This window comes from Lactuca serriola, chromosome 5, assembly GCF_051521515.1.
Source record: "Lactuca serriola cultivar US96UC23 chromosome 5, Lser_US96UC23_V15, whole genome shotgun sequence".
NCBI classification, from domain to species: domain Eukaryota; kingdom Viridiplantae; phylum Streptophyta; class Magnoliopsida; order Asterales; family Asteraceae; genus Lactuca; species Lactuca serriola.
In genome coordinates this window covers 215,973,115-216,045,203 of record NC_136412.1, presented here as the reverse complement: position 1 = coordinate 216,045,203, position 72,089 = coordinate 215,973,115, and the positions used below count along the sequence as shown (strand labels likewise).

General features: G+C 36.2%; 3 protein-coding genes and 1 long non-coding RNA gene across 5 annotated transcripts; 2 read left to right on the top strand and 2 right to left on the bottom strand.

The window, feature by feature from the left end:
* Positions 1 to 20,973: 20,973 nt before the first annotated feature.
* Positions 20,974 to 25,752, top strand: PDE327 (FAD/NAD(P)-binding oxidoreductase family protein). Its single transcript, XM_079001629.1, has 13 exons — positions 20,974 to 21,364; positions 21,710 to 21,772; positions 21,869 to 22,309; positions 22,919 to 22,990; positions 23,135 to 23,260; positions 23,451 to 23,663; positions 23,755 to 23,802; positions 24,081 to 24,227; positions 24,486 to 24,647; positions 24,748 to 24,841; positions 25,028 to 25,146; positions 25,224 to 25,268; positions 25,365 to 25,752. Exons 1-13 carry the CDS (start codon positions 21,023 to 21,025, stop codon positions 25,599 to 25,601), a joined length of 2,109 nt encoding a protein of 702 aa, XP_078857755.1. The 5' UTR covers positions 20,974 to 21,022; the 3' UTR covers positions 25,602 to 25,752.
* Positions 25,753 to 27,636: 1,884 nt separating this feature from the next.
* On the top strand, positions 27,637 to 31,481 carry LOC145053565 (AUGMIN subunit 8-like). Its single transcript, XM_079001628.1, has 7 exons — positions 27,637 to 27,921; positions 29,222 to 30,230; positions 30,333 to 30,452; positions 30,530 to 30,646; positions 30,724 to 30,813; positions 30,906 to 31,013; positions 31,103 to 31,481. The coding sequence occupies exons 2-7, from the start codon at positions 29,298 to 29,300 to the stop codon at positions 31,163 to 31,165; spliced, it is 1,431 nt and encodes a 476-aa protein (XP_078857754.1). The 5' UTR covers positions 27,637 to 27,921; positions 29,222 to 29,297; the 3' UTR covers positions 31,166 to 31,481.
* A 15,554-nt stretch (positions 31,482 to 47,035) lies between these two features.
* LOC145051438 (uncharacterized) lies at positions 47,036 to 47,648 on the bottom strand. Its single transcript, XR_013683624.1, has 3 exons — positions 47,564 to 47,648; positions 47,209 to 47,475; positions 47,036 to 47,134 (listed from the first exon to the last, which is right to left on the bottom strand). It is a non-coding gene; the product is annotated as an uncharacterized LOC145051438 (long non-coding RNA).
* A 5,272-nt stretch (positions 47,649 to 52,920) lies between these two features.
* On the bottom strand, positions 52,921 to 54,976 carry LOC145053564 (translation initiation factor IF3-2, chloroplastic-like). Of its 2 annotated transcripts, none has more exons than XM_079001625.1 (9): positions 54,667 to 54,976; positions 54,333 to 54,372; positions 54,155 to 54,214; positions 53,927 to 53,979; positions 53,770 to 53,825; positions 53,650 to 53,683; positions 53,501 to 53,573; positions 53,312 to 53,404; positions 52,921 to 53,221 (listed from the first exon to the last, which is right to left on the bottom strand). In XM_079001625.1, the coding sequence occupies exons 1-9, from the start codon at positions 54,909 to 54,911 to the stop codon at positions 53,069 to 53,071; spliced, it is 807 nt and encodes a 268-aa protein (XP_078857751.1). In that variant the 5' UTR covers positions 54,912 to 54,976; the 3' UTR covers positions 52,921 to 53,068. The 2 variants fall into 2 exon arrangements, with proteins under 2 accessions (XP_078857751.1, XP_078857753.1); XM_079001627.1 differs by having other exon boundaries at positions 53,770 to 53,822; positions 54,667 to 54,972.
* Positions 54,977 to 72,089: the final 17,113 nt, after the last annotated feature.

Here is a 72,089-nt window from a genome sequence, read left to right as displayed (position 1 = left end):
ATAAAAGGGATGCGAGGGTTCCGAAGAAAGGGCTCCATTTCTCTCCTCTCTTGTGCGTTCTTGCCTCGTTTTCCGTGCCCGTTCTAACCCGAAGCCCCGGTCATTTTGCTCAAGTCCCGAAGGTCGTTTTTACTCCCGAGATTCCTGAGAATCCCGAGGAAATCCGTTTCCCGAGACGAAATTCTGCCCGATTTCCATCTCGCTTTCTTCAAACCTTCAGATGAGTTCATACCCCTACAAACACACTTTAAATACGTTTTAAATGCTTTTTATACTCTTTTAGGGGGGGGGGGGGATACAAGTAAACATACGGTTAGTATCGTGTGAAACATCGATCTTTTGCTATACTTTTCATACTGTTGTTTTAACTATCTTATGAAGTCATCATCATGCAAAACACCTCACAACACAACTTTACCCTCTTGGGATACAATATGTTTTATAAATAGAAATAATGTTTTATTTATACGTTTACATACAAATACATCATATCAAGGGTAACATTCTTTAATAAATCATTTTATGCATTCAAAGAACTTATGATTTATGCTTTGTCAAACATTGTGAAAAAGGATAAACTTTGCATACAAAACTACTACTTTAATACAGACTTAGTTGAGAATCCGTGAGACGTGTATATCTTCAAATAATACCTTTTTGCTAAAAGGTACCGCTACAAGTCCTGTCTATAACCAAAGTCTCCCATTCGGAGAACGTGTCAAATGTGTATAGATCTATACGGGAAGTCATGATCCCGCGCCCTGACTGTTAGCTATAGTCCGTCCTTTGGGGTGACAGTTTGTCATAACACTACGACGCCTGAAGAACGTCGCTACATGCATATTATGTTTAGTATGGTTATAAAACTCATCGGATATACAATTATTATAGTACTTCTGATTGATGAATGAGTAGCTATTAAAACTATTCTTCATCTAGCAAACTGAAATCTTCTAATAGGTTTTATTATATAAATCTATGCTTCAACCTTCTAAAACATGTCATTTGCTTTCGGTTTTTAGTCTGGGACATTAGGCTAACTATTACTTTAGGAAAATATGGGATTTTCCTGTATACAAAACAAACAACTAATAGGAAAATAAGGGATTTTCTTGATTCAACTACCTACATTATTCAATACAAATATTCTCATGCATTTCACACTTTTATAAGAAACTAAGGGATTTTCTTGGAAAACATACTCTCAATTTGGAATGGCATACAAATTTTCTAAACCACTTATGAAGTCACCAACTTAATTGTTGACACTTTCTCTTTGAAATAACTTGTATTCTCAGGGAACCGCTAAGCAGGTTTGGAAATCAACTTTTGGGGATTAACGCGTTGGCATTAATTACTTCTTTTGAAAGATGTTTATGTATTTATCTTTTGAACATGTAATGAATACAATTATGTAAACATTTTTAAAACCTTTATATATGTATGGTGGTGTGTACTTTCCTTTCTATGAACTGTTATGATACTGAATATGACGTCCTCCGCCCCCGAACGTTTCCGCCATTTTGGTTTGGGGGTGTGACAATACTCTACAACCTAGAAAAGGGATGTCGTAATCTAGTTGCAGAATATTTGAAGGTAGGTAAATGACGATTACCAATTTCCACCATGAAAAACGAAAAAAAAATTAAGTTTTAAATCTATTGAAAATTCCTAGATCTTTTGAGATTCATTGAACATTTCAATGACATGTTTAAATCTCGATATGCCCCTCGATTTGTGACTGGGATGCTGAGGATCACAAAACAGGGTGTGAATAACCATGCAAACTTACATGTTGCCCCCCCAATGTTACAATCACCTATTCGATGTGCCAGTTAACCACACACATCAAGGAAGCGGTGGGTGAGAGTGGACACCCATTAAACGGCTATTTTATAGGCCATAACCTTATACCCCCCTTATAGATCGGCTTCGTGAATGAGACCTACTAACGGTAAGACTAGCATTTAAGTTATACATATATAATATTAGACTTGTAATGTTATACATAGTATAAGGGTGTATTTTACACTTTTAAAATACTAGGTGGTTTAATTTTATAAATTACACTTTTAATTTAAATATAAACCATATCATTATGGATTTATTAACTCTCTTTTAATTATACACTTAATTAATTTAATAAAACCATAAGGGTGTAATTTGAACTTTTCAAAATTAGGGTTTTAGAATTTAGACTTTTTCAAAATTAAACCTTTTAATCAAACAATTTAAATTCCAAAACTTGAGGGCAAGTTTTGAAACTTTTCAAAACATAAGCAAGAACATTCTAGATCAAATTACAAATAATAATAATTAACCAATTAATTAGTAATTATCTAAATATGACCTAATTCAATTTCTTGCAAGATAATCTATCAAATAATTCAAATAAATCAAGTTTATCACATAAGGAAATGATTATCTAATTAATTTGACAATTATCTTTTACTTTGGTAAGGATATCTTTTAATTAAACAATTAATTTAACCTAATCCCTTAAATCCCCTAGAATTCGAAATTATGGGATAGGATATTCAAAATCTTTAATTACCAAATTTAAACATTTAAAGGATAATTACAAGATATGACAATATCCAAATCCCTAAAATTTAGGATCTAATCATGGGGAACGAGGCAATTTCAAAATTCTAGGGTTAGATAACCCTAAAATCGAAATCTTGGGGCCAAAGAAAAAGGTTTAGGAAATCTTACCAAAAAATTTCGAAATCTAGGGTTTAGAAACCCTAATTTCGAAAATCAAGCCTCCAGGGTTTATTAGCCATAAACCCTAATATGTCAACTTCATACATTTGAATAAAGCTAATTGAAAACAAAAACCAATGGCTCTGATACCACTGATGGGTTTTATATAAACAAGCCTATGTGTGCATGCAACCCTAGAGTTGGATCTATGTTTTCACTATTAGTTATACAACATTATGAACACAAAAAAAAACCCGACATGCTAGTACTATTTTCGAAATCCACATAGAAGAATAGAATACATACCTTTTGTTGTTATATAGTAATAACAACTAGTTCCTTGAATCTCCTTAGCTCTTGAAAGCAAGTACCACAAGTGTAGTACCTCTAATTGCTCACAAACACACTAGGTGAAAGGATGAATATTGGAGAGAGGAGAGAAGGGTATCTTGCCCTAGATTTCGTCCCTTTTAGGGTTTCCCAAGGCTTGGACGAAATCTTAGTGCCTTAGGGTGCTATTTATACTTAAGGCTAACTAGGGTTTCAAGGTGTAAACCCTAATCCCTTAGCTTAGGGCCTAAGCAAGTCCATGGACTCCTTTCCTTAAGCCCTTGGACGAAAACTCCTAGATCCTTCTAGGATTTTCGTTCAAGCCTTAATAAAGGTGATCCAATGACCCAAAGCCTCAACTATTAAATAATTACAAAATAGCCCCTACACTTTCAGTTAGTTCCTTTAATCCCAAAATTAATTCTAAATTAATTTCTGATTAAATACTAATTAATAATATGATCCTAAATTAATATATTATTCATATAATATATTAACAAATCATATTTATACCCTAATTTATTATTCTTAACAATAAACCAGCCTCTATCCTCAACAATCATCCTGTCTAGTCACCAGTGTGAAGGCAACCCAAAAGGACCATGCACAATCGGGTCAAGTACATACCAAAATAGTTATGGACTTAGACACTAATCCAAAAAAAATGACAATTTTACTCCTTAGTCTAATTTGGGCCATAACCAAGGTCCAATCCCATCTAATCTCTCCAAGCCCTCTAAAGGCCCACTAATGGCCCAATTTTCTAAATTGGGCTCAACTCCTCAAATTGTCCTTCCCTTTAGCCCAAACATGTCCTTAGTCCATTCTTTGACTTCCGATGGTCCATTAAGGCCCAATAACTGCTATGTCTAAAGATTGGCCCAAACCGAGGCCCAAACATCGCAAGCCCAAACTTGAGAGTACACGAGGCGTACTCCTCTGTTCGCTACGCGTATAGCTTACATGGCTTGTACGCTGCACGTTCTGGCGTGTACACCCAACGTACTACCCTGTTAAGCCATCTTCTTCCAAACTCCTTAATCCCTTAAGACATTAATGTGACAATAGTCAATTTCGGGTCAAGTCTAAGTCAAACAAAGTCAACGAGTCAAACTGGTCGACTCAATTAACCCTTGTATATTAGGGTTTACGTTATGTAATTACTGTACAACTCGCTATTTTAATGAGAAAACATCATTTGGAAAATTCGTGTGTTTAATTTTCCTTAGCCTTGATAGTGCTAAACAATAAACCAAAGCGATAAAACACTATTTCACACTCATCGGGAGTGTGTAGGACACTAAAACATGGCTTAACGGGGTTTACGGACCTTGCGTTGCGAAGTCGGATACTCAAAAAGGTCATAAATGGAACCTCTCTTAAATCTCTTTCACTCTATCTCTCTATATTATAAATCTCTCCAAGAATGTGGAATCTCTCCCAAATCTCTCTCCGTATGTGAAATCTCTTCAAGTATGTCAAATCTCTCCCAAATCTCTCCAAGAATGTGGAATCTCTCCCAAATCTCTCTCCGTATGTGAAATCTCTCCAAGTATGTCAAATCTCTCCCAAATCTCTCCAAGAATGTGGAATCTATCCCAAATCTCTCTCTCAAAACCCCTTTTGATTTATTTTAATCATTTGGGGCATCACGACACTTGACTTGGTGAAAAACAACTCGAAGCGGGAAGATACATTGGAAATTAGCCCCTTAGGGCCGAAGCCTCTCTATAGGGGCCAAACCCTCTTGGAACCGAGGCCACATGAACCGAGTCCGAAGCTCCCTTGAGTAGCTGCAGTCATCCGGCCGCAGCCACCGAGCCGAAGCCTCAGAGCCGCAGCCGTCAAGCCCGCATCCACCAAGCCCGGAGCCACCGAACCCGGAACCAAGCCCCCGCATCAGATCTCGCCTTCGGACCGCAGCCCCCTTCTCCTCGGACCGCAGTCATGCGACCAATGCCACTCTGATTTTAGGCTGCTGAGGCCGAAGCCTTGCCAGACTTCGGATTATCCACCATATTTCCCGGTTTTCGACCCCGACTCCGTTTTAAGCCCATTTTTAATTATTTTAACGGGGGATTTTCACCCAAAATTATATTTTGACATACAAGGTCCCAAATATTCATAAATTCAACATATTTTTAAGGAAATCCTTATTTAAGAATAAAATCCATTAAACAAGATTTTGTGGTGGAGTGCTGACTCTTCCATAAGGTTTGACACAAGCAACCCCCCCCCCCCCCAATACCCACTCCATGACCAACTATTGTCCTCCCCACCATCCCTAGTCACTTCATAGTCCTTTCCCCCTGATTTTTCAGCCATAATCACGTCCAAAATCCAAAGAGCTGAAAGACTCCCTCCCTCTCTCTCTCTCTCTCTCTCTCTCTCTCTCTCTCTTCATTTCACTCATCTCCACTAAAGATCAAACACCTCTTTTCTCTCTAATTCTCTCACCAAAATTCGAGATTTCCAGGGCATTTTCAAGCTTTCCTCCTGTATTTGGTAAGTACCATCACCCTCCTTATGTGTATTACATTTCCTTTTACTCAAATCATTGATTCCTTACACAAACTCCATCATTATTGTGTTAGATTCTCGAATCTTCAAGCAATCCTTCAAGTGTTCTTAAGTTGAACACTTCTCTACTTCAACATCCATCCACTGAAATCACACAAGGTGAGTTCATACCCCTATATTTTCATGCTTTCTTAAGTTTTAAAGAGGGGGGGGGGGGGGGGGAATACAAGTCAAAACACCAAGAACACCACTAAGTTCTTCTAATAGCTTTCATCAGAAAAGTTGGGCTCCATTCACGGACTGTTTTGATCAACTTAAACATTTTATTTTTCAAAACTGTTTTAGGTGAAAGTATTTCCAGTTCTTAGCTTTAAAATGACTACTTTCACATCTCCACACGATTTTTCTACGATTTATGGTGATTTTTACAAAACTGTCTTATCATTTCAAGAACCAATCCGGACCAGTCTGTGATTATGGACTTTTACACACATGTTGGAGATCACTAAAAATCATTAGAAAATTTACAAACAGACTAGACTCAATTTCCAAACTCTCAGAATTTACGGATTTTGATTTGGACCTTTGATGATGTTTCTACAAATTTTCTAAGAGCAGTAATAGAAAATGTTAACAACAGAAAAATGCTATCAATTTCATTTCACCTTGTAACATGTCGATCAAGGTGTATATCTTTATGTGAATATATGTTATTGCAATAAATGACATTTTGTCTTAGTATATAGACATGCATCAGTTAACAAATGGATTTTGATATATAGAACATAGAAGATAACAAATTGTTATAATCAAAGTACATCCATTACATACAAACATTTGAATAAACTATGTTAAGTATAGTTTATGTACATTACCACTACTACCCTTGTTTTGATAAACTATAATAGGTATAATTTATGATACATTACATAACACACTCATACAAAAAGGGTACATTTATACAAAAGGGATTTTCATTACATTACACGTAAATTCGTTAATGACTTTTGTGAGACATTCGCTTCACATTACCAATAAGTCTTGTATTGTAACCAGAGTCTCCTGGAGGGAGAGCGTGATAGTTGTATATAGATCTATATTGGGTTTGACAAACCCACACCTGAGCTACATGCAACAGCTAGACCGACAGGTCTGAGGTGACAAATGTCATAACATTTCCGACGCCTGAAGAACATCGTTTCAGGCCAACTAGGTCATAGCATGGTTATAATAACTCACATTAAGTATTAACAAACATAGAATTTATGGGGATTTCATTGAAATCAAACGAGTTTATGTCGATTTAAACTTGCATTGTTTTACTATAAATATGACAAATTATTTGTACATTCCGGTCTTTGGGTTTTAAGACTACATTTACACATCAAGGAAAATATTGGATTTTCTGGAACGGACACTACTTTTACAAGAAAAGGTTTTCATAATTGCATACAAAAAACTTATGAACTCACCAACCTTTGTCTTGACACTTTTTTTCAAACAACTTGTATTCTTAGGAAATCACTAAACAGGTAACCAGGTGCTTTTGAGGATAGGACGTTAAGGCGTCAAACATTTTACATTTTTGTCAACATATTGTAATTGATTTGGAAACATGTAATTCATACAATGATGTAACTCTTTCAATTATATATATGTTGGTTGTGTTTACTTTAATCACTATTGCAATTGTTGTTATGATACTATACATGAAGTCCTCCACCCCCGGACGTTTCCGCCATCTGTAATCCTCAACATGGTAGGAGCGTCCGTCGCCACCTGTCCTGTTGCTCCTAGACTCGGACACTCAACCTTTTTGTGGCCCCTCTGGTTGCACTAAAAGCAAATCAGATCTGAAACTGCTGTGGTGGTGGCGGTAGCTGTACAATCCCTACTCATGTGACCAGTTCGGCCGCACTTGAAGCAACCCGAACTCCCCGCCCTGCACGCTCCCTCGTGCATCTTGCCGCACTTGCCACACCGGTTGCGGCCCTGGTGGATCCTTGATTTGTGATATGATACTTTTGGCTTCTTTCCCGAACTACCTGTCTGAACCCCATCTGGTTTCCTCTTTCTCTCCGTCTCTAAATCCAACTCCCTCTCCCGAGCCCTAGAAATCATATCCCCCAGCGTCTTGCAGCTGGATCAGCTCACAAACTGGCAGATATCACTCAGCAGCAACTCATGATATCAGGCCTTTTTCATCTCCTCGTCTGCCACATACTGCGAAACTAGAAGGGCCCTCTCCCTAAACTTGGCGGTGATCTCTGTCATTGTCTCAGTCGTCTGCTCGAGATCATGGAACTCCCTAGCAAACTGTTTCACCTCAATCGTAGGTGCAAACTCGACCCTGAACCTGGTCGAGAAATCACTCCAGGTCATCGCATCTAGAACCATATCATCTCTAATGGCTTGTCCGACCTCCTCCCACCAGTCACGTGCCCTGTCCTTCAGAAGACAGGACACAAGTCGGACCTTGTCCCCATCGGGACATCTGCTGGTGCGGAAGGCGTTGGCGACATCCGACAACCATCTGTTGCTAGCAATGGGGTCCCGAGCCCCATGATAGTCGTGAGCTCCACAAGCCCTGAACTCCCTGAATGTCAGTGGGCATGACCCCATCATGGTCGCCACCTCGGTGGGGAATGCACTCAGTCTCTCATCCAAAAGCTCTATAATGCCCTCCTTGATCGTACCGAAGATCACAGGAGTCTGGTCTAAAATACTGCGCATGATCTCAGATGAAATGAACTCCCTCTTCTGCTCATCTAGCTGCCTGCCTCCAGAGCCCGAGCCTGATCCCTCTCCGGTGCCTGAAGAGCCCACTAGCATAGTGTTGGATTAGTGTCTAAGTCCATAACTATTTTGGTATGTACTTGACCCGATGGTGCATGGTCCTTTTGGGTTGCCTTCACCAAAGCAACTTGATAGGATGAATTATGGAGAGAAAGGATTAAATATGATTTATTAATATATTATGGGAATAATATATTAAAGGAGAAATCATATTGTTTAATTAATATTAGTCAATAATTAATTGGTAATTAGTTTTGTGACTAAAAGAGATTAATTAAACTTAAGGGATTGGAATTGTAATTATAAGATAATTGTAATTTGGGCCATGGATTGCCTTGTATTAAGGAGTGGACGAATTCTATGGGGAAGCCCATAAGAAATCGTCCAAGGCCTTAAGGAAAGGGATCTATGGGTTGCTTAGGGCTTAAGCATCCAATTTAGGGTTTCCTTGTTAGATAACCCTAATAGCCTCCTATATATACATCCCTTATGACCTAAAAACGTGGCTAAGCATCCTTCTAGGGTTTCACACGTTTTAGGGCAGCCTCCATCCTCTCTCTTCCTCATCCTCTTGCTCTTGGTGTTTGTGAACCATAGAGGAGTGACATTTGTGACTCTAAGCTTTCTAAAGTCAATACAAAGAGGAATTGGGATTGTTATTACTACATAACAATCAAGGTATGATCTAAACCCTAATTATATGTTATATTGATTATCATATGTTAGATCTAGGGTTTATAGTCTTGGATAACTTGCATGTACAATAGAGAAACCTAGATCCAAGCATTAGGGTTTGTATGAGCACATAGGATGTTCTTATGACGAAAACCCATCACATAGTGCGTAACGTCACCATACTGAAAATACACCATAACAAACATCAGTATACTCATCATAACTCGAGGGATCTCACACACTACAAGTTTCCTGGATTCATCTCAGCTTTCCTTAATTCGAATACAGATCCTCTTCTTTTAGTAGTATGGGCCCATACTACCTTCCACATCTATCCGTACTTTCCTCAAGATCTGCCTCGACTCCACCAAGTCCCTTCTACTACTACTGCTTTATGCGCTAATCTCATCCTAGGCTTGCCCTAGGGTAATCACCAACCCACTCTCCACCATCAGCGACATAACAAGTCCCTGCTATGTCCCCCTAACTAGCTCGCAAATATCATTAGATATCACTAAGACTAGATAATTCTTCGAATTAGAGGTCCTACCCTACAACAGTTAGACTCAAACAAGAGCTGTGAAATAGAGCTAAACCTAACCTTCTGAAATTATTTAGTCCTCGTAATATGTAACTTAACATATTCGTTTACTGGTTAGTTAAAGATAACTAGAACTCCTAAAAGCACCAAGAAAGCAACATTCGAGCATTGGGTAAGCACAATCAAGCATATCCTACTCAGCTGATTTCATGCACCACACCCTTTCCTTTTTTTCAAAGTTCTTTTCTCTTTTCAAAATTCATTTCTTTTCTCAAAATTCTTTTTATAAAAATGATTTCCTTTTGAAAATTTTCATACCAAGTCCTCAGTTTGAGTTCAGACAGACCCGAGAGTGTGTCCGAATCCCTCAAACCAAGGCTCTGATACCAACTTGAAACATCCCAAAAATATAGCCCAAAATTTTCATTTTAATTCATTAATAAAAACCATAAATATCATCCATCATATAAAATTCATAAATCGTGTATCTCAAAAATATCATAATATCTGTTAATGTATCAAAATCATATGTCAAACATTAGAGTGAATCCTCCCAGGCTAAAAATTGTGGTGTGTGCCATTCAGTCATCCCGATGTCTTCCCCTTACTAACGGAAGTACCTGAAACCAAAACTGAAAATTGTAAGCACGAAGATTAGTGAGTCTTCCCAAACTACCACATACCATACACATAATCACATACATTGGTCCCCGCCCTGCTACATCGGGCACTGCCCAACATCGACTTGTCCGACATCAGACCGCATCTGACATCAGGCTCCGCCCGACATCGAGCAAAGCTCGGCATACATATGAGCGTACCTACTATTACACATAATCATAAGTGTAACCACCTAACTATAGACATATAGACATTCCTCGGGCCCCGCCCGACATCGGACCGAAATCCGGAAACATACAAACATTCCTCGGGTTCCGCCCCTACACCGGACCATAATCCGGAAACATACAAATACATTTACATGCAAGAATCGCAAAGACATCAAGAATACTAACAACCTTCGGGTACCGTCCCGGCATCGGATCGAAATTCGGAAAAAACATATAAACCTATATCAGGCCCCGCACGACATCGGATCTTAATTCGGAACATACTAACATATATAGACGGGCCGACCTTGGTGCCTTAGACCCATTCCTACTGGAGGAAAACTCACTTCGCAAAGCTGACAACTGAATCTCATAGTGAGGAAATCTTTAGTGGTTGCTCCAACGACTCCCCCGTTATCATAGTCATAACAACACTTAGTCAAATTTCCATAATCCTTCTTAGGGTAAAATAACCATTTTACCACTTGGTCTAATTTGGTCCATAACCAAGGTCCAATCCCATCTAATCTCTCCAAGCCCTCTAATGACCCACTAAAGGCCTATTAATGGCCTAATTTTCTAAATTGGGCCCAACTCCTCAAATAGGCCTTCCCTTTAGCCAAAACATGTCATTAGTCCATTCTCTTACTTTTGATGGCCCATTAAGGCCCAATAACTGCTATGTCCAAAGATTGGCCCAAACCGAGGCCCAAACATCGCACGCCTAAACTTCACAGTACGCAGGGCGTACTCCTCTATACGCTACGAGTACAACTTGCATGGCTTGTACGTTGCACGTTTTGGCGTGTACGCCCAACATACTACCATGTTAAGCCATCTTCTTCCAAACTGCTAAATCCCTTAAGACATTAAGTCCAAACTACAGATCTGGGTCCATTGACATGTCTCAACTCATAAAGTCGGTTACTTGGTGGCTTACAACCCACCAAATGAACCCAAACTTGAATTATAACAACTAAATTCCATGTAAATGGCTAGATCTCATGCATGGTTACAAATGAGCTCTAAAGATTGAAACTTTACTGCTTATGGGACACATTTAGCACTAAGGGTGGCAACCCTAAGCCTAAATACGAAGTTGCACCATAAAAGTCCATTCTTTTGACCTAAAAAGGTCCAAAACTCCATAATCCTAGATCTAAGCATTCATGAGGAAAGTTGGAAGCTTTATACCTCCAATGAGTGCCAAATGGTGACGTAATCTTAGATCATTGAGCTCAAGATACTCAAGTTCTTCTTCTCCAACTTCTCTTTTCTTCTTCCAAGCTCCACTTCACCAAAACAAGCTTTAAAAAGGCCAAACACACACAATAATGGAGTAAGAGAGGGTTTCTAGGGTTTCTGAGGTTGAGAGGCTGGTAAGGATGCTAGGATTTGAGTCATAATGCTCTATTTATATGGCTTAAACCCTAAAAATTAGGGTTTGGAATCTGCTCACATACGCTGCGCGTACTCCTTGGTACGTTGCTCGTACGTGCATGCGCCTCCCGCATCCAAGGCTCCTCTATGCCCCTCGTACACCAGGCTTATGCCCAACGTACGTCTTCTAGGCAGTTTAAATATACGGCCCACTTGCTAAAGTCCACTCAATAATCCACGTATCCAATTCATAGCCCAACAACAAATAATACATATTTAAAATAAATAATACCTTAAGTGACGGATGTTACAAAGAGGCTTCAAATAGACCTAATAATGCTTACTTATGCAACTATAGTCCCTCCTTACAAACATTCTTTCAAAATGGCTTTAAACTAACTGAAGAACACAAAATAACTCACACATGGTCCATCTCCATCCTAAGCTTTTCAAACTTGGTCGTAAACAGCTAATTGGTCAACTCTCAAGTCAACCACAAGTTTTACTCACTTGATACAAATGACCCTTATTACAAAATAATTCTCTTGACACACTAAAACTCTATTATTTTCTAAATATTAGCTAGAAATAAGATCTATTATTATTATTGTTATTATTATTATTATTATTATTTGATAGCATTTCAATTATTTATTTTTATTTTATTATTTTATTTTAAAATTAGAAATTTTATTTTTCAATTAAAAAACACAAAACTTCTAGCCCCTAAAACATGATGTTACAAAAACATTGTTGGACATGATAATGAACACAACTTTTTTTTTATGGGAGTTTGATCATAAAAAATTGTCGAAAAAAAGACTGTGGTGGTTCAAACATGTCTACAAAAGGCAACCAATTGTTGTAGTTAGAAGAATGGAAATGGTCATCCTTAACGGTGTGAGGATGCCTGATGAGGAAATTATTAGATAGCTTGAGGTTAGACATTAAAGACTTGGTTATAGCCATGGATAAGGTTGTAAAACTCGGCCAACTCGATAGAGTAATCAGTGAGTTACTCAGACTCGGCACATGGCCGATGTGAATTCTATCTACTCGACGAACCAACTTGGAACACATTCAAATCGATCAAACTCAGTTCGACTAGATCCAACTTGGACTTACTCGGAGCGGTTCAACTCAGAAGGATGATTAGTGTCGCTTAATTCTAGAGAAACTATTATATAAGGCAACCAATTATTGTAGTTAGAAGACATGAGGAGTTCCGAATTTGTCCTACAAGCGATGTGGGACTCCCCAAAGATTTATGCTTAAAAGGAATGAATTACCACCCCATATATAATGGTGAGATTGGCAAGGGTTTTAGTCCCACAGATCACAGGCGATGTGGGATGGCCTTTTAAATGGTAGTTATAACAAGGGTTGTCAAAGTAGAATTTAAGTAGTCTAAGTACTAACTTACTTTCCACTGTTTGTGCTTGTCATATAGTTTTTACTATCTTTCTCTTGTCGTCCTTTATATTCGGTTTTTACCGTTAGTATCTACTTCATGTTTAATGCTAATATCTACTTTCGTGTTTGTGTATTCGTATAATATTGATATTGTTAACTTTCTTGAATTTACTTCAACTATATTGCTTGTATAGTTGTATATGCTTTTCTATTTAGCCATTGTAACAACCGGTTATTTTGGGTCAATAAAAGTCAAACAATTCAAACAAAGTCAATTAGTTAAACAAAACACTTTACACTTTGCTTTTAGGATTCTTGGTTTTAGGATCGAAAACCTTAAATCTTAAATAATTCAAAACCAAAATCACCCTTAGTGGGTGGCACCTAAACCGAGAACACCCTTTGATCGAGAACACCCTTGGACCGAGAACATGCTTGACCGAAGACCTTGATTTCTCGGTTGGGGATTATATTGAAATCAAGGTGACTTCGGTGGGGATAGGCTGAAAACTCTCAATTTAAAACGGTGGCACTCCTTCCAAAAAGATAAAATATACATACCAATGCATATATCACATCACCTTTTACCATATATATATATATATATATATATATATATATATATATATATATATATATATATATATATATATATATATATATATATATATATATATTAGGTCGAAAACTTCATGCATAAGTCTTAATTCCAACTTCAAATCTCCTCACTATTCTCTCAAAGTTCATAAGAACATATTCATATCTTCAAACAAATTCCAAGTAACCTCAAGTATTCCCAAGAAAATCTTCAAACATCCCCAGGAAAACAAAACACTTCAAGCTAATTCATAGGAAACTTGTAAGTCCTCTTGTTCTATCTAGTGTTATTATAACACTTACATATTAGTTTATCTAATTTACACATGTTATTATGTGTTCAAAACAAATTAGGATACGACTATATTCACGTGCTCTAACTTGAAGAACGTTACTATCATTTCGTTATCCAGCCAAGAACACACACGGTGTGAGTTCATACCCCTACATTTTCCATGATTTTTCTATGTTTTAGGGGAGGAATACAAGTAAAATACAAGAAAATCGGTGTTAAAATATACAATATGACTACACATATTTTACTACCGTTTGTGCAAAAATGCTAAAATACACGAAATAGATTTATTCCAAATTCGCAAGCATATATATGCAAAGTTTTGCTAAGATTTGCAAAGCTATAAAGTTTTCGTACAAGTACACTATGGTTTTCTTACAATATATATATATATATATATATACACACACACACACACACACGAAACATACGATTGAATTTCAATAAATAAACCATATTTAAAATAGTTTATAAGACCTTAACCATTTTGTAACATGTTGAGCAAAAAGGGTATAATTATATAAACATACATATATCATTATTTCATTTCATTTTATTATCAGGGTAAATTGATAATAGCGTACAAATGATTCATCATTTCAGGGAAACATTTTTATAAACTATAATAGGTATAGTTTATGAGACATACAAGCTATTTTATCATTTTAAGATACAATACAAAAATAATTATTTCAAAGCATAATTATTTTATACCATGTAACTACTATAAAAGGACGATACATGCATTTACAAGAAAAAGAGTTTTTATCATACTACACGTAAACAATCAATATAGCTTTGTAAGACACATCTTCAAGTACTTATCTAAGTACCAACAAAATTCTTGTACTATAATCATAGTCTCTTGGAGGGAGAGCGTAATACTTGTGTATAGATCTATACGCGACTGACAATCCCACACCTAAACTATTAGCTACAGTTGGACCGACAGGTCTGGGGTGACAAATGTCATACCATTTCGACGCATGAAGAACATCGTACAAGCCATCTAGGTCATTAGCATGATTATAATAACTCACAAGGGATATTAACAATACGTTTGGTTTATGAATACATACATGTCTTCGAATGGTTTTACTTATATAAAACTACTTACACTATTTTCCAGTACAATACAATTTACATTCTGGAAATATGCATTCAAATGTTTTTATTTATATAAAACTACATTACACTATTTTCTAGTACAATATAGTTTACATTCTGGAAACATGCATTCAAATGGTTTTATAAAGATATAAAACTACATTACACTACTTCTGAGTACAACAATACTATTACATTTTCAGTCTTAGGGTAATTAAGACTACTACATTACATTTAAAAGAAAATAAGAACACTCTATCATTTTCAAGGAACAAAGACATACCTTTCTCATAAAAGATGCTTACGAATTCACAAACTTAAATGTTGACACTTTTTCAAAACCATTTTATTCCCAGGAAATCAGTAGACAGATACCCACACAAGTTTTGTGAAGACGGAGCTTAGCAGTGTTACGTATTATATTTTTGCCATATGTTTTTTTGGAGTCAAACAAACAATGATTCGAACTCAATGTAAATATTAAATTATCAGTACAATGTTTGTAATGCTTTGATCTCTATTATTCAATTGTTATGATACTCAGGCCCGGTTTTAAGCAGGGGCAAGTGGGACATGTGCACAGGGCCTACTCTTTTAGGGGGCCCAATTTTTTTTAATACTATATTTAGCAATTAGTAATCTGGCCAAATGCAAAGGAATGAAAGAAGTCCAGTCGTCCAAAGTCCCTCGATTCGATTAGTCGTTAAGTCCAGTCGTCCAAAGTCCCTCGATTCGATTAGTCGTATGAGTTGACACACAAACGCAAGGCAGAAAGAAGATCACAGAAGCGAGTATTAACGATCATTCAAGTATAAGCGAGGGCTGGAAAAGGATTAATTGGTTACAAAAAATCACTCCTGGCTCCTGAAGTACTGCTATTTTAAGTACTGTTATTGCTAATCAGGTAAATAGCTAAGCATTGATCATAAGTAAAGGATTGTATTGGTTTCTTTAGAAAGAATTGAAATTGAAGACCACACAAGAGGAAGATATTTTTTGTTGGTTTAATTCCTTAGTTTGGCGATCTTAAAGAGACCTTCCAAGTGTTTGATATAATGTCAAAAAGAAATTGTTGTGGTGCAAAATGTGTGTATATGATGTGGTTGGTTGGATAACTGAGTGAATAATCAATAACCATAAAAACATCCTTTTTTACTGGTACATTGTTGTATTTATAAATTTTTTCTTGGTATTATTGGGAAATCAGGAACATACAATCATCTAGAAAAAAATTCAATTATAAAACTAAAGACATATATTATTTGAAATCTTATCATTTTTGTGTATATGTTCATAGTGACATGTGCTTAGGCAAGTAAGATATCGTTTGGATGTGCTTTTGTTTTGGAATTTTATATATGATTTTTAAATGTGTCATACTATAATTGTAATCTGGAAAGGATAACTATGTTTGGAAACTGTTATCTTTTCAGAAAAGGAAAACTGGTTTACAGAATTTTATCATCCCTAGTTGTTATTGTAAACTTGATTTTAATATTTATACAATTTTCAAGATCCATTAATGTCAAAATCATACATTAGTATATTAAGATCCATGCTCGAAACTCATTTTGATTACAAATGGCTCCTATTTATGCTTTAAGATTCCATCTTGATGACTTTTAACCTATTTTTGCCTTTTGTTCAGAATTTGCTTGGATGGGCATCTTTACATCAGATAATACTTGATTGGAAAGTTGCTTAGGTCTGACCTGGAATTGAAATTCAATATGATTATATTCTGGTGTTTCGTATGCACCTGAATCCGGTCTACGTAAACTAAGGAGATAGAACTCAAGCTTAATCAAGACGGACTTGGAATGAAAGAGTAAGTATAAAGATAAACTGAATATAAGAAATAACTATCACACCCCCAAACCAGAACGGCGGAAACGTTCGGGGGCGGAGGACGTCATATTCAGTATCATAACAGTTCATAGAAAGGAAAGTACACACCACCATACATATATAAAGGTTTTAAAAATGTTTACATCATTGTATTCATTACATGCTCAAAAGATAAATGCATAAACATCTTTCAAAAGAAGTAATTAACGCCAGCGCGTTAATCCCCAAAAGTTGATTTCCAAACCTGCTTAGCGGTTCCCTGAGAATACAAGTTATTTCAAAGAGAAAGTGTCAACAATTAAGTTGGTGAGTTCATAAGTGGTTTAGAAAGTTTGTATGCCATTCCAAATTGAGTGTATGTTTTCCAAGAAAATCCCTTATTTCCTTATAAAAGTGTGAAATGCATGAGAATATATGTATTGAATAATATAGATAGTTGAATCAAGAAAATCCCTTATTTTCCTATTAGTTGTTTGTTTTGTATACAGGGAAAATCCCATATTTTCCTAAAGTAATAGTTAGCCTAATGTCCCAGACTAAAAACCGAAAGCAAAAGACATGCTTTAGAAGGTTGAAGCATAGATTTATATAATGAAACCTATTAGAACATTTCAGTTTGTTAGATGAAGAATAGTTTTAATAACTACTCATTCATCAATCAGAAGTACTATAATAATTGTATATCCGATGAGTTTTATAACCATACTAAACATAATATGCCTGTAGCGACGTTCTTCAGGCGTCGTAGCGTTATGACAACCTGTCACCCCAAAGGACGGACTGTAGCTAACAGTCAGGGCGCGGGATCATGACTTCCCGTATAGATCTATACACATTTGACACGTTCTCCGAATGGGAGACTTTGGTTATAGACAGGACTTGTAGCGATACCTTCTAGCAAAAAGGCAGTGTTTGAAGATGTACTTGTCTCACGGATTCTCAACTAAGTCTGTATTAAAGTAATAGTTTTGTATGCAAAGATCATCCTTTCTCACAAAGTTTTGACAATGCATAAATCATAAGTTTTTAAAATGTATTAAAACGGTTTAACAATGAAGGATACTTTGGAATTTCTAAATACTTTGTATAAATCTAGTGCATGCAAAGTATGACAAGAGTTTTCAGATAGTAGTAATAAATCACAAGCGATTCATTTGATAAAAACAAGTAAAGTGAAAATTTTGATGTAGAAGACAAGTTTGTAAACAAAACATATATATGTATATGGTTATATATATGTATAAGTTTTAAAAGATGATTTGGTATGTTTCGTAATTGTTGTTCATATTCTTACATTTTTATTAGAAACTTTGCATGAAATAATCCTTAAGTTTGATACTAAAGACCTTTTTGTACTTATCACTTTTGTAAAAAATGGTAATTAAACATATTTAAATGATTGTGTTTTAACTTCCTTAATGTATAAACATTTCTCAAAAATGTTAGAAGGTGTTAATAAATCTATAAACCACTTTTGACAGTTTTACCCTTTACTGTCCCTGTTTTTAGAAAACTCATAGAAAAATCATCGTAAGTCAAAAACTGAATCCGTCACCTCTGAGAGTTTATAAAATGAGTCTACTTTGTTCCCAATTTTTATTATGATTTTTAGTGGTCTCAAACTAGTGTGAAAATGAACATCTTCACAGACTGGTCCGAAATCACTTATGAAATGACAGACAGTTTTATAAAAATCGCCATAAATTGTAGAAAAATCGTATGAAGGCGTGCGAGTAGTCCTTAGAAAGGTATAAACTTGAACTATTTGCATATTTTACAGTTTTGAAATATATTAAGTTTAAGATGGTCAAAACAATCCGTGAACAGGACTCAACTTTTCTGTAGAAAGCTGTCATTTAAATTTAAGTTATGTTTAGTGTTCTAACTTGTATTCCCCCCCTTAAAACTTGAAGAAAACATGAAAATGTAGGGGTATGAACTCACCTTATGTGAATACTTGAAGAATGGAAGGTTGAAGATGAACTTTTGGTTGTTGGTTTGATGCTCCAAAACAACCACTCTTTTGGCTATGTTGCTGTCACGAAAATTTCACAGCAAAAGAGCAAGAAAAAGGGTAGTTTACTCACTGTTTTGAATCAATAATTTTGAGTATCATAACAAGTAACTTCCAGGGGTATTTTGTGGTAAAAATATCAAGCAAAAAGGAAGGTGTAGATGGGTGAAATGGTGGCTGAAACACAAAAGGGACAGTAGCCCTTTAGTTCATGGTTTTGATGGCTTTGGAAGGAAGTTCTTGTGCTTGAAAATGAGATGAAGGTTGAGAGTAATTCCCTGGAGTATTGGCTGGTCAAATGAGGGTAAAATGAAGAGGAAATTTCGTGGATATGAAGGAGGAAAGAGTGGAAGAGGATAAGGGGACAAAACCTAAACTAGCTTGTGATGGAATGTGAGTTTAAGTGATGTGATCTTGTCTAGCCACTTACTTGGGTGGTTGCTTAGAGATAGGGTTAGTTAACTAACTAACTACTAGTTATTTAGTTATTTAGGAGTTCTAGTTAAGGAGAGGGAAGGTCTTAATCTCGAAAATTAGAAGAGGGATTAATAAGCATTCTTAGTAAAATGTCTTAAGTGATTAAGCACTTATTATTTAAGTTGGCACTTATCTCCACCAATTCTCTTATCTTAATTGATTTAGAAATCATATTCCTTACATGAAATCACTTTAAGTAATGACCCATAACTAGTCATTCACTAGATAATAATACATATGTACAAATACATACATGTATACTTAGTATAAAATAACAATGTAGTTTTTGTGTATTTGAACTTTAATGTTTATGTTTTATTCTTTTTATTCAAAAACACTTAGATACATTTTAATTATACCTTATAATAATTCATTTTATATTTTAATTTATTTAAATATAAAATTTATTGACCAATGTATAATTTCGTGACATTTAACCGGTTAACCATATCGTTAAACACGTTTTGTCACTTTGGTTCGTATATTTGTCGAATTTAGATCCTACACAACTATTAAGCACACGTTTTACATAGAACATAACTTAATTATCAACTAGATACATGTTGATACAAAAATTAAGTTTGTTGCGTTCAAATGATGTTATATGCTAATTTCACAAACCGGTGATGGTTCGTAGCCATACATCATAACGAAATTTATCAATAGCTACTTGTTTTATATTTCACAATAACTTATTTAAATAAAAGCGGTTAAATTCCTTCAACCATTCTTGATAAAATACTCATATTGCTTAATAATCAAAACATAGCATCGTACGATCGTTCCTATTTTTACCAATTGTTACAATAACAACATACTGTTGTCTTTTTGGTATTATGGCAACATACTTTTCATTTCTTTGAATTGCAATATTATACCTTTGATTTATATGTTATTCATAGCAATGTAATTTCATTTTATTACTCAAAATAGCAACGTATTTTTATTTCTTTATTCAAATTACTGTTTTTGGGCCATGCATAAGGGACTTTTTTTTCCAGTTCATCCTGGACATTAGAATCCTCAGGACCGGCCCTGAGGATACTATACATGACGTTATCCACCCTTGGACGTTTCCGCCGTTTTACTCGGTTCGGGGATGTAACAGTGACAACCACACACCATAAACATCGTTTATTGTTCACCGTGGGGCTCACTTTATCATATGTAGGAACCACTGTGAACTCACCTTTTTTATTTTGATTATGCTTGAGGTCATTAATGGAAGCAATCCCACACTCTCGGGAAGAGACCACATACATCCCTTACTTCATTCTTATGGAACTTGGGTATTGGTGTTGCATTACTTGTGACACACAGAGAAGAACATTAATTTTCGATGTTTTAATTTCAAAAAAAGTTAAAAGGACTGAAATGTAAACTAGTATAAATATAGGGGTTCATTTCTAATTACAATTTAACGAACAACAAAACCCCCGTCTTAAACCCCTCCTTATCCCCTCACTTTCTCCCCTCGTCTCTCCAATCCAGCGATGTTCTCTGCTTCCCCCAAGCTACTCTGCCCTTACAGTTTTTCTTTCACAAAATATCCTAATTACCAGCTCCTATTTTCACCCAAAATTCGCTTCCTTTATCCTCACAAACCCCTAATTCGATGTGCCAGAAAAGGGTCCAAACGAACAGGTAAGTCGAGGTACCCATCAGAAAAAAAGAAGCTAAAATCAATCCAACAAACTCAAACCGATATCGATAAGTTCAAAGGGTTTTGGAGGCTTTTCAAACTCGGTGTCCCCATTGATAGAGACGCTGGTAAAGATTTTCTTGATGTTTCTGATGCTTTGCTTGAGGAGGTCGCTAAAGTTCTTGAATTTCCGGTAATTGGGTTACTTTTCTTACATTTGATCAACGACTATCCATTTTGAAGTTAAATTTTCATCCATCGTACTCGACCTTCATTTCATATATGCCAAAAATACTACTCTGGACGAATTATTGAAATGCAAATGCCAAAAAAAAAAACCATTGTACTATGCAACTTTTCTCCATAATTTCATAATTTGCTCATTTTCCGAACAAATATTGCTTTCTTTCCATATATTCACAAGATCGACATCCTGTTTGCAACAAAAAGCAAAGTACAATGGTTCAAAAAATCTTTCATTTTTCTATGTATGCAATTCTGGTTTGATTGAGCAAAGCTTCCTATGTTTTTTGTCCAGGTTGCTTCCATGTTACCCCCAGAAGCTTTTACAGTTTTAAGGAAATCCTTTGACGCTAGAAAGGTCAGCTTTTTGCTTTTTCTTTATAACTTTCACTTGTTAACCAACAAAAAAGTCCAAATTTAGCTCATTTCGAAAAAAAAAAAATTCAATTTTCAGAGTCAGAAGGAGCCGAAATTTGTGTACACAGTGGAAATGGACGTCGATAAGCTCTTGAATCTTGAACCCCGAACATGGGACTTTATTTCACGCTTAGAACCCAAAATTGGGGTAATCGAGTATACGCCTCATGAGAAAGTCATTGGTGATTTAATTAACATAATACACAATAACAAGAAACTCAACCAAGATAAAGTGAAAGGAGAAAATGGTCATACTAGTTCATTAAATTCTTACAAGCTTCCATCAACTAAAAAGGCAAAGATTGCAGTTGTGGGAAGTGGTCCATCTGGTTTGTTTGCTGCTCTTGTACTTGCAGAGTTTGGTGTTGATGTGACTTTAATAGAAAGAGGGCAGCCTGTCGAGAAACGTGGGCGTGATATTGGTGCTTTGGTTGTCAGGCGAATACTGCAAACCGAAAGCAACTTTTGTTTTGGCGAGGTTGCATTTTACATCTTATTACTCATTCATTTTCATACTGTTTCTTTTTGACTTAATGGACTTAATCTGGTAAGTTATACATGGGTGTTTCTTTTTAACTTAATACAGAAAGAACGAATTCAAAGGAGAAAGTAAGGGAAATGAGGCCTTCTTTGTTAAGGCTATGTTTGGCGTACTAGTTGAGAAGCTAGCTGATAGCTGAAAAACTAGTTATATGAAAAGCTAGCTGATAAAATTTGACGTTTGGTAAAACTAGCTGAAAGATATTAAATGACATAAAAGGACATTTAAAAGAATATGTTTTCTATAACTAATTAAGGGGTATATTTGGAAAATTTTAAATAAAGCTCCTAAAAAGCTAGTCTATGTCGCTTTTTAAAAAGCTAGCTTATAAGCTACTTTTTGGCTTGCCAAACATGACAACTTAAAAAAACTTGAAAAATAAGCTAGCTATGGCACGCCAAACACTGCCTAAGTCCTAACCTTTTTTTAAACCTTTCCCTCAATTACCTTTTCTTTTAAAATGTGCTATCATTTTCTCAAATATTATTTAAACATCATTTATCCGGACAAAAAAGTTGTTATTTATCATGGACTTATGGTTGACAGGGTGGTGCAGGTACTTGGAGTGATGGAAAGTTGGTGACTAGAATTGGGAGGAACAGTGGAAGTGTTTTGTCTGTGAGTCTACTTTCTCCATTCTAGGCAACACATTTGCATATATTTATTCATAATAGCAACATACATAAATTTCTTTACTGATAATATTAATAGCAATATGTAATGTAACACTCGTAAGCATTTTTTTTTTCCTCAAAAACTCAGGTTATGAAAACCTTAGTTCGGTTTGGAGCTCCAGAAAGCATCCTGGTTGATGGAAAGCCCCATTTAGGAACCGATAGACTCATACCACTTCTCCGTAACTTTCGACAACATTTACAAGATTTGGGGGTGAGTTACATTTCTTAATTGATTAGGAGGGCATTTTCGTCTTTTGCACAAAGAGCAAAATAATTGCAATATTTTGTCTCATTAACATCTGTCAGTGTCTGTGCCAGTGTCGCTTCTCTGTGTCAATGTCACTATTGTCACTGTGTTATTGTCAGTTAATATAATTAATTGAATTTTGTTATTTGTGAAGGTTAATATAAGGTTTGGAAGTAGGGTGGATGATCTGATTGTAGAAAATGGTCATGTTGTTGGAGTGAATGTATCTGATTCAAGTGGGGGATTAGGGTTTAGTAGTGAGAAGCTGGGATTTGATGCAGTTGTTCTTGCAGTTGGGCATTCTGCACGTGATGTATACCAAATGCTTCTTTCTCATAATACGGAATTGGTCCCTAAAGATTTTGCTGTATGTTCCAATTAAACCTTGCATAATACATTTATATTGTGTGAGATAAACTTTTTTTTAATAATATATTCTGGACTTGTGTTATCAACAGGTTGGTTTGCGGATTGAGCATCCACAAGAATTGATAAACATCATTCAGGTTGGAAATATTTTGTGCCAAATTTACTACTTTCTCCCTCCATCTGATGAAACTTGCAATGCATCAAAATAAACAATCATAAAATTTCCATTTAAAGATTGTTTGACAACTAGTTCTTTTAATATTTATCAAGTATCTAGACTCCTATTCAATCAAGACAAAATAACAAGGCTAACTTATTGTAATTTTTATGTGACAAAGGGAGGAAAATGATGTTTTTAAGTGGCATATCTATAGTTTTTTTTTTTGTAAATTTATTTAATCTTTTAAACATATAGTACTCAAAATTGGCCAATGAGGTTCGAAGTGGACGTGGGAAAATACCAGTTGCAGATTACAAGGTTGTTGAATATGTCAAAAGAGAAGATAATAATGATACACCACAAAGGAGTTGTTATTCTTTCTGCATGTGCCCTGGTGGACAGGTAAAATAAAAACATGAATCTTAGGTTGTGTTTGGTTTGTGGATTCCTCCAGAATTGGAATGTGAGATTCCAGTCCTTGAGGTGTTTGGTTGGTAAATGATCAGAATTGAATTCCATTCTCCTTTTACCAGAGAAACAAAAACCTCCTTACAAACTCTTCTAACCAAATGCGTGACACATTTCAATGCCTTCAGATTCCAATTCCTTTGACTGATTCCATTCCATTGACGGATTCCATTCCTTCCAAAACATCTACAGGTGGTTGTAACGAGCATAGACCCATCAGAACTTTGTATAAATGGCATGTCATTTTCTCGAAGAGCATCTAAATGGGCTAATGCTGCACTTGCTGTCACTGTTTCACCAAAGGATTTTAATGATCTTGGTTTTCATGGACCTCTTGCAGGTGTTGACTTTCAGGTACTTCTTTCCATCATCAACATTCATACGCTCTATTACTTTTTCATTTACAAAATCATACAAACTTTTCTCCTTAAAAAACGCGTTTGTATTTTCTCAGAGGGAATTCGAACAAAGAGCAGCTATTATGGGAGGTGGAAATTTCGTTGTCCCTGTGCAAAACGTTAAAGATTTCATGGATAATAAATTGTCTGGTAAAATTTTGATTTGATTCATGTCCTTAAGCCCCAGTGTATTACACTGCAGTCTGAGCAGACTATTGTTGATGTGACAAAAGTTGCAATTTTTTGTTTTATCCAAAAAAGTAGAACAGAGTGGGACAGGGATAGCAAAAGACATAAATGCCCTCCCTCAATTAACGGGTTTTTTTGTTGTGTCAGCAAGTAATATACCATCTTCAAGTTACCGATTAGGGGTGAAGGCAGCAAATCTGCATGAGTTGTTTCCTGTTCATATAACAGAGGCATTGCAGCATTCAATCATGGCGTTTGACCAAGAGGTTTTTTGCTTTGACTTTTCACAATCTTCAAAAAATCCATGAGTTTGAATGTAAATAATGTTTCTTGTTGTATTCAGTTACCAGGATTCATTTCCAGTGATGCCCTTCTTCATGGAGTAGAGGTAATATTACTAGTTTCCTCCAAAAATAATGAATTAACAAAAACATCTTCTCCCCTCTAAGTCTTTACTTTTTACAAATTTGGCCACTCATTGCAGACTAGAACTAGCTCTCCTGTCCAGATTCCTAGAAATCCAGACACTTTCGAGAGCACGTCATTGAGGGGATTATATCCAGTGGGAGAAGGTGCAGGGTATGCAGGTGGGATTGTGAGTGCAGCCGTTGATGGGATGTATGCTGGTTTTGCTTTGGCAAAAAGTCTAGATCTTTACAAAGCTGATGACATTGAATCACTTTTTGGAAGGACTCAAAGTTCTGGATTCAATAAATATTAAACGTAACATACAAAATAGAATTTTATTTGCATAGTCCACAAATTTTGATCCTTTAGAAACACGTTCTCTATGTAACATGACTGTATAAATTGGTAAGAAATCAAATTCGTTGCATAATCCGATAAAAAAAAGACTTGACTATACATTTCGTTATATTATGATTAAAAAAAATTGTTGTACAACTTCTAGGTTAGTTGAAGGCCTATAAGTTGAATGAAAAGATGGGACTTGTGGTTGTCAATGGTACTACTAGTGATGCAGTTGGTACAATTGAATTTTTTTAAGTGGACTAAAATTATTAAAATTATCGATTTGTAGGTATTTGCACATGATCTCTCATGATTTTAGCCTCCAAACATGCTTTATGTTCAAGTTTGGAGATGTTTTGTCCTTTTCACATTCAAGTGTTTTAGTTCCATTTCATGCACTTTTCTTTTATTATATTAAATTATGAATTTGAATGATTGGTAATCATAAAGTAATCGGAAACTTTGATACTAAAAATATTTTATTACCGGTCATTCACAAAGACAAAATGATGGAAACTTGTAGAGCAAAATATGTTTTATAAAATTATTCATTATTTTTAATTGGCAAAAAAGTGTTTTTAGAATTTTAGACTATTAGTTACCTGTTTCCTATTTATGTGGCTTAATATATTTTTTTAATCTATTCTGAAAAACAGTTGGACAAGTTCCATGGCTATTATTTATTGACGAGCGTGAAAAATTAGTTGTTAACAATTCAACATTTTGGTAGGAAGCAATGGAGGAGAATTTTGTGTAGATGACACGTGGCATGTCATGAAGACTTAGATGCTTCAATTTTACATCATGGTGGTTGTTATTGTGAAAAGTTAAAGGCATTTAATGATTGCAGTTAAGATTTATATAACTGATATAAGTAATATTGTGTTACATAGCATGTGCTAAAGTTGAATTTTTGTGTGGTTTAAAACTTTATACTAATTATCTTTTGTATACCGGGTTATGGACTTATGGTATGGCTTTCTTCCTCTACTTCGTAAGTAAAGTTTTGTTTGAATTTTGAAATAAAATATTACACCCTTTCAGTTTTTGTCAAAAAAAAGAAAAATTGAAAATTATTGTTGTTTGTTTTGAAGTATCTAAAATCTAAATGATATTCAACATGTAAAATTTACATTTATACACCTCGAGTTTTGATTATCAACAAACGAGTTCAACTTGTATGTTGAAAGTGTATGTATGTATATTTGGCAACGAGCTTTTGCCTATTTAGATTTTACGAAAAATATCAAACTAAAGAAAACATTTCATTTAGGAGTAAAAGTCGAAAACTTTTATTTTAAACAAAAATTTATAATCTAAAAGTTATTTCAAATAACTTTTGAAAATCTATCGTATTAAAACAAAGAAATTTGTTTAATATCTAGATGACATTGATATAATTTATTGTATTTTATAAACTCCAGTTTGGTCAAAATCTATATACTGGATTTTGCAAATAAACATAAAAAAATGTTACAAATTTGACCATAAGAAGTACACGAATATGGATCCGATCCGATTTCAATGACATAATCATAAATCCTATCCGGATCCACCAAAATTCAATCCGGGTTGAGGTGGGTTTGACCGGATGATGGATTTGGATCCGCACTTTGGCAAATTTTATATCAAATCTAAATTTGTCTCTAGAATATGATCCGGTTATAATCTAGTGGATCGGATAATCCAATCCAATTTAGTCAAAAATCCGGTTTCCAGATTAGATCAAATCCAAATCGGATATCCATTGTTTATATATGTATACTTATTTGCATAAAATATACAAAGATTTTTACTATATTTATCGTAATATTTTTTTTACCGGATGAAAAGTCAAAAACATCTAATTTATTTCTCTTGGTTTAGATTTGTAAAGAATATTTATGTCTTCTGAAATACGGATCAAAATGTTAAATAACCTAAATATAAACAATGAAAATCCAAGTTTGTATACGGTTTATAATTAATCCGGTTCCGAATCAAACCGATTCTCAATATCGGGTTTGCTTTCCACTTCATCCGCAATGAACAGTTGAACACCCCTAATTTATCTTAAGCATAAAAAAGATTATTCCTTGGATTAAAGTTGATCTCTCGTGGCGCCAAAACATACTTTTCCACCTCCTTCAACAACGTCTCCCTGTTCAAATCCTCAGTTTTAACCAATCAAAACTTCAGGATTTAACTCTTCATATACCTCTCCTCAACTCTCCGATCGATCAAATCACCTTTCATGATTTCATCACCATAACTGATCGCTGCTCAGATCACTTTTTCTGGTCTCTTTCTGCGTAAGTTTGCATGAATACTGTGTAAATTTCAAATTACTATTATAATTTATACACTGTTAGGATTGTTAGATTCTTATATTTCAATCTCAGTATTTAAAAAAACTACTGCTGTGTTTAACTTTTGTGATCAAACTTATTGTCATTAATGATCAATTGAGATTCGCCGTTTTTAATTAGTTTGATTTAATAGTTTTCTAATCTAGGGTTTATGCTAGCATTAATATGTGTAAAAAAAGAAGAAGACAATAGATCCACTTTAAAGTGGAGATCTTATTTCCGTGATGGTATTAAAATAATAATTTTCAGAACAATGTGTTTTCCACCGATTCTGAGAATTCGGCACTGTTCCACAAATCAGGGACATGATCTGCAAAATCCAGACATTATATCATGTAGTGCTCATAACTTCATATAAAATGTTACTCTTGTACTACAAAATTATGAGGTTTTTTTTTTTTTTTTTTATCATATCAGGTTTTTACATCGATAATCGTACCTCAGTCTCGAAATTTGCAAATTCGATGAGTAAAATAGCTTTTTTATCAATCTACTCATCAAATACTATATTTCGTTTCATCAATTAATAAGTAAATCCAAAATGGAAAATGAGATTTCAGGAGTTTTCATGGTATTAAAAATATTTTCCGATCTGAGGTTCAGACATGCCTTACATGGATTTATGACATTATTCGATCCTTCTTGTTTATATGTATTATAAATATATGTTTGTCTTGGTGAGCTGATTCAATGAATCAATGGAGATAGACAATGATCTTCTTCTGCACATGGTCCTCCATGTTTGTTTCCTCAACCCTTATGATTCTATACATTATTACCATCTTAAATTTAATGCAACTATTTGTCTGTTTCTATATGGTTAAACTTTGACTGTAAAAACCTACACGTAGACTTCACTTTTTCAACTCCAATATGTTATATATATATAATGAGATTCTGATTGTCTCTCCCTTCCATTTTCCTCTCAATATTTTTGAATTTTGAGAAAGAAACTAAACCGATCATAGGAATTGATTCTTCTTCTTTTGTAAGTGTGGTCTGTAAAGTGCAATTTAGTCCTCTTTAAACTTCTGAAAATCTTCTTGATAGATTAGGATTCAGGGAGATATTGTATTCTAAAGACATACACCCAATTACATATCTTTGCTTCAAGCTTCAAGTTTCAAGACAATTCTTATTCTAAGATCTAGGTGTACCTGTAAAGTACAAAGAGTAAAGACCTATGCTTTTGATCAACTTTATACCTTTTTGGTCATAACATCTCTTTATCTATTTGTAACAGTTCAATTATGGTGATATAGCATCACTCTGTAAAGCAATTTGTTGTTTTTAAGGATCTGGGAAATGTTTTTGATCATATGATAGAAGAGCTTAATCCAATGTGGCCAAATTTAAAGACTAGGGAAGTTAGTTCTAGATACAAATCACCTACACCAAGGCGTTGTCCTTCTCCAAACACAACAAGAACAGCTACAACACCACAAGTATCCACACCAAATAGAGCTATATCTGCAGAAAGAAGACGACCCGGAACACCAAAATTACCATCATACCCCTCCACCCCAATCCATGATACATCTATCAATATGGAAGTGATAACCAGAAAGGCAATTCCTTCACCAATGCGTAGTCTAAGTGTTTCTTTCCAATCTGATTCATTTTCCATGCCCACTAGTAAGAAAGAGAAGCCACCTCCTCAAGCTCTTTCTGATCGAACCCTAAAGTCATCATCAAATGTATCACTTAAACCTTCTAGAAAGTCTACCCCTGAGAGGAAAAGAAGTCCACTCAAGGGTAAAAATGTCATCGACCAATCGGAAAACTCCAAACCTTTAGAGAGTTTACATTCTAAACTAGTGGAACAACATCGGTGGCCTAGCAGAACAAGTTCTAAATCTAAGCCTTTAGGAAAATCCACAAGTGATCCTGCGAGGGTATTATCGTCATTTTCCGATAAAGGAAAGTTGGAATATGACAATCTACTAAGAATGTCGAATCTTGTTTCTTCAAGGTCTCAATCTTTACCTGCTGTTACACCAAACAAGCCATCTATTTTGGCTTTGAAAAATGTCAGTCCTTCTAGAAGGTCTTGTAGTCCTTTGAGACAACCCTGCAACTCAAATAAAGCTTCTGTTCTCACATTTATTGCTGATATTAAAAAGGGAAAACGAGTTGTTGATCAGATAGAAGATGCTCATTATCTGAGACTACTTCACAATAGACAAATTCAGTGGAGATTTATTAATGCCACTTCAGAAGCTGGCTTCAACTCCCAGAAATCAACTGCTAAGGTTTGGTTTCTTTATTTCTAAAAGGATTAAATGAAAGAAATAGCAATACACTTTTGTTTGATGTCTTTATTATAGCTAAATTTATTATATTTCATGATGCAGAAATCTTTATTTAATGTGTGGAGAAGTACCTCAGAACTCCATGATTCAGTAGCTGCAAAGAGGATTGAGCTCAATCAATTGAGACTGAAGCTAAAACTTTATTCAGTTTTAAATCAACAAGTAATTCATTCTCCCATAACACTTTTTAATAAACCCAATATTATTTCCATATTTATATTGTGATATCTATGGATCAGATGACTTATCTCAATGAATGGGCTTCAATTGAAAAGGAGCACAAACTTGCTTTGTCTGGTGCTAATGAAGATCTAGAGTCAAGCACTCTTCGAGTCCCTGTAACTAGAGGTGCAATGGTATGTTGGTTCTTGAAAACTAAATAGGACAAAAATGTAATTTCAGTGAATAGAAGTTTAATTTTATATTTGTACAGGTGGATATTGAAACTTTGGAGTCTTCTCTTTGTTCAGCTATCCAAGTGATGGAAACAATTGGATCTTCCATACAGTCTACTCTATCAAGGGTGAGATTTGTGTTGTCTGTGATATATCATATATCCTAAGTTTTTGTATATAATGTTTATAGTTACTGATTTCAAAATCTATATATATACAGATGGAGGGACCAAATTGTCTGGTATCTGAACTTGCTACTATGGTATCACATGAAAGAGCTCTTCTTGATGAATGTGAAGTTTTATCGACTTTTGTAGCTTCTTTACAGGTAAGATTACTTTTATTACCACAAGTTTCAGCATTTGATCATGTCATAGTTCTATAAAAAGATCTTTAATGTTTGATTCTTTTATACAGGCAAAGGAATACAGCCTTAGGACACACCTAGTACAATTGAAACAAAATTGGACACCTCCATAAGTCTATATCTTCCATCATGGTAACTTACTTATTTTTACCATCTACTAAGGAAGAAAAAGTCTTGAAGAAATTGGTAAAGTCATGGAAAATTGGTGAACATGAGATTTACAGTTTTATCATGTGAAGATATCTCTTATACTGATACATGCCTTGTGGCACAACTAACACAATGAGTATATAGTTTTTTTAGAAGCGGAAAGATGGAATACAACAACCAATGTTGCAATTAAACTAAGAAATAACGTGTAAATATTACGTGAAGAGTTACGATATCATAATATATGTTCTATAGATATAGAACGATGAATTTGGTGTATGTTCTAGATTTTTATTGTTACTGCAAAAGAATTATTCTTCCATCAATCCCAGAAAGTAGAACGCAGAAAATATGAGGGCAAGAAACGTAAAGACACCTAATGGCCTTTATATAGATAGCCTTACAAGTGAGAATTCTAAGGTAACAAAAAAAATGGCTAATAAAGACTAAAACATAGTAGTCCCATACAAACTGCAACACTTTTAATGCAATGTTTATGGAAAGGTTGCATTTCGTATAAATATCCAACACAATCCACATTGGAAAAAAAATTCTCACGTTGTAGCTATCGAATTTTTCATATTCTCTCTGCAAAACACACTAAAATTGTTAGCTTAAAAATATAGAATTTTAATTAGATTGTATTTGTTACACGATGCAATGGAGTTTGATTGAATTGGAAAGGACAAAACAAACTTTTGTAGGGTTTACTTTATAATAAGAATGACGGCTTGTGCAAGAGGATATGAATCTTGCCCCTTCACCTCAAAATATGATAACCCTTTCGTCTAAACAATGCATCACCACTTTTGTATCACTACGATATGCATTTCGTCCCTTCACCTCAACTTAGCTTTACCAACTTACTTAATTCATCCTAACGGTTTCATCACTAAATGCAACTTTTCCAAACCCCACCTAATATGCACTATTTACAACCCGAATCGGTGCCCGGAACACAACCCAAACCATCACAAGATATGAGCTCTAAAAATAGTGACAAACAAAATTGACATACAAAGGAGGAAGAGGCATTGTGTTGTGCTTGAGTCAACATTTCCAAGGATAGCATGACTAGGATACGCTCTGTGTAAGTGCTTTGTGGGAGCTCATTTTGGCCCAATTCCACAACTCAATAGGTCGGGAATACCATAGTGTCAACCAAGTATCTTCAAAGTTCAACAATTTCAACAACATTTTCAACTTAGTGATGCAAAAAAATGGTGCCAAAGACATAGACGTTTTGCAAATGGCACTTGTATCGAGTTAAAAGTTTTAGGAAATTGTTTCACCACAAAGGTTGGTATGTACTATGAAATTTACACAAAGTGGATATGGGCTCTACTGAAAGGACCCCTTTTTATACTTTCATATTTCTGAAAGATCCAAAATTTCATACTTGACAATATAGTTACTCCAAAACATGCTACATGTATATTTATAAAACAATATCTTACATTGATAAGTGATTACAAAGGATTGGATACAAACAGACTATGTTTTAATATTTTACTTATTTCAAATTTTATATTTTCGCTAAATTTCACTATTTGACTTATAATTGGAATCTCATAAGACTTCCAATATTTTATGAGTGATTCTAAACATAGTTTTACTTCATTTCTAGTAAAAACTATCTGTTAGAACTCAACACTCAATTTCTCATAATATTTCATAATATTATAAACTCCTCAAACTACATAACATGATTTCAAAACGTGTATGTTACAAATACCTCCTCCTTTTGAGGATTTCGTCCCCGAAATCACAACAATTAGACAAATGAGGATATTTCGCTCTTATCTGATTCTTATTTTCCCTAAGTATAATTTGGGCATCGATGGTGTTTCCACTTGACAAGCACCAACTTCACTTCAAGACATATGTACAAAGCATATCATCTATTGTTCGGATTTTTCTCTCTGTCTGTCCATCTCCTTCTTAAATTCTCTGACTGAAATTTCGCCACTATGCGAGACATGGTTCTCTGAACCAATCAATTCACTTCGCATATCTATATTTTAGTCAGACTCAATTCTTTACGACTATTGATGTCTGAACGAAAATCATCTTCTTAGTCATCACCGAAATGAAGGTAATGACATACTCGAACAAAAACGGAATCGATTACTAGTTTCTTGGTAACCTTGTGACTTTCCCTGATCCAAGTGTGAGTCATGTGCTTCCAGTAGTATAGGCATCTACTACTATTCACACCTACTCATACTCGTCCCAAGTATTGTATCGCAGTTCCCAAGTCACCATCTATAAATTTTCACAAAGAAACTTTTCACGCCTGAGTGTGTTCTTTAACAACCATTCCATACCGGGAATATTATCAAAGTTGGGCAAGAAGATGGGAATCAGGTTAACAAGAAAGGTTATAACTTTAAATTCCTATGATACTATCTCTATAGACTTTATCAACAACTAATGATATATTTCCTATGTTATCTATATGGAACGATTGGACAATTGCTTAACCAGCAATTTGAAAAGAATATGCGAGTTTATAAGGCACGAAAGAATCTGAGGCACCACAATCAAATAAGATGTGAGCAGATTTAAAGTTTACGAGAAATGTACCCGTCACATCATTCGGGTCCTCGCGTGCCTCTTCTATGGTAATCTGAAATGCATGGCCTTTAGCTATTGGCACCTCTTCCTTTGGAGTACTCCTTAGTTGTTAAACGGAAACTTGACTTCCCGCCATTTGACTAGTAAGAGTAGGACAGAAATGCTTCCTGTGGCCGGTACCACCACAAGTAAAGCATGTAACACTCTTCATTAGACAAACATGCTTTATGTGACCCATTTCTCCACATCCATGACAGGTCACCGCTTTTTCTGTTCTGCATTGACCCTGGTGATTCTTTCCACATTTTATACATGATGGCGACTGAAGAGAAAAAGATTGTGATCTACCACAACCACGAATTGCGCTTTGAGATTGCTCTCTTGTATTAGAATCAAATTGTACAGATCGAGCTAGTGGAATAGAGGAAACAGGAACAGTTTGATCGATACGTGAATGCTTTGGAGCAGAAAAAGTGGCACCACGTATCTCTAAGTCATGCTCACGCTTTCGAGCATACTCAACAGCTTTGTCAAAGGACAGGACATCCCGATTAACTACAAAATCGCGGATCTTATACTGCAGTCCATACAAGAATAACTGAATTTTATCATGTTCAGTGGGAATATACTCTGCGGAAAACCGTGCTCTTTGATTAAATTGAGTTTCATACTCATTCACGGTCATTCCTTCTTGCTTAAGCTCCAGAAACTCTTTCTCCAATCTCCTCCTCATGTCTAGAGGACAATACTTCTCTAGCAAACGACTTTTGAACATCTCCCAGGATAAATTCTCCTGGTCATACTCGTTGAGAGTTTCATATGCTGCTTCCCACCAGACCAAGGCTTCTTCGACGAGCATTGCAGCAACATAATTAGCCTTGTCTTCATTATCCACGTGAGAAATACGAAACACTTTCTCTGTGTTCTGGATCCAGGTAAGAGCAACAATGGGATTAAGAACACCTGAAAACTCCGTACCGCCACTACTCTTGAAATTTTTGAAGGAGGGACGGTTCACCTCTCATTTTGAAAATTCTCCAGTGGCTTTCTCTTTTCCTTTATCACCATTCTTTTTGTGCTCTTCGAAAGTCTGCCGAATAATATCAGTAAGTTTACCCAATAGTCGCTCCTCACGAGGAGATATTGGAGTATTCACTTCCTCAGGTTGAGGACCTCCACCAACCTCAAGGGTATGGCTACTAACCTGATCAGCCATTGTTCTGCAATATGGAGTAACTTTGTATTTTAGAATATTAGGGTTTATTATTACCTAATACTTTTACTCAAATGTTTCCTATGGTTTGTATCCTTTACAATAATTAAGTTCATATATTGAACTTCTAATGGTTTAAGTCTAAATACCAATCTGTGGAATTTAGTTCACTTAAACCACTGCTCTGATACCATGATTGAAAGGACCTCTTTCTATACTTTCATATTTCTGAAAGACCCAAACTTTCATACTTGACAATATAGTTACTCCAAAACATGCTACATGCATATTTATAAAACAATATCTTACATTGATAAGTGATTACAAATGATTGGATACAAACCGACTATGTTTTAATATTTTACTTATTTCAAATTTTATATTTTCGCTAAATTTCACTATTTGGCTTATAATTGGAATCTCATAAGACTTCCAATATTTTATGAGTGATTTTAAACATAGTTTTACTTCATTTCTAGTAAAAACTATCTGTTAAAACTCAACACTCAATTTCTCATAATATTTCATAATATTATAAACTCTTCAAACTACATAACACGATTTCAAAACGTGTATGTTACATCTACCAATGTCGATTAAAAGAGGAGGCTCCAAAAGGTCAAGGACATCCGACAATTCTGAGTCCAACAATTACTCACAAACTTCATGTATGCGTTGTTATATCAATCTTAACTAGGAGTTTTCAAAATATTCGAAAAACAAAAAATCAAACCGAAAAACAAAAATTTGTGCTAATATTTATGTAAACCGAACCAAAGTTTTTGACATTTCCAATCTGGTTAACCGAACCGCTAAAATCTTCTATTACAATTTATGATTTTTTGTCATGGACGGTTAACCGAAAATTTTATTGCCTTAATAATTTATTCAAAATAAGATATGCAAATTGCAATAGAGTAACATATTAATGTTCACTATAGCATGTACAAATTGTTACTAAATTTAAATTAAAAATAAGAAATGACACTATCAATCTATTAGACCAATAACATAACCAATTTTATTAGCAACTAAGGCTACGATTTAATTTAAACAACCACGTTTATCTAATATTGCAATGTTCATATGAAAATTACCATAATAAATAAATATTTTTGATGATCTTTGATTAAACTTTAAACATATATTCATCGTTTTAGTTTTTTATTTAATATTGTAGCCAATTATTATCCTTGTTTTGAATATTAACTTTTGAGTTTTTTAGTTTCGAAAAACATTTTTTAATTCGTAGATGGTTGATAGGTCAACCGAATAACCTAACCAGAAAAACAAAAATAGGTTAACCGAGTTTTTTCGGTTTAGGTTTATGTTTAAGAAATTCATGAACCGATCATTTCGGTTAACCTTCCAAAATATGATTTCGTTTCGGTTAACCATCCACAAACACCCCTAAAACGATGAAGACAATGACCTTGAATTGGAACAACCTCGATGTCCGATTTGAAGGGATAAAGCGAAAAGAACCACATCATCTTTTTTCAATAACTCTTCAGTCGATAAAATTCAGCAACACTTGAAAAATGGACGAACACCTATCTTTACATAAATAAAAGGTTATGGTGCAAAAGCAACATGTAGATTTAGAAATCCTTAAAATGAAGACCAATAATTTGCAGGACAACAACCTTGAAGTGATAAATAAAACCATAAGAGATAAATATTTGTAATTTTTATTATGTAATTTTATTTTTTTGAATTAATGAAATGTTTTAGTTTTAGTTAATGTTTATATCTATATATTCTTTTATATAATAAATAATATTTGTATTAAAAATAATAAATTCGGTATGATAGAAAGTAGTGACCATTGGGTGTGGGCAACACCCTTGAAAATTGAGTTGCCAGAGTAGTAATCAGGGCCGACCGAACACATGGGCGAGTTGGGCAAAAGCCCCTCCACGGGCCTGTAAGAGTAGTCTAAACCTGTTGTGCATTCAATCGATCATCACTTGCTATCAGAGTTTGATTTTTTTTAAGTTTCAATCTCATAATTTGAGTTCCAACTTTCAAGTTCCTATTAGACATTACAACCTGAAGCACAAGGACAATGAAAGAATTAAAGAAAGGACTTGTTGCTTGGATTTTTTTGATTTCTAAATGACTGATTCTCTCCACTCTTCTCTTTAGTGAGTTCTTTTTAATGTTTCTTTACTTTGTTTTTTCTTATTTGTTTCTGATTTTTGTTTTCTTTTCTTGATTTGGGTGAATTTTTTTATCTTACAGGTTGAATTTGAGTTCAATTAAAAAGATTTAAGAGAAAATGACAAAAATAACCATTTACACTAATTGCATTACAAAAATAGCCAAAAAATCGAAATTACAAAAATAGCCACTAATTTCGCAGATGAGAAGGTCTCATCTGCGAAATGACCTTCTCATCTGGGAAAGTACAAGCACCTAAAACACAGTTGTGCTTTAGGTGCTTGTACTTTCGCAGATGAGAAGTTATTTTTTTTTAATATTTTTGCTGTATATATAGGGGTAATTTCGCAGATGGAATAGGTCCATCTGCGAAATCCTCTCACTTTATCTGCGAAATGGTGTTTTTTTTTGTATTATTATTATTATTATTGTTATTATTATTTTTTAAGTTTGACTATGAAATGAATTGGTTTGACTACGAAATCATGTTGCTATATAAAAAGTTTTGTAGAAAAAATATCATTTTGGTTGTTATTTGTTTAGGAACTCTCTCTACAATTTGCTCAAAAAATGATTGAATATTTGGTTTGTCTTGTAACCGGTGGGAGATGGCAAGTTAATGGAACTAATCTTGAATACATATGTCCACAGGGAGGTATTTCTGAACTTGCTTTGATATTTTCTGAGTATATTAGTTATAGTGATTTTGTATCTTTGGTAAGAAGCAAAATTGGTTTGTTAGACAAATATAGAATTAGTATTCGTTCCCACCATCCAGAATTAAATTATTATATAGCTATAGTTAAAGACATGGATGTTAGAATGTTGATAAACGTAATCAAATGTAGTGGAGGAAGGGCTGTGAAAGTGTTTGTGGTGGTTGATGAAGTTGAGGAGGTTAATGGGGGTGGTGAAATTGGAAACCAACTTGTTGGTAATTTATGCAGTTATAAAGGGAGCAACGATCCGATAGGTACTTTCAATACTCCTAATGTACCTCAGTTTCACAGTGTTGCTGAAAATGTTAATGTTAGTTATTCACCTATTCACTATGTGGATCCCGAGAATTACAAGTCTGTTGGTGATGATGATGTTGGTACATATCTTAATCATGTGGGTGGTCGTTGTGATGATGTTGCCGAACAAGAAGTTAAACTTATGAATAGGCGTGTGGTAGATAAAACTAAAAAGAAAAAAAATGAAGTCAAAAAAATGAAAAAAATCATGTTTACGGGCATTATGTTGATGTTGGTGATGTATGTTTAGATATAACCGAGCTACAAAGCAATTCCGATAGAGATGAGTTGGGTGATGAAGTTAAAGCTAAGTTTCCCGATAACCTTTTTCACGGTATGCCCCCTATACCAGCATGGCCAGTTGATATTAATGAAGATATCCCAACACAGATGGTAGACATGAATCTTCAAAAGATTCAATGTGAGAGTATATTTAAGAACAAAGAACTTTTAAAGCGGTGTATTGGTAAAAAAATGTCTTCGGGAAGGTTTCCAGACGAGGACAAGTAGATCCACCAAATCAAGGTATGAAGCTGTGTGTGTTTCGAAAAATTGTTCTTGGTTACTAAGAGCAAAAGCAATTAAAAATTATGATGGACTTTTTCAAGTGAATAAATTTGTTGATGTACACACATGTTCTTCAACATTGTTGCAACCTAATCATCGACAAGCAAACAAATATGTTTTGGGTGAATATGTTGCTGATGTTTTGGCTGAAGACTATAGTAGAGTTTATCGGGGAAAAGAAATTGTTAATGATATGAATGCTCAATTGAATATCAATATCTCATACCATCAGGCATGGCGTGCGAAGCAATATGCATTGTTGTCGTTAAGGGGTACGAAAGAGGATTCTTTTACCAAACTTCCGGCGTATTGTCACAACTTGGCCAAACATAATCCGGGTACTGTCACACATATTAAAACATATGCTGATGATCGCTTTGAGTTTTTGTACGTCGCACTCGGTTGCTCGGTTAGTATTATCATATCCTAATTTAATTTTTTAATATTTATTTTGGTGTATTTGAATAGATATACAATGTATTGTAGGTACGAGCTTTTGTCAATTTTTGTAAGCCGACCCTAGTAGTAGATGGAGCTCAACTAAAGGGCGAGTTCAAAGGTACCATGCTACTTGCAGTTACTAAGGACGGACAAAACCAAATATTACCGGTTGCATATGGTATATGCAAAAATGAGTGTACCGATTCTTGGACATGGTTTTTTCAAAAACTACATGATTGCATAGGAAATATGCAGGAGCTTACAATTATATCTGATAGGTCTCCATCTATAGCAACATCCGTTGCCAACATTTTTCCTCACGCTCATCATGGAATATGTGGTGTCCATTTGTATTTCAACATAGTATCTAGATTTGGCAAGAGTAAGACGGTTAAAGGAATTTTTTGGGAGGCGTGTAGGGCGTACACAGTTGATGCTTTTGATGTTGCCATGGATGTTATGAAAAAGACAAAATAACCAGCATGGGAGTACTTAAAAAGTATAAATCCAGAAACCTGGTCAAGGGCACATTTTAAAGGGAACCGATACAATCTTATGTCGTCCAACAGCGCGGAGTCTATAAATGCATTATCTAGACACGCACGTAAGGTGCCAATACTTATGTTGATTGATTTTTTTCGTGCTACAATGCAACAATGGTGGTTTCAAAGACGTAACTTTGCAGGTATTAAGTAAATTTGTAATATTAATGTTTTATTAGTTTTGATGTTATTGATCTTAACTTCTTCATTTTGGCTGTTTTTTTAGCGGAAGCAACAACAACACTTACCCCTTGGGCGGATGAAGTTGTAAAAGAAAACAAGAAAACTTTTACCAAATGGGATGTTCGCATGATCTCAAATACGAAATGCGAGGTCAAAAAGGGGGCACAAAATGTGATTGTTGATTTTCAACATATGACATGTACATGTAGGCATTGGCAACTTGATGGGATACCTTGTGGTCATGTCATAAGATGTTTAACAGTGAACAATTACTAAGACTGCTCGAGGTTTGCATTAAATGCTTACCTTACCGAAACACTGAGGAAAACATATGAGGAATCAATAAACCCTCTGCCGAAGCCATCCGAATGGGAGATCCCCGATGATTTGATGATTGTTAAGCCACCTATAATGGATAAACGTCAGCCAGGCAGGCCAAGAAACACAAACCGCATTCCATCCCAAGGCGAGGGTCCAATTATAAAAGAGTGTTCTACATGTGGTCAACTAGGACACACGAGAAATAATTGTACTGGAAGGGCGTCCGGTAGCAGAGCAGGTCACATAATTTCTACTGCAGAAATGACATATAATATTGGTGGTTCAGCGGGTTGCTCACAAACCTATAACGCTGATTTTGATATAAAACAACCTTGAAATTAAGAGTAATGACGAGTTGTTAGCTTATTATGTAGTGTAATACAACTCTTACAAGACATTGCTATGCTTTCATATTTTAGTTAAGTTTGTTGATTATAACAATGAATGAAGCCTTTATATTATAAAATATAGTTTGCAGATTTATTCTAACAGTTACAACATGTTATTTAAAAAAAAACAACAAACGATCCTTTGGCAACCTAATCTGTTTCATGATAATATTACAACAACTTTGTAACTAATTTTTAAACTCAGGGAACTGCAACGGGTACTTCTCTTTCTCCATTGTTATATAGTCATCCGTAATTCTCATTTTGTCTTCGAAACAATCCTTTTTTACCATAATGTGTATCAACTGCTCATCCTTCTCAGCAAGCCGTTTTTCAGTCGTTTTGATTGCCTTCTTACTCTTTTTTATCCAATCTTTATGCTCTTTGATTTTGTTTTTATTGAGGTCAATCCATTCTTGAGCTTGTTTGCATTCCGAATCTATATCATTAGCAAGTTGAGTGAGAAGTCGGGATGACTCTTTGTCCTCTTCTTGTTGTGCTTCAGCCTTCTTTAATTCTTCAAAAATTTCATGTGACATATATGGCCCGGCTGAAGAGGGTGTAAAAAAAGGGTCTACCGAATCACAGTAGTAACAATCTACTTCGTTGCATGAGCAAATTTCGAATTTGTGTGAGGAACTCATAATAAAGTCGATATTGTATTAAACTGGAGCAATAAGTGGTACTTATACATACTAGACAGTAATGAGAAGTCCAACTTTGAAATGACTAGACAGTAATGACAAGTCACTGTAGTAACCTGCACATCCCAGTGGGACCCTTAAGTGACAAGAGATAAATGACAGTTTGACATGACAAAACACTGCATAAAGCTGAAAATCGTAGTCCAAATATAACCATTTCGTAGTCAAAGTATTAATTCATAGTCTATTTATTTATATAAATAGATGTTTAAGATCTATAAACCAAACACCCAAATCACCTAAACGAAACGAATTCCCATTATTAGAAATGTCGTCGAATGCAGCAAGTTCTTCGAATGAAGTACCTGGTTCCAATTCTGAAAGGCCATGGACGACAAACGAGGTGTTAGTTCTAACACGATGCTGGCTAAGTGTTAAGGATGGTGAATCGTTACTTGCTCCCCCGCATTGCCTAATTGGTGATGAATGGAGTCGCATCACATCTTTGTTTAACCATGAGATGGGAGAAGGACAAAAAAGAGAAAAATCAGATGTTGTTACTAAGTGGACGGATATAAAGGAAGAAGTGACATGGTTCAATCGAGCATGTAGTTATGCGAAACGTAACAATGTTCGTTATCGTGACGAAGAAGAGTTCTTGGAAGTTGTTACAGAGTTTTACATCTGTGAGCATGACGGCAGAGACTTCGAATATGAGGAAGTTTGGAAGGTTGTTAGAGATAAACAGTATTTCAAGTAGACCGCTCTAATTTGTGTTAAGAATAACCCATGGACTTGTGTTTTACGTTAATGCTTTGTTCGTATTATGTCGTTCTTTTTCATGTAATTGTTGTGATGTTTTTAATGGTTCATGGAATCCTTGTTACTAATGTATTCTAATATATTGTGATAACTAATGCAATGGCCATTTATTAACTCAAGTTAATCATACGAGTTGCTCACATAATAAACTAAAATATATTTTAAACAAATGAAATACATACGAAATACATACGAAATACATGAAAATAACCTAGTACTCACATAATAAACTAAAATAGATTTTAAACAAACGAAATACATAAGAAATACATGAAAATAACCTAGTACATGAAAATAACCTAGTACTCAAATAATAAACTAAAATAGATTTTAAACAAACGGGATATATTTCAAAATATTCCAAGGGGCTTCAAACTGGAATTCCAACCCGTTACTTAATGACTTGTATTCCTCCTTAGCAGCTTCCAAGATGACATCCTCAGTAGCATTTAAACGGGTGTCATCAATTTTGATATAAAGATCGTTGAATAATAGAACTTCGGTTTTCATTTCATACCATCTTGCTAAGATGTCTAGTTCGTCACGATCGTTTCTTGTAGCCATTCGGTTTTCAGCATTGAAAATATTGGTTAAACGGCTCCAAAACATTGGATCGTTTAACTTGCTTGTCTCGTACACATGAATATAAGCATGTGTAAGAACCAAGAACTCTTCATTGCTCCATGATATAGAACTCATTTTGATTGAAAAAAAGAGAGTAGAATCTAAAAAACAATATTTGAACAACTTTATTGGTTAATTTAATAAAGTATTGCATGTAACTTAAGGTCAATTTATAGTAGTTTCTACACAAAATCGCAGTCCAATCTTCTAATATGTCTGCAATTCATAGTCAAAATTAACTGACGAATGCAGTGTACTATACTTATAACACAACAGATCACTGTTCGAGTTGACAATTCATCCCCGGTTGAATGACAACACAATACATTGCTGCTTGAGTTGACAAGTCATTGCACCAGGAAAGTAAGGAGTCGTTATAAATAGAATACAATATCCGTTGTAATTGTATTGTATTACTTCCCTCCTTGCAATTATGGACTCACCACATATATGGAGGAACGCAGAGGAGGTCGCTTTGGTTCAAGCTTGGATTACAACTGTAGAGGTGGATTTTCCACCGGGTCCCCCATAAGTTCGTGCTGGATCATTTTGGTCTCATGTCTGTACTTTGTTTCACCATTTAATGAACCGCACTCAATATCGAAGAAGAAGAGATGTCAAAGAGAAGTTTCTGGATATGAAAATAAAGGTGAAACAATTTCAACGTATTTATAATGAGTTGGATAACGAACATGCAAATACGGATGAAGACATTCTACGGAAGGTGGCTTTGGAACTATACCGTTTTGAATATGATGGTAGCGTGTTTACCCACTTAGATGCATGGAATCTTTTAAAAAATGTCCCTTATTTTTAATATGCATGTTGGTTAAGTTAATTGTTTTTCGTTATTTAAGTTACTTGTTGTTGTATGTGTCTAGTCGTTACTATTTAATAAACGTCCATTTCTTTTAATGTATGTTGTTTCGTCAATAGCCAATATATAGAACACAATAAAATATAAATGGGGTACATAAATAACTAATACATAATACGACATAAAATATAAACTGGGTACATGGATAACTAATACATAACACAACACTAAAATAAAAACGGGGTATATAAAAAACTAATACATAATACTACATAAAACATAAAGGTGCTACATGAATAACTACTGCATTGAGGGAGGTAACAGGACCACCGTTTCATTTGGTATTTCCCAATGCACATGTGATGGTATAGTATTCACCAACTCAGATCCATATGCAAGTCGATACACATAATTAGTGAATTTGTAATCAACCATTCTCTGAATGGACTCAGATGTACGGGTTCTTAGACATGCTATAGTGTGGCCACATGGTATACCACTTTTTTGCGATTTACCACAACTACATACCCTTCGTTCAACTTGTACGTTGCTGGTGGCAAAAGTGTCATCGACTTCAAATGTATCCCCATACAAACGTCTTGCATTACAATTATAAGACTTGTTGAGACTTTTTTGAACCTTACTCTCAACGTAAGGGGTCAACCCACCAGACAACCTCCCTGTAAAATTTGATATTTTAATAAAAATAGTAGCACAATAAAAAAAACTAAATATAACAATCTCCCTTACCAGCCAGTTCGGCCCGTTCAGCATACTTTGATTGTATCGACGTGGTGGTTAACTCAATTATCGTTGTTATAGGAAACTCACGTGAGGATATAATTTGCAAAATTTCAGGGACGTCAATCGATTTAACATTGTAACGTATTTTTGGGAAAAATGCTCTTGTCCATTTTGAAATCGGTATATCGTCAAGCCAGTAAATTGGACTCATAAGCAAGGTGCAGAAAGGTGGTTTCCTACATGTACTTTGCAACCTTTCCAAACACAAGTAAAAATCATCAACGCTATCTGCATTGCATGACTTCCAAAACAACGATTCGACTTCCGTATTGTTATGTCCGACAGACTCACGTATCTTTCGAGCTATATCTTTAGGACAATATCCATGATAGGAATCCGGGTAGGCACTCTGAACACCAAAGTCTATGTTATCACACAGGTTGCTTATGAAACCAACCTCTATGTCCTCACCTAAACAATCTCTTAACCTCATCATGAACCATCTCCACGATTCTTCACACTGTAAGGTTCCCAAACCAATTGCTAAGAGTAGTGGTTCATGATTTCCATCTAAAGCCACTGCGAAGTACATTGTTGTCAGAAAGCTCCCAAGAAAGGGTAAATAACCCACATATATCAGCGGTATCATGCACCTAAGGAAGGTACGAATCTACATAAAAACGAATACATATTAGTGATAAGTAAAAACTAATCGAGATACATTACCATGAAATATTATATAACTCAATAAAAGAAGTATGTTATACCACGCAACCTAAAGCCACAAAACAGAATTGAAAGCGGTTGGTATCGGTTTTCTTAATGGCTGTGAAGGTATTAGGATTTGTTCTTTGAAGGTTATGCAAGAAAATTGGTAGTTGAGAAAAGGTTCTTTCGCTGTAACTACTCATTTTCAATACTGATGATAGTGCTCTACAATCATCACACAAATGCAATATGAAACAAATGCAATTATAAATAGAAAATATTGTATCTCTACTGATCAAAATTCATAGTTTAACCTTTTAAATTCATAGTTCAACTTTTTGAATTCATAGTCAAACCAGTTCATTTCATAGTCAAATTTCACTGACCGACATGACAATACTACAGAATGTACTTGTCTGCATTTCATAGTTCAACTTTTTGAATTCATAGTCAAACCAGTTCATTTCATAGTCAAATTTCACTGACCGACATGACAATACTACAAAATGTACTTGTCTGCATTTCATAGTTCAACTTTTTGAATTCATAGTCAAACCAGTTCATTTCATAGTCAAATTTCACTGACCGACATGACAATACTACAGAATGTACTTGTCTGCATTTCATAATTCAACTTTTTGAATTCATAGTCAAACCAGTTCATTTCATAGTCAAATTTCACTGACCGACATGACAATACTACAGAATGTACTTGTCTGCATTTCATAGTTGAACTTTTTGAATTCATAGTCAAACCAGTTCATTTCATAGTCAAAAAGAATTGTCTGTAATATGATTTATTCTATAAATGGGTGTCACTCATTATGAAAAATTTAACTGAGAAAGTAACTCCGATTTAAAAGAAAAAGAAGGCTAATGGTATACTGCAATTGCGGAGGAGAACGTATCGTTAGGATTTCGGGTACAGCTAAAAACTCAGGAAGATTGTTTTACGCTTGCCGATATTTGGTATCATGTTGTTAACGTCATTCAAATTTAAACCCTCGTGTTTACATCACAAAAATTTATTTTCTTACTGTGAATATTAAATTTAACAGGGACCAAAATGCGGGTTTATCAGTTGGGTTGATGAAGAGAAGGACCAATCTTCTATGGTAATAGCTAAAGTAGCTAACTCTAATAAGCTCTTTCAATCAGAAAATAAGAAGTTAAAGATAGCGTTGGTTTGTAGTTGGGTGTTGTTCTTGGCAGTTCTTGTTTACAAGTTGTAAGCTTTTCAATATTGTTTTTATGGTTGTTGTTAGGTCAATAAATTGTTGTATTTGTAACGTTAAAACAAATGTTGTAGTCGTTCTTATGTTGTATGTATTGATAAGTAATTAGTAGGTCATTAATTTGTTGTAATTGTCGTAACGTTATATTTTTTGCCATCCGTTGAGTAAACTGTAAAAATAAACTAATAATGAAATCCAACATTAATTTATATATACATTTATATAATCCAACTACATAGGACCAAGACTAATCCCCCAAATAATTTTTGCCATCCGTAGACGGAACTCTAAAGCTGCGTTCTTTGGGTCAATAAGAACACGTATTGGTTGACCTGAAACCAATTGCTCCATAAACATACAAAGAAAAACACCGCAATCTCCCAAATGACTACTTTGTTGGGGAACATTTTCTTCATAAATGAATTGCATATTCAATGGAATCCTTGGGATGTTCCTCCGGGCCCAATACTTAATCTTGTCCAAATAATTTGCCACCCGACGTTCAAATTTGGAAAAGATTCCTTCAGATTTGAATTTTTCATAAGCCCCTCTACCAAGACTGTCATAAATATGCACTTCCATTGACGCTAATCGTAGTTCCCCAAATAGCCAATGATTAGGGGATGAATGAATCGGCAATAAGACCTGTATAAGGATCAGAAAATAAAATTATGTTTATTTACATCACAATACAAAAACATAACAAAAAAACGATATTATTTTCAATATAAACTATTAAGTTTACCGTATCAACATTCCACCAAGCAACCATGAAGTTGGGGTACGTAGCAATACCAGCCATAAACGCCCCTCCAGTCCTGTCCTTCTTCCAAAGCATGAGAAACAACAAAATTTGGAGGCATTATTGTATGTCGGTCGCTCTCAAACCGTCTCTCCATCAATAGTCGGTACCAAATGGTTATATGCTGCACACATGATAGTTTTGTTATTGACTAAAAAACAATTAACTTTTAAAATAATTAATTAACAATTAATTTACCGCTGACTCCAACCATCCGTCGTGTGTATGCCCAAACAATGAGCTCCAAAAATCTCTATTTAACACGAAATTAAACAAACGATGCTGGACATCATATGAATGCAATACATAATTTTGGATGACAACCTCACCGCCTGCTACGTAAGGTTGCAGGCGCAACATGGAGAAGTCATGAGCAACACCAAAAACTGGAGGAGGAACGGGGCTTGTTGATTTGATATCAACATTCTTTTTTGTTCTTCTTTTTTGCTTCGGTGTCGTGTGCAACTAAAAACAATATTCAAATGTTTAAATCTATATCTTTCAGATAATTCACATAAACATAAAATCATCAGTTTATAAATAAAACGAATACCTCGGTGTAAGGAGGGCACAAATATTGTGATGGTTTTCGACTCCTCGGTTTATCGGGTGTAACTTCTTTGTCGTCATCATCATCAAAATAATCTGCAATTCCCGTTATTATTAGTTCGTCATCGTCCGGCACATCATCATCAAATTTGTTCCCCGCATTGTCATTCCTCTCCTCCCACTCCTACATTAAAAATAATACTTTATACTTAATAACGAAATACACATAATTTAATAAGCAATAATATCTAAATAAACAAAATATTTATATATTAATGTAACTATAAGAACCTCTTTAACTTCACTATAATCATTTACATCAAACACATCATCATCAAATTTGTTCCCCGCATACTTATTCCTCTCCTCCAACACCTACATTAAAAATATAACTTTTTACTTAATAACGAAAGACACTTTATTAAAAAGTAATTATTAAAATCGTAAAGGTAATATCTATAACAACCTTGTCGTCTTGAATATCACCAAAAACATTTTCAGTTGTATTGTTTTTATTCATCACTTCATCTTGCACAACCTATATTTTCAAATATAAAATATGAACACAGGTATTCATATATGTTAATAAAATTTAATAAATAATGTAGCGTGTAACTAACCTGTTCATCATAATTTCTTTGTGACACTGTCGGATCATCAAAAATAATGTCGTTCCAAAATTGTTCATTATTCACTTCTTCAACAAAAACCTCTGTAGGTTGTCGGTTCATAAACACATGTTGCTCCCGTGCATGTAGCCGTTTCAACACCTCGTCTAGCTTGTGTTTTCCACTGCCCCGACCTCTACCATGAGAACGACCACTGGACGACATACTAGAAGAAGATTCGTCTTGTCTCCTAAAATGGTCCCGTACTGGGGATGGAACTGCTTTCCCTTCACCATATACATACTCTTGAAATGACATATAATAAGAAGATGTCATCTCACCATCACCCGGTAACATGTTTTGTCTTGGTGGTAGCCCCTCCTAAAAAATTAAACATATTAAAAATACATATAAAAGTATAATAATCAAGTTTATTAATAATAAACGAAATATTTTTAAACCTTCATCTTTGACCAAATCTTGTTCACGTCAACCCATTTCAATTTTTTTGTTCCACTCCATCGTTTCATCCGAGGCAAGTCTTTATTTTTTCTCGATGCAAATCCACATGCACGAACAGCCGGAATCATCTCATATATCCATATCTACAATTTTTTACAATTACAGTAATAAAAGTTAAAATTAAAATAAAAAACATAACAATAAAACAATTTAAATATAAGAAAATTTTTATACCCTTATTGGAGCCGTAAATCCTGAGACGGAGTACTTTAAAGTTTGACCACGCTCAGAAAGTGATAAATAATTATGTATTTTGTTCCATGTATCTTCAAGGTCAACATAAGTAAAATCCCAGAGATAGCTACCCCAAGCGAAGCTAACAAAACAAAAAAACAAAATTGGTTATTATATAAATTATAACTTTAATAAAATAGAACTTTTAACGTAAACAAAATATACCTGTTCCAGAGATCCAAATTCTCAGCAAAAAAAACCAATCTTGTGGCACCCGATCATTAACTTCTTTACCCAAAAAACCTTCACACAAAACGTATATCAAACATACTCTAACTGCATCAACGTCGTCAAGTGCTATGAATGTTCGATTTAAAATTAAACGTTTCAGGTCGCCGATTTTCACCGAACTATTAGTATGGTCCGGAAATAGCCGTTCACGCAATAAACATCTTTTTTTACTGCTTATTAATTTTTCTGACCCTTTTCTCCCAATATTTTTTGGATACTCCCCAAAATTGAAGCCGGTAATCAAACAAAATTCTTCCGGCCCTTAAACCATTTTCGTATTGCCTACTCGAAAATATAAATGTTTTATTCCATCTGGAGATAAAACAGGGTCCGGCCGGATCTGATGAAGGAACATTTTATGAAACAATAATGCGTCCCCTTGTAAACGAGGGACATCAATAAAATAACCAAAGACGGTATCTCTGAAAATAGCACGCCGCGCATCATCTAAAACTTCAATACTTCCCATATGTTACCGTCAGAGCCTTTTAAGTTCGCAAAGGCTTTCGTATTCATTAAACTAAAATCATGCTGCAAAAAAAACACAAAAACAAATTAGATAACTAAAAAATATTTTTTTTTAAAATATATGATTACGAACTGCAAATACAATTTCTTAATTACTAATATATATATTTCCGATAAAAAACAATAACATACACATATATAAACAATTTTCCAAGTTATACAACAAATATATTTACGATAGAAAACAATATCATACATAATTATATAAACATTTTATTAAACAAATTTTCAACTTAAACGACAAATATATCAACGACAAATTTTCAACTTAAACAAATTTTCAACTTAAACGACAAATATATAAACAATTTTTATCTTTCTAATTAAAACTAACATTTTATAACCATATAAACAAAAAAATTTAAAAATAAAACGACAACCAAATTAACAATTTTGCAAGTTATACGACAACTTTATACAAATTTTCAACTTACACGACAAATACAAACAATTTCTAACAATATATATATGACAAATTTTCAACTTATACAAATGTTATACTTATACGACAAACACAAACAATTTCTAACAATATATATACGACAAATTTTCAACTTATACAAATGTTATACTTATAAATATATATACAAACGACTATTTTGCACTTTATATAAACAATTATACGATAAGAATATACAAGATTTCAGGTTATACAACAACTATAAAAACAACAAAAATAACAAATTGTAAACATTATCTACTTGTCTCTACTTGTCTCTACTTGCATTTAAACTTCAAGTATACTAAAAAAATATTAAAACTATCAAACACAACAAAATTACCCTTTTTTAACACTAAATAATACAACAAATGATAAAATAAAGAGATTGTTGACATTAAAAGAGTTAAAATCTAACCGTATTTGCAGGATTGTTGACATAATCCTCCATTTTCTTCAAAAACTAGCCAAAATTCCGAGAGAAGCCCAAAGTTAGAGAGAATTTTTGTGTAGAGAAGGGTGAAAAATGGAGAAAAAAAAACGTTTTTATACTCAAAATCGAGGGCATTTCGCAGATGAAAGCCATTTCGCAGATGGACCTTCTCATCTGCGAAATGGGTGGCTATTTTTGTAATTTCGATTTTTTTTGGCTATTTTTGTAATGTCATTAGTGTAAATGGCTATTTTTGTAAATTTCTCAAGATTTAAAGTCTCATAGATTATATGAGTAATTTAAGTCAAAATTCGATGTTGCTTTGTATCTGGTTCCTCTATTTGAGCTCCAATTTTTAAGTCAAATTGCTACTGCTCTGTATCTAATTCAGGTAAAATTTCTACTCCATTCTCCTTGTTTTTTTTAATTTTTATTCAAAGCCTTTATGTTCTTGTTTTTTGATGTGAATCAAGAGGCATAAAGACATTTAATTATTTATTGAACTTATGAGTTCTGATTTTGTCATTTTACTATTTGGACTAACTTTTAGAGGTAGTAGAAAATTTCCTCTGTTTGAATTGAAACCTGCTGCATTCTCGGGTTTTTTTTTTTTTTTTTTTTTTTTTTTTTTTTTTTTGTTTTTTTTTTGTTTTTGTCTTCTAAACTTTTATGGTCTTGTAACTTGATGTGAATCAGAAGCATAAGACATTTAATTATCTATTGAACTTTTGAGTTCTGATTTTTTTTTTTTTTTTTACTTAGACTTTTAGAGGCAGTAGAAAGGTATAAATTTATTCCATTGTTAGTTTTGAAAAATAGATTCTTATTTCTTATTATGTGATTTATTTTTATATCTCTTGACATCTTGAAAGTGGAAAAACATAAACTTTGGTCGGGTTGTATCTTTTGTTGATTAACTTTTATAATTAGATTTGTTGAATTTTAAATATGTTTATCCAAAAAACAAACATCAGATGCTTAAAATAGAAAACGAACAAAAGAATAAGAAGAGTGGAGTATGCAAGAAGAATGAATATGTTCCCTAATGTATTGGTTGCATATAGGATATTGTTGATTGTGCCGGTTACGGTTGCTTCCATAGAAAGAAGTTGCTTTCGTGGAAAGAAGTTTTTCAAAATTGAAGCTCTTGAGATCGTATCTTCAAAGTACCATGACTCAAGAAAGATAGAATGGATTAACAATTTTAAGTATCAAAAGTGATTTTTACAAAATATTGATTATTGTAAAATAAGAGATGTTTTTGCTTCAAAATATATACGGAGACATTGTTTTAGGTGATTTTTGTAGGTTTTTGTTTGTACTATTTGTTAGATTATAAAATTTATTGTATTTTTTATTTTATAAATCTTTTATATACATGTTTTCTCTATCGTATCATACATATATAAGGGTATAAAATTATTATCTCGCACCATGTACTAAAAAACAATGTGGGAGTGATGTTGTGATGGATACACTCATCAAGGTGGTTTTATCAATATTTAAATCATCGATTATTTTCAAAGTTTTATTAATTATCGTTAAAAAAGTGTTGCGGGTCATCCTAGCTAGACCCTATTGGTTTTGACATATCAAAAGACGATCGATCTTGACATCTTATTTTATCTGTCGTTTATGAAACTTTTGGTTTTGAGATTAATCTCCAACAAAAATTGTAACAAACCAGGAACTATTTCGCCATTCATTTATTAATAAAAAAACACATAATCTTCATTTAGATGATTAATATATTTAAACAAATGTGCTATACTTCACCCGCAATGCTATTTGTTAAGTCACCAAATAAGCACATACACCCCTATGATCATACACCCCTATGATGAGGTATCATTTGCTAAACACCCATCGTGGGTTTCATGTGTGTTTGTGTGCCCATACTTGCACACACAAAGGGTCAAGGTGTGTAGACATATTAAGATTATATTTACTCACAATTTAAACCAACCATATTGTTGTAATTACTTTTTCCCTTGTACTTTTATTCTTGTCTTATATCATTTTAGTCTTTTTAGAATGGCTAACAAACATGAAAACACCTATCCAATCCACATGATATCATTGGGCCAAAAGCCTTTGGTTTATATGATTTTGGTTTGGTTGCATCATGACTAAATATAGCTTCATATGGTCCATAATTGGGTTTTACCAAAAGGACAAAATGGTTTCAAAATATCTACCAAAAGAAAAAAGTCGAAGTCTGAGTAAATGTTGCAAGATCTTCATACCCAAAGTCTTATTAACAATATCTTTAGAAAACTATATAAAATCCTATGTGCGAATACAATTAAAAAAAAATCTTGATAAAGGCTGTGATGATTAACAAGCTGAAATACACAATAAAATAATTATACCAAGGTTACTGCTATTGCTACCAAGAACCAAAATGATTATATAATTATCCGCATAATACATGTTTAATTAATCCACTAAAACAAACTATACACAATTCAAGAATCTGTTAAATTTTGAGGAATAAAATTAAAATCTAGAATATCATGGTGATACAGAAGCAGTTACAGATACTTCAGTCCCAGTTGACTTTTCTTTCTTCTTTGGTGTTTCTTTCTGTTGTAGAATAGCTTTGTTTGGAATCAACACCAATGTCATGTTCCTGTCCCTAAAATTCTTGCTCTCCTCAATCGCTAGCTGCACATTACAATATTCTTATTTTTTTCAAAATTCAAAATACAATGTTGTTGTGCAAAAAGACGTTAATGCCCTTGTCATTTCACGTACCTCCCCTACGTCATCACGGAAACGTCGTATAAGCTCAATCGCATTATTTTTGAACTCGTTTTCACGTCCCTTCAAGTTTACTATTAGTTTCACCTGTCAAATTACCAAAAAGTACATGATAAAAAAATCATCACGTTTCAATAAACAAACACACACAAAGATCATAGGAATTATTTAAAAAATTTAAACCTTGTCACCATCTTTTAGAAACTTCTGAGCAGCCTTCAAACGCACAGTGTAATCATGCACATCGATGTTGTAACTACCAATAAAAATGAAGATAAAAGTTTATATTGTTTTCAATAATTTATTTGCATAAAGATGTGTAGACTAAATACCCCATTTTAAGCTCCTTTTGATCCACACGATGAACTGGCATCAAATTACATATATTTCTGTCAGGATTTTTTATTTTCTTTTATTAATGAAACTAATGTTAAGAGAAATAGGAAATTCACCAGAACTTTTCCTCTGCTCATCTCGTTTCTTCCTTTGTTGCTCATATTTATATCTGCTGTGAAATTTGTTGAAAATGATGATAAATATCAAATAGGATTTGGAATTTTAAAAGAGAGATAAGTAAAATCACAAATGAGAATATGAGATGCAATTTACTTGTAATCCATCATCCTGACAACAGGAGGATCTGCCACTGGAGACAATATAACCTACAAAATTAAAATATTTCTATGTTAAAAAAAAAAAAAAATTCCACAAAGCAAAGAGATGAAGCAATTAAAGGAATCCAAAACTTTAGATATGGAGAACATAGGACTGAAACTATAGGTCAAAAGGGCTAACGTAATCAAACCATTAGCATAAGCATACTAACTAAACACATACCAGGTCAAGTTCAGCATCTTTAGCCATCTGAATAGCAGCAGTTTTAGATACTACACCAACCTACAACAATCATCCAATCAGTCCCAACATAGAGACAAAGAACATTGATGTAAGAAGAAGAAGAAGAAGAAGAAGAAGAAGAAGAAGAAGAAGATGATGATGATGCAGAAATACTCACCATGTTTTGTTCCTCATCAATAAGCCTCACAGTACTTGACCTATTTAGAACCAACAATAAGCAGAAAAGAAAGAACATTTCACACTTCTAGAAAAAAAAAGTGCAAATTAAGTTTGTTTTGGATGCTTATTGACATAGGTATAAACCTATTTAGAAGCATTTCAAACAAGCAACCAATTGTTACGAATATAAGTCTTTCAGATTTTTTTCGCAAGTAGTGGGTAATCATTAAGCATGATTTTCAATTTGACTCTAAAAGATACATTTAACTAAAAAAATCGTTGATTTTTGTGGTAAGCGTAGAGTGACGCTCGTTCTGAAATGGTGGTAATACCTGATACTAGAGATATCAAGAGCTGGATCTTCATCAGCAGGCGGCTTAGGCCGCCTAGAATCTCCCTGTCGCGAATAACCTCCGCCGCCCCCGCCGCCTCCATACCGGCAGGTGATACGACAGCCGCGGGAGATGGAGGAATTAGGGAGGTCAAGGTGGAGATGGGAGAGTTTTGATTGGAAAGCAGAAAGAGAAATTGGTTGTTTGAAAGGTTGGATAGAGCAGCTGGTGGTAACACCGGCCATTGAATTTCTGCAACACCGCTGCTTCAGTACTTCGAAAGACACCTCTAATGGCAACCCATCATCTTATCCCAGTTTAACAAAGAACATTTAGTTACAATAAGAACCCTGGATTTCATGGAAGTTGCAATTAAGGACCGTGAAGCTTTTTTTTTTTTTTCTTTTTTTTTTCCTGTTGAAAATGTAACGGAACTTGCTTTTGAAAGTGAAATTACCCAAAAAAATCATTATATTTTTTAGGGTTTAGTGGCTCATCATTCGTATTTTATTTTGGAAATATGGCTTATTAAGGTAATTAAGTTTTCGGTTTGTTCATATCTTGGTAACTATGTTTTTTTGTACACATCTAGGTAACGAACTTGCTGGAGGTGTTCACATATAACCATTATTACATGTTGTAGCAGGTTACATCCGATCATAATGGTCATATGTGAACACTTTCAACAAGTTCGTTACTTAGATGTGTACAAAAAAATAGTTACCCAAATACAAACAAAACGAAAAGTAATAGTAAATTACACGAATGGTCCTTGTGGTTTGGGGGAATTTGTGTGTTTGGTCTCTAACTTATTTTTTAACGTTGATGGTCGCTACTGTTTATTTTTGTTGCGCTTGGTTCCTATCTTACCTAAAAAAAAAAAAATACTATTTTGCCCTTATTAATTTATTTTTTAGTTAATTTTATTATTTATGTATTTATTTTTTATATATTTAAAAAAATTAATAACCCCGCATATCTGTATCTCCTCACCGTAAATATGAAACCACATTTGAGAAATCTAATCTGGGTCCCACCAGTTACCATCCCATCTCTCATCCTCCTAACTTTTATTTCCTTTCAATCTTTAGTGACATCGAAGTCTTCACTATCCCTTGTTTTTTCGATCCTTCAACTTTAGCAATCCAACGCCACAACCCACTAACGATGAAGAGGCTGTGGGTTGTGGTGTTGGTTTGCCAAAGTTTTTATGATACATCTATCTTGGGGATATTTGTATTTGATACTTGATTTGATATGGTTTTGGTCGAAAACAATGGTTTCTTTTAAGTTAAAAATGAAAAAAAATTGTCGTGATGTTTGGAATGTTACAAGTTGTTATCAGAGTCCTGGTTTAAGAGAATTAGATGAGCATTCATGTGAATTTAGACTCAAACTAAGGATATGTAAGGTTTTTAAAATAATTGTCAAATTGAATTCAAATTGTTTTCAAAAGCAACCCAGAAAGGAGGAGATGTGTACGATCATCCGGAGCAAGAAAGTATACCCCAAGTTACCACACTATTATTTGTTATTAATGATTATGATAGAACTGCATGTTAGCGATAGGCTAGGGATCTTCAGGGATTGCATGATAGAATTGTCAGATATATGATTCCCGATAGCCTAGGAGGACTTTTTGTATGTTAAATGAAATTGACATCATTACTGTAGTTGTTTAGTGTGTGCATCACAGCTATGCATAACTAAGATCTTATAGCGTGAGAATGTTTAATTTAGCCTTATTTCTTGTTCTTGTCTGATGAAGGGCTTAGGGTAGGGTCAAGTATACAACTGTCTATAAGATCCATTGTTATGTATGATTAACATGCACGAGTAGCAACAGGGTTGGTGGAAGTTTCATGAGTGGGTATGTGTAGGTAACAGGCCTGTTAACGAATGATTAGCTACTATCGAGATATCGAGGATATGATTTATGTATATCCTAGTTGTGAATTTGTTGTCGTGTAGTTTGTGATGATACTTGGAACCAATACGGGTAGGTGTGGAAGGTAGTATGAGCCCATAATACTGGAAGCACAGGACCCATATGCATAACAAGGAAGTCACAAACCCCGAGGGTTTAGCATATCTGTGATGATTGTATAGTATGAATGGTGACATTTTATGATGTATCTATTGGTTCTTTTCAGTATGGTGTTCATGAGAGGATCTGGATCACGATCTGGAGCGAGTGGCCAGGATAGGTCGTGGTTGACCGAGGATCAGATTCGTAAGATGATTGCTGCTGAGGTGGTTATTACGGTACAAAGTTCTATCCCGGATCTGTGTGGATCTATCAAGACCACCATGATTGAGGTATTTGATGAGGGTTATGCTGCATTGACTGAGGTTGTTGCTGATGCAGCCACTGCGGTTGTTGCGGCCGTAGGGGTTCGAGGGGAGAGAGCTTTCAAATACCAGGAATTTGACAATACATAGCCCTCATAGTTTGATGGGGTTAGGGACCTAATTGTAGTGATGATGTGGCCATCTGACGTGGATGGCTGTTTCTTCACATGCTCTTGCCTTGATGACCAGAACGTCAAGTGCTCCTTAAACCTTCTCAGGTTGGGGGCGAAGGATTGGTGGAGATTGGTGACTAGTGCTTACACTCCTGAGCAGAGAGTTGTTGTTACTTGGGAGCATTTCTTGGAGATGTTCCATGCAAGATACGTCCCTTTGGTGGAGATGGAGAGGTTAGCACAAGAGTATTTGGATTTGAGGCAGACTACTAAGAAGGTGACAGAGATCACCAAGATGTGTACTAAGAGGGCTCTTTTTTACCCTGAGTTTGTTGCCTTGGAGCAGGCTCAGATGACCCGGTACTTGAGCATGCTCAAGACAGATATTCGGCAGTTCGTGTACACCCATCGTTATGCTTCCCTCGCTGAGCTTCAGGATGACGCGAGGAGGCGGGAGATTGAGATAGAGATTAAGGCAAAGGAGTTGAGGCAGGCTCCTATTCAGTCATAGCCTGCAGCAAAGCAGTTCAAGCCCGCTGATTCGATACATGGAGGACAGAGGGGCCGCACTTATGGCAAGTGCAGAAAGGTTCATGAGGGTGCTTGTCAATCATCATCATCTGGATGCCACAAATGTGGCAGGGAGGGCCACATTGCGAGAGATTGTCGTCAGTAGGCCCCGCCATTGAGCAACAAGATCTGTTACCATATGAGGGCCAAGTCTCCATTACTCATGGCTAGATAGGCACGAGCTCCAGCACCAACTACACTGAGGATCACCGATGGGCAGGGTAGGGCGGAGCCCCCGAGGGCTCGAGGTCGTGCTTTCCAACTCACTGCAGAGGAGGCCAGGGCGGCGCCATACGTCGTTACTGGTATGTTTCCATTTATTATTATGTCAGTTATTTTATGGTATGCTTATGTTTATGATTCTGTTAGGTACCTTCTTAGTGAACTCATTGCCTGCTCTTGTGCTATTTGACTCGGGTGTGAGTCGGTCCTTTGCATCTCGTGAGCTGAGCCTTCTCCATGTCAGCGATCTAGCGGTGGCTAGCGATGGGGTCCTTAGCCCCAAAGAACTCAGGCGCTCCGCACTCCTTGAACTCCCGGAACAAGGGAGTTCGAGCCCAAATTTGTCCCACGACAACCTCGGCTCGAAATGACCTGATTCGCTCCTCCATGATCTCCATAATCCCCTCCTTAACGGTACCGAAAATCACCGGGGTAGCATCAAGAATGTCGTGAGTAACCTCGATTGCGATGAGCTCACACAGCCTCTCATTAATCGGCTCAGTGCCTGAACCTGAACCCGAATCAGAGCCCGATCCTAAACCTGAACCTCCTCGTGTAGTCATCACTATCCTCAAACTGAAGATACAACATAGAAAACAATAGATAAAAAGGTTTGAGGGGACTTCTCCTCATGGGTCGCCTTGGAGTCTCTAGGTCTGTACTCATCTCGAGTACTGATATGGGCATATTTAGTAATAAGAATCATGCATGATCTTAATACTTTATGTTAATTTTATCTCAAATAATGAATCAAAGGTGCTTAATTAGCTTAAATATTTCATTTCCAGCAACAATTACATGCTCGGATGGAAAAGGAAGCGGAACTAGCGATTGGAAGCTTGGATCTTGGATTTTGAAGAAAGAAGGATGTTGCTGGGCAGCTTGACCCCTCGTCATTGTTTTTGCCATATCCCATGAACCGTAACTCCGATTGACAAGATTCAAAATGTTCTGAAAACTAGACACAATTTCGGACGACTTTTGTGTTTTGAGAAAATGTTGATTCCAAACGGAATCGACGAGTAGGCCATAAACTCGACGAGTCACTTCGAACTTTCGCGATTCTGGACGCGCTGACTTGTCGTACACGGATTTTAAGTGACGGACTCGCCGAGTAGGTCACTGGACTCGATGAGTCACCTCTGTTTTGTGAAAATCTATATAAAGGGACTTTCAGATCAATACCCTAGCATATAGATGAACCCTTGGAGGCCAATTGTCGACTAAAGGTGCTGCTGGAGCGTGGGAAGCTAAGGAATCAACCCCACATTCAATTTTAAGGAGAATCAAGGCAAAATCAAGTTTACTCTTTACCTAATCTCTTGTTTGAACTATGTTTTTACCAATTGATTTCGTTTTTGAGCTTGTTTCTGTTGTAATCATGAGCTAAAACCCATAACTTCTGTTTAGGTAGATGAATTTGTGAACATGGATTGATTATTTGATTAGGATTAATTTTAATTGGTGATTATGTTTTATTAAGCTTGTTAAAGAACCTTATGTGTTAACAATAAATATTCTTCTGTTAATAAATCAGTAATTAAGTTGTATGAACATCTCTTAGTTATTAATTTCATATGATTTATTGTGACCACATAGTTGTATGTCTAGGAATAGAGAATGTGAAACTAGAATTAACTAGAAGATAGGTAAGTTAATGTGTGAGCTTGTTTGATGAACATCAGCAAGAGGTTAATTGAAGGGCCAATTTAATTAACCATTACAAGTCTTATTTAACCCGAATTAACAACTAGGAAATCCGTTAATTTAGACAACTGGCCACTGCTTGAGTTAATTTGTTTCCTAAGGATTAGTAATAGAGAACGTGAAACTAATCATCTTAGTCGGTAGCCAATGAAGAATTAATCTGATACATTAAAATCATCCATGAGAACAAATGAGTCGAAACTAAATAAAAGTCCTCTTTATTATTGAATTTAGTTGATTTTTATTTGCTTAGCTCTTAGTTTCTTAGTTTAAGTTTTAGTTAATTGTTTAAGTTTCTAGTATTGCAAAACTAGAGAAACCCCCTTTCTATTACTTGTTTTATTTAGATAATATTAGCATTTCTTTTAATTGTTTACCGTTCCCTGTGTTCGATACCCTACTTACCTGAACTAAACTGCTAATCGATAGGTACACTGCCTTTCGTGTGTTCGTCTTTGTGTTTAAGTTAGTAGGATTAAAACTAGTTGGTTTTACACACATCAAGTACATATCCTATGATTTTAGTAGTACAGACCCAATACTACCATCCACACCTACATGTACCTTCCTCGAGATCAAGCATGATTCCTCCAATTTACCCAACTATATTAAAAAACACAACTCAAACAACACAACATATACATATCCTAGACTCTTCTAGGATTTCTCAATCCTCACAAAACCATAAACCTCATTCAACATTGTAGGTTGCCTTATGCATGCAATTTCACATATCAAGCATACTAATCATAACACATAAGCATGGGTAAATGGGGAAACACTTACCTGAGCTTAGTTGATCGCACGCATTGCACTTTCCCTTTTTACTTAAGAAAAACCTTTTTTTTAGAAAAATTCAATTCTTTTTCTTTTTAAAGATTATCATTCCTCAGTTTGAGTTCTGGCACACCCGAGAGTGTGCCTGAATCCCTCAAACCAAGACTCTGATACCAACTTGTAATAGCCCAAAAACCTGATAAAAAAATTTCATTTTCATTTAAGAATTACAGTTATAATTTGTTTCCAAAATCCATTACAAAATAAACATGTCAAATTATCAGAGTAACAACGTCAGTAAGTGCGGAAAATAGTGGAGAGTGAATGTTGCGCCATCAAGTCGGGTCATTCCCTTTAGTACCAGAAGTACCTAAAACCACAATATAAACTGTAAGCAAAAGCTTAGTGATTTCCCCACAAACACCACATACTAGGGGTGAGCATTTAGACCGGTGGACCGGACAGATGAACTTGACCGGTGAACCGGACTGGACCGTTTTTTTGGACCCCCGGACCGGTTCTCGGTTCTAAGATTTCTATCCGGTCCGGTCCGGTTTTTTTCCCGGTTCGGTCCGGTTTTTACCGGGTTTAGAACCGGTTGGACATGTAATATGTGACGTTTTTTAAACACCTATAACTCATTCGTTTTAAGTCGGATTGACCTCCGGTCTTTTCCAACATTTAGTTTACAGTTTGTATATGAATTTAGACTACAATTTTGTTTATTTTGATATTATATTAACTGAGTTACAATCCTTCAAAGTAGAGCTATCAAAGCTGAAAAAATTCAACTTTTCGGCAAGATTTTGTAATCTGTGACGTTTTTTAAACACCCATAACTCATTCGTTTTAAGTCGGATTGACCTCTGGTTTTTTCCAACATTTAGTTTAATGTTTGTAGATAAATTTAGACTATAATTTTGTTTATTTTGGTATTGTATTCACCGAGTTACAATCTTTCAAAGTAGAGCTATCAAAGCTGAAAAAATTCAACTTTTCAGCAAGATTTTGTAATCTGTAACGTTTTTTAAATACCAATAACTCATTTTTTTAAGTCGGATTGACCTCCGGTTTTTTCCAACAATTATTTTACAGTTTGTAGATGAATTTAGACTATAATTTTGTTTATTTTGGTATTATATTCACTGAGTTACAATCCTTCAAAGTAGAGCTATCAAAGCTGAAAAAATTCAGCTTTTCAGCAAGATTTTGTAATATGTGACGTTTTTTAAACACCCATAACTCATTCGTTTTAAGTCGGATTGACCTCCGGTTTTTTCCAAAATTTAGTTTGTAGTTTGTAAATGAATTTAGACTATAATGTTGTTTATTTTGGTATTATATTCACTGAGTTACAATCCTTCAAAATAGAGCTATCAAAGCTAAAAAAATTCAGCTTTTGAGTGGAAGATTAGATTATGAGTTTATGAAATTTGTTAGTTTGATTGATTTTAAAGTTTAAACTATGATTTTTGTTGTTACGGTAATACTTTTGTATGTTTGTCTTAAAATTGTATAACTTTTGTCGGTGAACTTGATTTATATGTTAGTTGTTTTTATTTGGAAAATTAATTTTTGCAAGTTATAATATTATACATCAATGTAGATTAGTTATGCATGAAACAGAAACGTATTAATTTTGCAAGTTATAATATTATACATTAATGTAGATTACTTATAATCTATGCAATTAAAGTTATACCGGTCCAAACGGGTCCAAAAACCGGAAAACCCGGACCTGGACCCGGACACAGACACGGACACGACTCATCCAGTCCGGACCATGGTCCACAAAATTCTCCATAACCGGTCCGGTCCAAATGCTCACCCCTACCACATACATACACACACTTTCCATGGGCAACCCCCGTGGTCTTTTCCCTGGAATGCCATGGGCTACCCCCATGGTCTAATATATCCAGGTGTCAAGGGCTACTCCCATGGTCTTTCATACAAGTGCCACGGGCTACCCCCAAGGTCTTTCAGACAAGCAAAAAAATAGACAACTATCACTTTACATAACAAGTAATGGGCCGACATTGGTGCTTTCGACCCATGGATATAGTGAGGAAACTCACCTCAAACTGCCAAATCTCACAACTAAATCACTGGTTGCTGGTCTGCTAATTGTAACATCCATTTTCGGATCGTCCGTGATTAGGGTTCGTGGGCTCCAACCCGGGCATGAGGAAGTCTCAGGGTTGCGACGAGTTGCTAGAAGCGTAGGGAATCTTGTCACCTTTCCGTGGATATGAGGTTCATTGGAAACGGAGTTATATCGAGGAAGCAATGGAAGTTTGAAGTTTTGGCAAGATAAGTCCCTTATTTAAGAAAGGTGGCAGCTGAGTACGATGGGCGTACGTGTGTGTACGCTTAGCGTACTCATGTGCGTGATTTTTAAGCGGAGCCACCTAGTACGTTGGGCGTACTAGGCACAAAGTGAAAACCCTAATTTTGGGTGTGTCCCTATATAAAGGATATGATGGCCTCATTCCTGGCCACCATCCTCAGTCAACAAACCCTCTTAAACCTTAAACCTTCGTTCATAGAGCTTGTGAGTGCATGTGAGAGCCTTTGGGTGATTTTGTGTGTTCTTGGAGTGAATAAGAAGCTTTGGAGAAAAAGGAGTGAGAGTCTGGGCCCTTGGATTTGAGCATATCTATGTTGGGAGCTTCATATGGAGGTATAAAGCTTCAAGCTTTCTCACTCTTTTGATTTGTGCATCATAGTAGAGTATTTTAGGGTTTTTTCCCAAAAGTTGGAGACTTTATGTGTTATTGAGCTCCAGAGACTATGATCAACCCCCTTTGGGTGTATTTAGTGGTGTTGTGTCATAAAAATCAGGACTTGGATGTTGGAATCAAGCCATGCATGAGATATGAGCATTTTGAGATAAGAGAGTGAGAGTTTTGTGTGTTTGTGACCTTATCAGCCATGCAAAGGCGTAAAGTCACTAACTTTATGGAGTAAGAGCTATTAGGGAGTCCAGATATGTGGTATGAGCCAAGGGCTTAATTGATTAAGACCAAATGAGTAGAAAGTGTGAATCTGGGTCGTACACTGAGCGTAATTCTAGTACGCCCCGCGTACTGACCAAGTGTCCCCGATGGCCAATCTAGATTCGTGAGTATGCTGAGCGTACCTAGGGAGGTACGCCCCGTGTAACCTCACTGTGGACTTTTGGGCTAAGTCTCATTTTGGGCCTTGAGTGTTAGGCTTGGAGTTTGGGCTTGTTGCAATAGAGTTTTGGACCAGAGGAATATATATATATATATATATGTGTGTGTGTGTGTGTGTGTGTGTGTGTATGTGTGTTTGTGTGTGTGTGTGCATGCGCTTTGATCCCTTAAGTTGGGCTTGCCATTTAGATTTGAGAGTTGGGCCTTGGGAGAGCCCATTTATTATTGGGACTTGATGGGCCCAATGGGTTTTTGGTTATGGATGGGCTGGTTAGTGGACTACCTTTAGACCTAATCAGTGAGAGTTTGGGCTTAGTTCCTAATTAGGTTAATTGTGGGTTTGGCTAAGAGATAGAGGCCGGTGCGTAGCAGCAACGTTTAGGGGTTGTTCATCATCCGAGGTGAGTCTTCTCACTATACTTACCATGAGTGGTATCGTTGTGTAACTGAGATGTCTTATGTGCTTGCCTGTGCATTGTGATATTCTGCATTATGTCTTTGTGATTTATGTTGGGTATTTTTATTATGAGCTTATTGAGTTAGGACCGGGGGGTCCACCCGAGTTTTGGGACCGGAGGGTCCCGCTGAGACACATTGACTGGAAGGTCTTATCTGAGTATAGCCATGAGAGGCTATTGAGATATGTGTGGTATTTTGGGGAACTCACTAAGCTTCGTGCTTACCGTGTTATGTGATATGTGTTTCAGGTTTTCCTCAGGATCGCAGGAAGGCACTGACTTGATTGTACACACCAGAGAAAGAGTTATGTTTTTGAGGATCCTGGATTATTAATCAAAAAGTTATGGAGTTGCATTTTGTAAATTAAAGAAATGAGATTTTTGTGAAATGTGTTATGAGAATTATGTGATATTAAAACGAAAATATTGTTTTGAAAATTCACGGTGTTACAAGTTGGTATCAGAGCTTTGGTTTGAGGGATTCGGATGCACCTTCAGGTATATCTGCACTCAAACTGAGGATTTGAGAAAAAATTTCAAAGAAATGATTTTTCTAAAACGAGCAAGAGTTTTAAGAGAAAAACAAGAAGGAGCAGTGTGTACAATCAGCCAAAGCCCGAACGGTGATTTCCCAAAATACCCTTACTTATTTGTGTTATGAGTTATTAGTGAGATATTAGTGATGCATGCTAGATGATCGGCTAGGTATTTCATATTTTAGGGCTAGAGTTGCCTGATTTGTGATGCCTTAGCCTAGGAATTTTTCTATCTGTGATGTGCTATGAGTATGTGCGGAGTAAGAGTATCCAGCAGGAACCTTTTAGAGAGAACTTTGAGTACAGGAGTAATCTAGGAGAGATACCTAGATGAGCATTTGAGGAGAGTGCTGAGAGAGTAGTTAGATACCCGCGAGGGGTAGGGATTGCTTGAGTTCGATGATACCTTTTGAGTTTGAGTAGGTAAGTGGAGTTGTAACCTAGAGTGGTTTTACGTGTTGGTGGAGATTATTCGATGCCCGAATGCTTCTTCCTTCGTGCTTTGTGGAACTCTTGATGATGGGAGTCATCTACTAAGTGAATATGACAATTTTCAAGAGGTAGATGACTAGCATCATAAGGAGTTCTTCAGCAGCTGATGACAGAGAAGTGAGAGAACCTAGGAAGAGCCTAGGGAGTGACCTTAGTCAGATGAGTACGTTGATAGAGGATAGTATTCGGTGGGGAGCGACCATGTTTAATGGGATTGGTGATCGAGAAGGTTAAACAACTACTTAGGAAATATGGGACGATCCGTGTGGAAAGTATGGGTAGATGTGGCGGGTAGTATACTACTGAAAGCAGAGGACCCGTACTCAAAATAGGGAGAATTCCAGAGGCTCTAAGTAGCAGATTGAGAGGTGATAACATGGTTCGAGTACCATGATTCGTAGCAGATTAAGAGGTTATAACATGGTTCGAGTACCATGATTCGTAGCAGATTGGGAGGTGATAACATGGTTCGAGTACCATGATTCGTAGCAGATTGAGAGGTGATAACATGGTTCGAGTACCATGATTCGTAGCAGATTAAGAGGTGATCACATGGTTCGAGTACCATGATTCGTGGCGGTTAGTGCTTCTGGTTTTACCAGTTATCCTGTTGTGATTGATTAGACTGAGATCAGATATGATAGAGTGTGGGGGCCAGAGGGCCATGTCGAGCGAGTTTCAATGAAGCATACCTTGAGACGGAGATTGAAGTAGTTTCCGAGAGATTTTATTGGTGAGATGCAAGCTGGAGTCGCAAGACTCATGGATGAGTAGAGATGATGCTTATTGGAGGATCGCGGTTTGAGTTGAGCAATCGAACGGTAGTCGAGACGTCACCTTCTGTGACAAGAGTTGTGTTGTCCCCATATCCTGGGAGAAGTAAAAGAGATAATGAGCTTCCGGTTTCAGAGTTTGGAGGTAAACCCCATGGGGAAGCATAGGGTTGCAACCTTTTCACCAGAGTATTTGGGTAGTATGTTTGCTGCGAGGTATTTTATACGATGAGAGAGTCAAAAGTGGGACTAATGTGGAAAAGAACGAGGAGGCGCCTTATTGAGGGAGACATACTTTTACCAGCAGTTCCAGGTGATCAAGAGGAGTATATCGGGGCGGTGGCCCTCGTTGTCTACGTTGTGTATCGACTGTGAGAGTGAGGTCTCTTGCTTTTATGATGATACCTGCAATGGGAGGTTGGTCGAGGAATCAGAGACGAGGTGCATGATAGTGCAGTATTTCCGGATCGAGAGTCGGGACTAATTCGGAACAGTTAGGGTATCCGACGGTATATCGGTCGGAGGTTTCAAGATGACTAGAGGCAACCCCGTTGGGAGGATTCTGAGATTTTTGTCTAAATTACGGGATATTTGGAGTTGCTTGGTTCCATCGAGAATATCATTGAAGTGGTTACATGGTACGTTCCAAGAGTCAAGTGTGATATACCTGGTGAAATAGTCTAGGAGTAGATTTTTGGTATGTCAATTGGTGATGGTTCGAACCCTGAGTGGGGGAGAACTGGGTATTTTGTTGAGAGGATCAACGATCCATTCGAGTACGGTTAGAGAATTGGTTACGGAGATCTACGAGGCGGACACATGAAACTTGGGTTATGTAACATCCCGGAATAGCAAGAGTAAAGTTGAAGGGCTAAAAGAGTAATATGGGAAAGAGCGACTCGGTGAGTCCATGGGTGGACTCGGCGAGTAGAGTCGCGACTTGGTCGCGTGTTAAGTGGCCGACTCGGCGAGTCAGTAATATGGACTCAGCGAGTAGGCGCTGAGTGGAGAAAACCCTAAATCCGGAGGTTGAGCCCTATATAAAGAACATTATGTTTCCTCCCCAGCCTCCTTATCATCCCTTGAGTTCCAGAAACCCTAATTTCGTGGAGAAACCCCATTGTTGAGTGAATTGGAGCTTGGATAGGTGGTTGTTGAAGAGATCTTGAAGAAGAAGAGGCTTGGATCAAAGGGCTTTGCAAGGATTCGGGTTGATCTTCTCTTGGAGCTTCCTTTTGAGGTATCATTTCATTGTTTGAGCTGTTATTATCTAGATTCATCATTTTGGGGGTGTTAGAGATCATATCTTTTGAGGTATTGGAGTTTAGAGGTTAGATCTGAGGTTGCTACCTCAGATCTGGAATGGAGAAGGGTTGGAATGCATGAAAGTCTCTGTTTGTGAGTGATTGATGGAGCCATTTTGTCCCAAACCCTAGCCCTAGGGTGTAAACGACCTAGATCTCCTTGGATTCACGTAAAGTTTGCCACTTTACGTGATGGATGGACTTAGGAAGGGTAGATCTATGGTTTGGACCATCTGCATGGCTTGGAAAGCCTCTGTATGGATTCAGACCCGGTGGAACTCGGCGAGTCGCATGGGTGGACTCGGCGAGTTGCTTGAAGATAGGCTGGAACTCGACGAGTTGGAAGAACAACTCGGCGAGTTGGATGAAGATGGCCTGGAATTCGACGAGTTGGAAGAACAACTCGGCGAGTAGGTTGAAGATAGCCTTAGACTCGACGAGTCTGTTCTTGGACTCAGCGAGTCTTGTCGAAGAGTCCCAATCTTTTCTGGTTGAGCCGTGAATCGGTGAGTCAAGGGGATGACTCGGTGAGTTGTATGTGAGTGGACTCAGAGTTGTTGAACTCGGCGAGTCTCGGGGTGACTCGGCGAGTTGAGTCGCAGATTGGGGAAGTTCGGAGCATGGGGACTCAGCGAGTCATCGGGTTGACTCGGTGAGTAGAGTCAGTCAGGGGTTGACTTTGACCTTGTCTTTGACCAAGGGTTGACCAGTGTTTTCTAGGGTCGTTTTGGTAATTGTTGGATATTGTTTTGAGTTCAGTGCCTTGGTGGTTGTCCAGTGGTGGAGATCGTATCAGTGATCGGAGCAACTTGGGTTATCTATTCAGTCGGCAGTTTCGAGGTGAGTTATCCTCACTATATCAACAGGGTCTAAGGCACCAAGGCCGGCTCTTTATCGGATTGAGATCCGGGTATTTGTTGTATGTTATTGCTTTGATATGTTGCATCCTGGTAGCTAGGATGGTATATGTTAGAGACTTGGTTGAGATCGGTATCCTGAGATGTAGGGTGATGCTATGCTAGTGACCGGTTAGGTCGGTATCCTGGTTAGGATGGTGATATGCTATGTGATCTGTTTGATCGGCTTATTGACTGTGAATTGTTATATGTTTGTATGTTTATGTGCACATGGTTGTTTGGACTGGAGTTGGGTTGAGGCGGGTCCTGCTTTGTGTTGTAGGCCAAGATACCCAGGGCGGACCGGTTGTCCTGAAGGCCCAACGAGCGGTCCAGATAGGCTGTAGGCCCCAAGTGGGCGGTCCAGACGTGCCGAGGCTCGGAGAGTGGACCAGGCCGACTGAAGGCCCGGTGCGGGCGGACCAGTCATACTGTAGACTCAGAGAGTGGACCAGGTGGATTGAAGGCCCGGTGCGGGCAGACCAATCACACTACAGACTCGTTGTATGTAGATAGATTCGGAGAGTGGACCAGGTGGATTGAAGACCCGGTGCGGGCGGACCAATCCTACTGCAGAATCGAGGTTTATGGCTAGACTCAGAGGGTGGACCAGGTGGACTGTTGGCCGGTGCGGCGGACCAGTCACACAGTAGACCCGAAGCGCATGGATGTTCTGTGATCAGATATGTTATGGCATGTTATGCGTGTATGGTATATGTGGTTGGTATTTTGGGGATATCTCACTAAGCTTTCGGGCTTATAGTTGTGGTTTTATGTTTTTCAGGTTCTTCAGGAGACCGTGGCAAGGCGAAGGCGTGATCGTACCGCTCCTCGTGTTTATGTTGTGATGAGATTCTGGGAATACTTAAAATAAACTATAATGAAAACCTTTTTGTAATAACTTTAATGGAATCGAGTTGTTTTCGAAAATTTTAAATTGGTTGAGATTTTTGGTCGTTACAAGTTATTGGTGGATGAAGCGAGGTGCAAGGTGAGATGATGTATGTGTATGTGCTTACGAAAGGATGAGTAAATCCACGGCAGGTGGTCGTTGGTTAGAGAATTTATAATGACCAGGGATTTTTCGGGTTTGCAAAGGTTGAGTTCGAGGCGGTTGGGTTGCTGAGTTTAGGGTGCAATAACTGAGATTTACGGATATAGGTATAGATTTTGATCTATACTCCAGGAGGGGCAACAGTTGATTTGTCAACCAATTTCAGAGTCGATATGAGTAGTTTCGTATGGGTGGTGATCAGTAGAGGGTGGAGCTTCAGATTTCGTCAACGTGTTTTCAGTCGTTGATGATTCCTCCGTGTTTCAATTTGTGAGATGAGAATATTTCGAGGTTTCGAGTTGCGTAAGTGGAAGATCAGTGGTCGAGGCAAGACACCGTGAGATGCTTTGATGGTGTACTGAGGTACCCGAGTGATTTTTGTTCCAGTGGGAACCCATTAGTTAATTATTGTTGGAGTGGGACTGTCTAAGGGTGTATCTGTGATGAGACTAGTGCCTTGCCTATGAAAACTTACATCAGGAGTGGTGGTGCATAAGTTGGGTGGGTGTAAGCACCTATCTATGTTGAGCTGCGGTGCGTGAGTTGGTGAACTTAGTGTAGTGATGACTTAACGATGAGATTATGGGGTGATAAGAGAGCAAGTGGATCCGGGTGGGAGTAATCGCTTGGGATTATCAGGAGAAACCATGGAGTGAGCCCATGGTGAGTCAGTGAGCGAGAGAGTGTTGTAAGACTACGGGGAGTCGTAGCATCCATGAGTCAGTGGGAGAGAGTGTCGTGATACTGCGAGGAGCCATAGTATTCACTAGATAGTGGGAGAGTGTTGAGATATTGTCGGGAGTCGTAGTATTCACTGGTTAGCGAGAGAGTGTTGTGATACTGCGGGGAGCCATATCACTCAGTAGTTGATAAGAGTGAACACTGTTATGCGGGGAGATGTAGTATTCACTAGTCCGAGTATGACGCAGAGGAGTTCTTAGGCTTGGGTAGCCTTACCACTTGAGTCTCCGGGAACCTGGTTGTCAGACCAGGGGCGAGACTGGGGTCTCCGTGACGATCGAGAATTGTTATATCCTGTGTTGAGGAGGGATTATCGTAATCGGAAGGAATTGGAGAGATTGTGTGTGCATAAATTCGCGAATCGCGGGTGTGGGTTGAGTATCAGATTAGAAATGAGTGGTTCCAATTCTGTTGTTGAATTAGACTCTCGAGTTGAGTTTGGGACAATTCGTGTATTGAGTAGGAGAGATGAGGTTTCGGGTTCGTAGAGGGGTTTCATTTTGAGGGGTATTGATCTCCATCTGATGTCTTAGACTGGAGTAGGTCAGTTTCGTTGGTATGGGAAGAACCGTGAGACGCAAGGAACCAGTAGGTGGTAGACGACAGAGGTCGGAGGTAAGACGAATCCAGATGGGGTTGTAGTATTCGCTTGGGGTAAAGCGAACGTCGTGACTTGTGTGTCACAATGGGCCGAGATAGTTATTGTGAGAAGAAAGCCAGTGAGACGTTTTTGGTATGCAATGAGTAACTTTTGGAGGTTCATCTATTGGGTCGGGAGTTAACCTGGTGCTCAGTGTTGAAGGGGATATTTGAGAGGAAGCTGGGGATTATGTCTATAGATGTCAGAGGATACTTCCAAGCGAGCATGATATTTTTCTTGTGTTTGAGGTCAGAGTTTTGAGGTTCATTCTTTTAGATGATTTCTGATAGATGTTTCGGGCGGTGGGTCCTTAGTGGGATATGACCTTTCCGTTCCTCTTGAGTTCGACCGGGATCGATTAGAGAATCAGAGTTGGTGGAGTGCTCTTAGAGTATGTTATTCGATGATTGATTAACATGATGATGTTTTGCAAGGGTGGTCTGGCAGGGAGACAGACCACTAGAGTTTTCAAGTTCTGGAGAGTCAGATCGAGTATCGTAGAGGCAGAAGGGTACGTCCTTCTTCGGGGTTGGGAGTTCCTGTTGGGTTCAGGTGTCTTTGGAAGAGATTGTTGTATGATATGAGGTCCTTTCGGTGGTGCTTCTCGGGTTATTGGGATCGACCTATGTGTTGATAAGGAGCAATTTCGAGGGCGAAATCTAATTCAAGTGGGGGAGAATTGTAACATCATGTTTCGGATCGTCCGTGATTAGGGTTCGTGAACTGCAACCCGGGCATGTGGAAGTCTCAGGGTTGCGACGAGTTGCTAGAAGCATAGGGAATCTTGTCACCTTTCCGTGGATATGAGGTTCATTCAAAATGGAGTTATATCGAGGAAGCAATGGAAGTTTGAAGTTTTGGCATGATAAGTCCCTTATTTGAGAAAGGTGGCAGCTGAGTACGCTGGGCGTACGTGTGTGTACGCTTAGCGTACTCATGTGCGTGATTTTTAAGCGGAGCCATCTAGTACGCTGGGCGTACCAGAGGGTACGCCCAGTGTACTAGGCATAGAGTGAAAACCCTAATTTTGGGTGTGTCCCTATATAAAGGATATGATGGCCTCATACTTGGCCACCATCCTCAGTCAAAAACACTCTTAAACCCTAAACCTTCGTTTGTAGAGTTTGTGAGTGCATTTGAGAGCCTTTGGGTGATTTTGTGTGTTCTTGGAGTGAAGAAGAAGCTTTGGAGAAGAAGGAGTGAGAGTCCAAACCCTTGGATTTGAGCATATCTGTGTTGGGAGCTTCATATGGAGGTATAAAGCTTCAAGCTTTCTCACTCTTTTGATTTGTGCATCATAGTAGAGTATTTTAGGGTTTTTGTCCCAAAAGTTGGAGACTTTATGAGTTATTGAGCTCCATAGACTATGTTCAACCCCCTTTGGGTGTATTTAGTGGTGTTGTGTCATAAAAATCAGGACTTGGATGTTGGAATCAAGCCATGCATGAGATATAAGCATTTTGATATAAGAGAGTGAGAGTTTTGTGTGTTTGTGACCTTATCAACCATGTAAAGGCTTAAAGTCACTGACTTTATGGAGTAAGAGCTATTAGGGAGTCCGGATATGTGGTATGAGCCAAGGTCTTAATTGATTAAGACCAAATGAGTA

What these genes read in the sequence shown, in the direction of transcription:
- PDE327 (XM_079001629.1), top strand. Translation starts at nt 21,023, where the DNA reads ATGTTCTCTGCTTCCCCCAAGCTACTCTGCCCTTACAGTTTTTCTTTC. An exon ending in ACAGTGGAAGTGTTTTGTCT is followed by an intron (nt 22,991 to 23,134) that starts GTGAGTCTACTT and finishes TCAAAAACTCAG; the next exon opens with GTTATGAAAACCTTAGTTCG. An exon ending in TCATGGCGTTTGACCAAGAG is followed by an intron (nt 25,147 to 25,223) that starts GTTTTTTGCTTT and finishes TGTTGTATTCAG; the next exon opens with TTACCAGGATTCATTTCCAG.
- LOC145053565 (XM_079001628.1), top strand. Translation starts at nt 29,298, where the DNA reads ATGATAGAAGAGCTTAATCCAATGTGGCCAAATTTAAAGACTAGGGAA. An exon ending in CCCAGAAATCAACTGCTAAG is followed by an intron (nt 30,231 to 30,332) that starts GTTTGGTTTCTT and finishes TTCATGATGCAG; the next exon opens with AAATCTTTATTTAATGTGTG. An exon ending in CTTTTGTAGCTTCTTTACAG is followed by an intron (nt 31,014 to 31,102) that starts GTAAGATTACTT and finishes TCTTTTATACAG; the next exon opens with GCAAAGGAATACAGCCTTAG.
- LOC145053564 (XM_079001625.1), bottom strand. Translation starts at nt 54,911, where the DNA reads ATGGCCGGTGTTACCACCAGCTGCTCTATCCAACCTTTCAAACAACCA. An exon ending in CTTGATATCTCTAGTATCAG is followed by an intron (nt 54,373 to 54,666) that starts GTATTACCACCA and finishes GGTTCTAAATAG; the next exon opens with GTCAAGTACTGTGAGGCTTA. An exon ending in GTCAGGATGATGGATTACAA is followed by an intron (nt 53,826 to 53,926) that starts GTAAATTGCATC and finishes CAAATTTCACAG; the next exon opens with CAGATATAAATATGAGCAAC.